Source organism: Peromyscus leucopus, chromosome 17 (genome assembly GCF_004664715.2).
Source record: "Peromyscus leucopus breed LL Stock chromosome 17, UCI_PerLeu_2.1, whole genome shotgun sequence".
Lineage (NCBI taxonomy): Eukaryota > Metazoa > Chordata > Mammalia > Rodentia > Cricetidae > Peromyscus > Peromyscus leucopus.
The window spans coordinates 47499666-47571197 of record NC_051077.1 but is presented as its reverse complement, the minus strand read 5'-3'; the positions used below and the strand labels follow the sequence as shown (position 1 = coordinate 47571197).

The 71532-nt window shown below is 45.6% G+C and overlaps 3 protein-coding genes across 3 annotated transcripts; 2 read left to right on the top strand and 1 right to left on the bottom strand.

Annotated features, from left to right (window-relative positions):
• The first annotated feature begins 3997 nt into the window (after positions 1-3997).
• LOC114682452 (tripartite motif-containing protein 60-like) lies at positions 3998-5428 on the top strand. Its single transcript, XM_028856307.1, has one exon. It carries the CDS (start codon positions 3998-4000, stop codon positions 5426-5428), a length of 1431 nt encoding a protein of 476 aa, XP_028712140.1.
• Positions 5429-18956: 13528 nt separating this feature from the next.
• LOC114682454 (tripartite motif-containing protein 75-like) lies at positions 18957-20632 on the top strand. Its single transcript, XM_028856308.2, has one exon. It carries the CDS (start codon positions 19229-19231, stop codon positions 20630-20632), a length of 1404 nt encoding a protein of 467 aa, XP_028712141.1. The 5' UTR covers positions 18957-19228.
• A 5259-nt stretch (positions 20633-25891) lies between these two features.
• Tmem192 (transmembrane protein 192) lies at positions 25892-45655 on the bottom strand. The gene is made up of 6 exons (XM_028856306.1): positions 45514-45655; positions 38557-38703; positions 35997-36261; positions 32180-32314; positions 30892-30994; positions 25892-27517 (listed from the first exon to the last, which is right to left on the bottom strand). Exons 1-6 carry the CDS (start codon positions 45538-45540, stop codon positions 27394-27396), a joined length of 801 nt encoding a protein of 266 aa, XP_028712139.1. The 5' UTR covers positions 45541-45655; the 3' UTR covers positions 25892-27393.
• Positions 45656-71532: the final 25877 nt, after the last annotated feature.

Genomic DNA, 71532 nt, shown 5'->3' with positions numbered 1-71532 from the left:
GCATACCTGAGCCACAGTTTCCCCACACCTCCTATAGTGGAAGGCCAGTTCAGTACCCTCTCCACTACTGCTAGGAGTCTTAGCTGGGGTCATCCTTGTGGATTCCTGGGAGTTTCCCTGGCATCAGGTTTCTCCCTAACCCCCAAATGGTCCCCTTTATCAAGATATCTCTCTTGTTGGTCTCCCCCTCTGTCCTGCCCCGTTTACCCAAGAGATCTCATCTATTTCTCCTTCCCAGGGCGATCCATGCATCCCTCTTAGGGTCCTCCTTGTTACCTACTTTCTCTGGGGCTGTGGATTGTAGCCTGGTTATCCTTTGCTTTACATCTAATATGCACTTATGAGTGAGTATATAATGTGTTTGTCTTTCTTAGTCTGGGTTACCTCACCCAGGATGATTTTTTTCCATCCATTTGCCTGCAAATTTCATAATGTCATTTTTTTTTTTTGTTTTGTTTTTTGTTTTTTTTACTGCTGAGTAGTACTCCATTGTGTATATGTACCACATTTTCTTTATCCATTCTTCAGTTGAGGAACATCTAGATTGTTTCCAGGTTCTGGCTATTATGAATAACACTGCTAAGAATATACTTGAACAAGTGTCCTTGTGGTATGATTGAGCATCCTTTGGCTATATGTCTAAGAGTGGTATAGCTGGGTCTTGAGGGAGATTGATTCCCAATTTTCTGAGAAACCACCATACTGATTTCCAAAGTGCTGTATAAGTTTGCACTCCACCATCAGTGGAGGAGTGTTCCCCTTGCTCCACATCCTTTCCAACTTAAGCTGTTATCAGTGTTTTTTATCTTAGCTATTCTGACATGTGTAAGATGGTATCTCAGAGTCATTTTGATTTACATTTCCCTGATAGCTAAGGATGTTGAGCAATTCCTTAAATTTCTTTTGGCCAATTGAGATTTTTCTGTGGTGAATTCTCTGTTTAGACTGTAGCCCATTTTTAATAATATATGTGGTCAGGTGTTATTCTGATGGGTCTCCCTTTATATGTTACTTGGCCTTTTTCCTTTGCAGTTCTTAATATTTTTTTCTTTATTCTGTATGTTTAGTATTTTCTTTTTATGTGGCAAGGGACTTTTTTTTTTTTTTTTGTTGTTCAGTCTATTTGGTGTTTTGTAAGCTTTTTGTACCTTCATAGGCCTGTCTTTCTTTAGGTTGGGCAAGTTTTCTTCTATGATTTTGTTGAATATATTTTTTGTGCTTTTGAGCTAGAACTCTCCTATTCCTGCTATCCTCAGGTTTGGTCTTTTCATGGTGTCCCAGATTTCCTGGGTGTTTTGTGTTAAGGATTTGTTGGATTTAACATTTTCTTTGACTGATAAAGCTATTCCCCCGATTGTATCTTCAGTGCCTGAGATTCTCTCTTCCATCTCTTGTATTCTGTTGTGTTCATTTGCCCATAGTTTCCATGTCTAGAATTCTCTTGGTTTGTGGTTTTTTTTTTTTTATTGCCACTATTTCAGTTTTCAAGTTTTGAAAGTCCTTCACCTGTTTGTTTTTTTTTCTTGGCTTTCTTTAAGGGATTTATTGGTTTCTTCCAAATTTCTCTTTGATTTTTCCTTGATTTCTTTAAGGGAAATTTTCATTTCCTCTTTAAGGGCCTCTATCATCTTTGTAAAGTTTTTTTTAAGGTCGTATTCTTCTGCTTCATCTGCATTGGGATGTTCTGGTCTTGCTTTTGTAGGACCATTGGTTCTGTTGGTGCCATATTGCCCTTTATGTTGTTGAATATATTCTTACACTGTCATTTACCCATCTGGGTTTGGGATAATTATAGGTACAGGTGTTGATGTCTTGTTGGTTGGGTCTTTTGTTTCTTTATTGTCTGTTCCCTTTACTGTCTTTTGTCCTGAATGGCCAAGGATTCTGGTGATTGGCCTGTTGTCGGGTTGAGTAGGGGTCGTCTCAGCTAGGGGTTGTGGGGGTTTGAGTGGCCAGATCCAGCGTATCATCCTGTTCTTATGGCTGGTCTGGGCTTTACTTGTGCCTATGGGGTCTGTTCTTCCAACTGGTGCAGATTTTGCCTGTGCCTGTTCTTCCAACTAGTGTGTGGGATGCTTGTGTCTGTAGGGTCTGCTGATGTTGGAAAGGGCTGCTCACAGGGAGGATGCTGGGGTAGCTGGGATTGGGCAGCGGAGTGGTCTGTTCTTCCAGACGGTGTAAGTGGTACTTGTGCCTATAGGGGCTGCTGTTCTTCCAGCTGTTGTAGGTGGGACCTGTGCCTCTAGAGGTTGCTGATGGTACCAGTGCTGGCTGGTTAGGTGGAGGATGATGGCCTCGGTGGGCCTGGGTGGTGGAGTGGGTGGTTGGTCTTGTTTTTGAGACCATATCACACTTAGTATCCTGGCTGGCCTGGAACTCAGGGGAATCTGCCTGTCTCTGTATCTAGAGTGTTGGGCATGAAAGGAAGCTGTTAGAAATGTTGGACTGTATAGACAAGAATTTACGGCATGAACTGGACATTCTGGTTGTTTTGTTTGTTGGCTTTGTTTTGTTTTTTAGGTTTCTCAAGACAGGGTTTCTCTGTGTAGCCTTGGCTGTCTGGGAAGTTGATCAGTAGACCAGACTGGCCTTGAACTCAGAGATCTGCATGCCTCTGCCTCCTGAGTGCTGGGATTAAAGGCGTGTGCCACCGCCACCCCGACTCAATATAATTTTGAAGGCTGCACAGAAATGTGAGTACCTAAAATGACAGTGAGCCCAGTATTTCAGTATCATCAATGCCAGATAGTATCGCAACCTGTCTGTCTTTCTGTCTATTTTTGAGGCAAGGTGTCATGTATCGCAAGCTGACCCCAAATTCCCTATGTAGTCTAGAATGACCATGAACTGTGGACTGTGGTTGGTTGGTTGGCGATGTAGTGAGTTGTATTTTGCTTTACTTTGAGACAAGTTCTCTCAGTTTAGCACGGCTGGCCTTTGATTTACCATCCCTTAGCTTCCACTCCAAGTGCTGCAATTACAGGTGTTTACGCAGTATATGCTGTACTTGGGATCAAATCCAGCCTGCAGAGTGAGCACTCAATCTTCTAAGCTTCAACCTAAGCCTTGAGGTTTGGCTTTTTTTTTAAATATAGATTTTTTTTTTTTATGTTAAGGGGGGGAAAGATGTGTTCAGGAAGAAAGCAAAGCCACCAAGAGCATGGGTGTGGGTTTCTCCAAAACAGTCACACACACACACACACACACACACACACACACACACACACACACACATAATGTTTACATGCTGGTCCATGCATAATGTGTGTGGTGCTCAGTGTGCATTTGGAGGTCAGAGGACAACTTTAAGGAGTTGGTTCCCTCCTATCTTTATTTAAGTAGTGTTTTTGGTGTGTGTGTGTGTGTGTGTGTGTGTGTGTGTGTGTGTGTGTGTGTGTGTGTACGTACGTGTACCCAAGTGCATACCATAGCCCACACGTGGTAGCGGGGCAACAGTTTACAGATTCGTTCCTTCTTTCCATCATGGGGATCTGGGGATAGACCTCAGGCCATCATGGTTGGCCTCAGGTACCTTGACCCATTTACCCATCTTGCTGTCTCTCCTCTTCCCATCTGGGCATGCTTTGTTGGCCTCACAACCATCTAAAACTCTAGCTCCAGGGAGATCCAATGCCACTGGCCTCCCTGGGCACCTGCACTAATGTTTACATGCACATAATTGAAAATTATAAAAAACAAAACCATGTTTTTCCTCATCCACAGGAGTATGAGGTTCATCACCCCTGTGAGTGCTTTCGAACGCTCACGCCTTAGCCTGTGAGACAGCGACAGGCTTTGAATTCCTCTCAACTTCTGAACTGCCTTAAGGCACTTTGGTTAAATGTCCCTGACGACCATCACCCTACCAGGCCAGTGAAAACCTGCAGCTGGTCATTCTGCAAAGATTTGGGAGGACACCCACAGCTCACAGTGTCTTGAGTTCCTGGGAGGCAAGCCCTGCTAAGAGACCTTCTCCACTGACTTCGCTTACAGGCCAATGGCTTTCTCCACAGCCCTTGTAGACTTGCAGGACAAGTGTGCCTGTTTCCTTTGCTTCGATCTCTTTAAAAACGCAGTGACCATTCCCTGTGGGCACAACTTCTGCCTGTCCTGCATCTGTTTGTTCTGGAAAGGTCCAAATGACACCTTCCCCTGCCCTGTCTGCCAGATTAGCCTTCCACAGAGAAGATTCTACAAGAACCCCCAGATCCAGAACTTGGTCGATATCATTAAAGATCTGCAGAGGACCCAGAGGAAACATAGGAAGCAGGAAAAATGCACCGTGTGTCAGAAGCACAATCAGCCTCTGGCCCTGTTCTGTGCGCAGGATCTGGAAGTCTTATGTATCCAGTGTAGCTTCTCCGAAGAACACGAGACACATCACACCTGCCCTGTGAAGAGAGCTGCCTCTCAACACAGGAGAATTCTAGAAGGCCACATTGAGCCTTTGCAATGCAAAGTGAAAGAGGCCGAAAAAGTACTGGCTCATCAGCACAGAAGAGCTCTTGAACTAAGGAAGAAGTTTAGGAATAAAAACAAAGAGATAAGTGTCGAATTTGAGCAAGTCAAACTGTTCCTGCAGAATGAGCACGAGGCGCTTGTAAACAAGATACATATTGAGGAGCTGGTGGCTTTGTCAGAACTGAAGAAATATGTTGGGGCTCTGTCAGACCACATTTCCACATTAGAAGATCTGTTGAGGAAAGCAGAGGCCGAGGATGTTCAGTCAGATGTCACACTCCTGACTTGTGTTCCGAGAACCTACCACAGCTTAAAACACCTGAGGCGCCCCGAACCCTGGTCATTCAGGGCAAAGCAATATGGTCTCAGTCTCCCTCCGCAGTATTCTGGCCTGGACAGAATCATCAAGCAATTTCAAATAGATGTGACTTTTGATCTTGACACAGCACACCCTCAGCTTGTTATTTCTAAGGATGGGAAATCTGTGTCTTATGGAGAAGCAAGACAAGGAGAACATGTTCGTGTTAGCCCTCGGAGATTTCGCCTCTGGCCCGCTCTCCTGGGGTGTCAAGGATTTCATTCGGGTCGTTGTTACTGGGAGGTAAAAGTGGGAAACAAGCCCATGTGGACACTGGGGGTGTGTCAAGACTGCCTTCCTGGGGACTGGAGCAATCAGCCCTCGGTCGCTGAGGGCTTCTGGGCAATTGGAAGACACAGTGAGAGCGACTATGTCACGTATGGGCCTGAAAGAACAGAGCTTCTGCCTGTGGTGCCGCCCAGCGTGATCGGCATCTTTTTGGATTATGAATTGGGTGAGCTCTCCTTCTATAATATGAACGACAGGTCTCTTCTCTACACTTTCAGTAATTCTTTTACCAGCACCGTTTGGCCTTATTTCTGTACAGAAACCGATTCTGAACCTCTTAAAATCTCGGGCATAGTACAGACGAAGGGTCTTAGTTCTTAAGTTAACTTAGCCAGTGTATTTAAGCTCGTAAGTAAACAAAATGAACAAAAACACATCTTCTAAATTTAGCCACTGAAAACCAGACTGCATTGTTCTCTGTTGTTTTCAGTAACTCTAAGAGACATGGTGGTTGCCACAAGTATGACACACACCTGCCCATCAAAGCGTGTGGGAGATTGAAGTAGCCACAGGAAGACAGACAACAGGAAGCCAGGACCAGCCTAGGACCTGTCAGCTTCCTGGAAGTTGTAGAATGAGTTAGTTGTCGTCCTTTTTAATTTTTTTTTTCTAAGATCAGGCTGTCTGAAGTAGATGGCTACACCTCCCTTTTTACTTTTTGGTATGTGCATATGATGTGTGTGTGTGTGTGTGTGTGTTCTTGTGTGGGAGGATGGGCAAGGATGTGCTGCCGTGCATATGCAGAGTGGAAAGGACCACCTTCTTCCTTGTTTGAGGTGTGTGTGTGTGTGGGGGGGGTCTCTTGTTTGGTGAGTTTCTGGGAATCCTGTCTGCCTCCTGTCTCCCGGGATTACAGATTCACATTACTGGTTGACTCTATGTCAGCTCTGGGGATCAGAGTGAGCACTGTTCTCACTGGGTCATCTCCCTAGCCTTCTGTTTCATTTTGTCTGTTTTGGAGACAGTTTCATATAGCATCTAACTCACTAATGGTTGACGATGACCTTGACCTCCTGATTTTCCTGCCTTTGACTCTTAATCTCTGGGAGAAGAGGCATGTGCACACGAGAGCTGTTTTTATTTTACATTTATTTGTGCATTGGGGCTTGCAGAACGTCACAGCACACTCGGGGCGGTCAGAGAATTCACTTCCAGGGGGGTTGGGTCTCTCCTCCCCAAAACAGTTCTAGATAGCAAACTCAGGTCTTCAGACTTGATGGCAGGTGCCTTTGCCCTCTGAACCACCTTACCAGCCTTTTATTTTTGAGACAGGCTCTCCCTCTGTAACTAGTTTGGCCAACTTGAAGCATTTTCCTCAGCGTCCTAAGTGCTGGAATGCCATCTAACCTAACAAAACTTTGACCTCGTGTTTTCTACCCCCGTACTGAGGATTGGACCCAGGGCACCAGGTAGCCAAGCACTCTACCCCTGAGCTACATCCTAGCTCCTGTTGGTTGTTTTAACCCATCTTCTCTGTCACTCATGCTCACACAGGGCGTGCACTCTGCTCGCATCTTAACTTACAGTGATTATTTCAGTGAGTAAAACCTCCGTCCCCGTAGGCCGGTCCATTTCATCCTCCGTTTGTCTCCCAGATGAGGCAGCAGCATCTCTCACTTGCGTCACTGTTTTCTTGCCCTAACTGGTTCCCCTATATTCTGTTCTCTGACGTATGTTTTTACTATGGGTGGTGGGGGGAGAGGAGGGGGATGTGTGCTTATATGTGTGTGCGTGCATGTAGAAGCCAGAGGACAACCTCGGCTGTCATCCCCAGTGATTCTGTTCACCTCTGAGGCACTTACTGGTCTGCAGCTGCTTGCATAGTTAGACTAGAGTGGCTAGCCAACGAGTCCCAGGTACCCTGTCTCTCCCTTCCCAGCTTTGGGATGACAGATGTGGACTACAATACCTGTCATTTTTATGTGTCTTCTGGAGATTGAACTCTGCTCCTTGTGCTTTCGAAGCCAGCTCTTTAACAACTGAGCCGTCTCTTAAGCTTCGGTTAGCCTGTGGTGGTACAGGCCCATAATCCCAGTGCTTCAGACGCGGAGGCAAGAGGATTGTGGGTTACAGACCAATCTGGGCTATAGAGCAACACCCTATAAAATACAATACGTACAAAAAAATAAAAAGCCTATATTCCCAGCACTCAGAGAGTTGGAGGCAGGAGGATCCAAAGTTGGAGACCGTCCTCAGACACATAGCCAGTTCCAAGTCATCCTGGGCTACGTGAGACCCAGTCTCCAAAAAAAAGAGATAGAAAACCCACTTGTAATTGTTTGGATAAATATTTCGATCCTGCAGTTGGAGAGTGAAGTATGTCAGAAAGTGCTGGTAATTCTGGTACCGGATGAACTTCGGTGGTGACCTCAGACTCAGGTCTTCCGTGATAAATTAGCTGTGGTCAAATGAATTCTTCATGTCTCAATACATATGTAAGACTTTGATGGGGGGAAATGTTTATTAAAGAGACAAACATGCCAGCATCTGGGAAGCAGAGGCAAGTAGATTTCTGAGTTAGAGGCCAGCTTGGTCTACATAGGAAGCTAAATAAAAGTACAATTTTAAAAAAGGGCAAATATGTCAGGCTCTTGTTTTCTGTCCATATTTACCTGATAGGTAAATATTAAGAAATGTATTTGTGCTGGGCAATGGTGGTACACACCTTAAATCCCAGCACTCAGGAGGCAGAGGCAGGTGGATCTCTGTGAGTTCGAGGCCAGCCTGCTGGTCTACAAAGCAAATTCCAGAACAGCCAAGGCTACACAGAGAAACGTGGTCTCAAAAAAACAAAACAAAACAAAACAAAAATTGTGGCAAGCGTATGGGTTGGACATGCTGCCACCACATCTAAATCCAGCACTTAGACAGAAGCAGGGGGATTGCTGCAAGTTCCAGCACAGCCTGGGATACACAGAAGATGCTGTCTGAAAACAAGAAGTTTATATGGACACCTCTCATTTCAGGGGCTCGAAACCAAACTTGGCATGTCTTATGTTATCTGACTTCCTTGAGAAGTCTGTGTCCCTTCTGAGTGCCTTTTAACACTATGTGTGTGTGTCCATGTGTATGAATGTGTGTTTGGGTGTGTGTGCCTCTGTGTGTGCGCCTCTGTGTGTGCGCCTGTGTGTGTATCGAGCCTAGTAGACGTGTGTGGCAGATCCTCTGGAGCTGTAATTACAGGCGAGTATGAGCCACCAGAGGAAGGTGCTGGGAACCAAACTGGAGTCCTCCTGGAAGAGCAGTGAGCATTCTTAACCACCAAACCGTCTTTCGGGTCCCTTAAAATATCTTAATTAAACCTTAACTCCTCTTCTTAAAAAAAAAAAAAAAAAAAAAAAAAAAAAAAAAAAAAAAAAAAACTACACAGGTGAAAGCTTACAAGACTATAGGGTTGTAAGTCTGTCCAATTTTCTGAATTATTCAGAAAAGTGTAACTTCATTTCTTCTATATTGTAAGCAAGCTTTCCCTAATAGTTTGGATCCTCCCCCAGCCCTTCCAATGTTTTGGGCTTCCTTATGCTGATTTTAAAATGTCCCTCCCCACTATTTGGCTGCTTACCATCCATGAATCTGATCTCCACGATAGCTTCAGTGGTGTGGCTTCTCCTTTCTTGCCTCTATTTGTCTCCTCCAGGTAGCCATCCATGATTTACACCTCACCTGTTCCCCAAGCTTTTCTTTTAAGCTCTAATGTTCTTGTGACTCAAAAAGATAAAGCAAATGCACGCACGCACATGAACACTTTTTTTTTTTTCTTAGATCAGGTCTTACTAGAGTTACAAGTGTAGCAAGTTTGAATTTGCTCTGTAGGCCAGGCTGGCCTTGAGCATGTGATGACCCTCCTGCCTCTGACTCCCATTTGCTGAGATTACATGAATCATCATGCATGGCTTGTTCCAGTCCAACCTCCACCCAGACTTGTGTCTGGAGCATTGTTTCATGCAGGGTCTCATATAAATGCGTGTGGTATGAGTGCACACACATTCCATGTTGTGCATGTACAGATCATAGAAGACAACCTTTGGCCTCCGAAGGTATCCGCACCACTCCTGTACCTACTCACGCACATACACATAAATAAAATGTAAAAAAAACGTTAAAGCACATAATGTATTTTGTGTTCACAAATTGAGCTATACAAAACACCCCAGCATGCAATACTGTGAAAGTGGCCTTTAAGCATGATGTGGCCATTGCTGTGTGAAAATCAAAGCAATCAGGGTTACCTCCAGGAGACCATAAGACACAGCCCACGAATGTTCTCTCTTGGTGGGGGCGGGGACTCACGTGGTCACGTGAAAACCTCAGGGCGACTCTGTAAACCCAAGAGGCCCTGCTGCTCTCCGGTGTCTACCAGTGATTAACTGTTGCTGGAATGATGACTTATTCTTTTGTTTTGTTTTGGTTTTTTTCAAGACAGGGTTTCTCTGTGTAGCTTTGCGCCTTTCCTGGAACTCACTCTGTAGACCAGGCTGGCCTCGAACACACAGAGATCCGCCTAGCTCTGCCTCCCAAGTGCTGGGATTAAAGGTGTGCGCCGCCGCCGCCGCCGCCGCCGCGCCGCCGCCGCCGCCGCCCACCACCACCACCGCCCAGCTTTTTTTTTTTTTTTTTGGTTGACTTATTCTTTTTGGTGGTGTATTTGCTCATGGGTTGCATGTGCTCTGCCTATAACTCCCATCCGACTAATTGGTTTTCTAAGCAAGACTTGGGTAAGATGAATTCTTTGTCTGGGTTGAAGATGTATCAGTTCACTTCCCATCGGGAAAAGTTAACACACCCACCATCTGGGACAGAAGACAAAACATTAACGTTCCCTCTCACCACCTCCTAGTCATTCACCACAGACAGGTCTGCCTGTTGTTGATATTTTTAAGGGAACTAGGACCCATGGACGTAGATCAGAAGCAGAACGAAAGGCCAGGTAGGGCAGTGCACGCATCCTGCCCTGGCACTCGGGAGGAAGATCGCTCAGAGTTCCAGGTCAGCCTGGGTGACTGTTTCAAACAGACAAAAAAAAAGTGACATGGATCAGTAAATAAAGTTCTGTACTAACTCCAGTGACCTGTATCATGACCCAGGAAGTGTAAGTAAAGTGATTCCCTAGCTAAGGCAGGCCTCACCGCTGCTAACGTAACCCCCACGAGTGTCTGTCCTAGAAGTTACACAGTAGATCACCAAAACCCACAGTTGACATATAGCTGGTTGGTCAGCATAAGAGGTGTGGCTTTATAATGAACATCCCTAGTGGGGCTCTTCTGGGTCTGCGTTCTTGGTGGGATCTAACTTTTTCCTGTTAGTATCCAAGTGAATTAAATTATAGGTATCCAGCTGATGTGTGAAGGAATTCTAAGGTATCAGGTGTTTGAAATACATGTAGATAAACTGTGGTTCGGTGCTGGGGATGTGGATCTTTTGGTAGCGTGCTCGTCTAGCATTCAGGAGACACTGGGTTCAGTCTCTAGCGATCCATCAGACAGATGTGATGGTGCATGCCCATAATCTCAGCAATAGACAGATGGAGCAGGAGGACTGGAAGGAAGGTCAAGGTCATCCTGAAGTACATAAACTCTAGGTCTGCCCGGAAGACATGAGACCCATCTGTCCCCTTCCCCCTACAACCCCAAAAAGAGGAGAGAGAGAGAGGGGCCACTTTTTCTCTAAAGTCAGTCCCATCATCCGTCATCCCAACACGGGCTCAGCTCTCACCGTTGAGTCTGGGCTACCAGCTGTGCAGACATTTCTACCGGTACATCCACAGCCAGGCCAGCCACAGTGACTCATCGCTGTGACCTTTAGTACTCCAAAGGCTGAGGCAGCAGGATTTTGATTACTAGGCTAGCACAGGCTACACAGCAAGAAAGTTAAAAAATAAGTAAAAGACGAGAGAGAAATTTGTGCATTTTCAGCCTTGTGTCTCCGAATTGATCTGTTAGCTAAAGACAGTGAGACCACATTGTGCTTCTTTCTATAAAATTATTTGTTTAAAAATTAAGCAAAATGAATTTAAATTTACAGAACATTTCAAGATAGGCAGAGCTCCTGTTTATCGTTCAGATAGATTCCATGGTCTAGCTAATGTTTGCCCATGAACATTTGCGGCATACTCTTAAACACATGCTGATCTAAGTTATCATGAGTTCAAAGCCAGCCTCATGGAGGCAGTTCTTTCCTTCACCTTGATGTGGGTTCCGGGATCAGACGCCTCCATCAGGCTTTGCTGGTGAGCGTCTTTATTCACTGAATCATCGACCCCACCCTTGTTTCATTTCAGAAACAAGCTGCCTCTCTCTCACCTTGAACTAAGGATCTTCCTGTCTCCCGAGCAGCTGGAATTACAAGTGCGCTTCACGGCAGTGATTTCTGTGATAAGATGTTTTAAAAGGAAATGAGGAAGTTTAGAGAGGAATGAGCTGGAACTAACCAGAGTCGGTGACATAGGGGTGGGGGTGGGGAGAATCACTCAACATTGACTGATGTAAGAGGCAGGCGACCAGTCATTTCTGTTAGCTACGCGTTATGGAGGTTAGTATTCTGGGCTTCCACGAAGAACCGAGAAGCCACTTCCAGACTGTGAGATCTAGAAAGAGTGATCTAGAGGAGTTCCCAAGGAATTGAGTGCAGGACCTCCCCCCAGTACTCAGATCTGTGGATACCCGAGGCCCTTGGGTAAAATGACATGGTGAAAGAGGCGTGAAGCCAGCGTTTCTATCCCAGCAAGTGGGAGGAGCCGGAGCTCGAAGTCAGGTCGGCTACACAAAGGAAGGATTTGCGTAGATTGTCTAACAACCTTCTAAGACATTTCAACATGACTTCTAATAACAAACGCAATGTAAATGACAGGAAAGCCAGAGCCGGCCTGCCAGTAAAGCACATGCGAGGAGCCTGTGACTTTACACGCCTCCACATGCTTTCCTTGCTTCTGTTTTTGTAGTTCTGAGGTTGGTCGCCACACTGGCCTGGGCCTCTCAGCCTGCTGAGCACTGGGATTCTACAGCATAAATGTCAAGCCTAGCTTCCTCCGAATGTTTTACATCTGGGGTGGGTTAGATCTGTGAACTCAGAACCCATGGGTCCAGGGGGTTGGGGAGAAACATCCACAGAGGTATCAAAGGAATAAAGGAGGGATTCTTGGTGGTAAGTTTTCTTAAGAGGTACCGGGGGCTTGTGGTCAGATGTTAAGTATTTAGAATAAACTGAATTCTTCCCAATGTGTTGAGGTTTATTTATTTCTTGATTGTTTATTGATTTTTTTTTTTTTAAAACACAGTAACTGAAGGAAGCTCGGGTGCTGAGTGATCCTGGGAACAAAGTGTTCCTGGCTTCTTCCTACAAATCATGCTAAAGGGGGGCCACACCTGGCTTGGTGGCTCAGGCTTGGGATTCCAGACAGGCAGGAGGCTGAGACTTTGATGGGGCAGGAGGGACACGTAGGGGCACTTCATATTCTACAGTAAAAAGACGTGGGAGCTGGGGCCATGGCTCAGCGGTGGAAACACTTGGGATGACCTGGGTTCGGTTCCCCACAAGGCAGCTCAAAATAACCTTTAGCTATAGTGAGCAACCTCCGAGTGTGGTGGCTCACACCTGCAATCCCACCCCTCAGAGGCTGAGGCAGGAAGACTAAATTCAAGGTCAATCTGAGCTAAAAGGGGTAAAATAGTTCCTGGCTGGCTTGGGCTCAGAGATACTTCCAAGTCTATCTCTGAAACATAAGGGCTCTTCGAAAAAGGTAATAATGGACCAGCAAGATGGCTGAGCAGGAAAGGGGGCTTGCCATGCCAGTCCAAGCCAGAGGACCCGAGTTTGATCTCAGGTGTCCATGTGAAGCTCGAAGGAGGAACCAACTTCAGAAAAATTGCCCTCTGACACCTCCCAGCTCGCCCCATATATGTGCCATGATGCCTGTGCCTGCGACAGAGCCCGAGGACTGTGTGGAACGGGAGAGTTAGAAAGCTCAGTGCCAGAGGCTCTAGCAGCCCTCCCCGCCCAGCCTCCCTAACGACTTACCAGGACCAGATGCATTCGGGAGACTCCCGTCTCAAAATAACTCACTATACTTCGGTGACTTTAAAACAGTCACAGCACAGAGAACTCTCTAGGACACTCTGGAAATTGCTCAAATCTAAAAGTGCCTTGTAGAATTTCCAGGATCTCTGCCGAAGGCCGACGCTCCCTGCTCCTGCCAGCTGCCCCTCACTCGGCCTCTCTGGAAGAGACACCTCTTCCAGTCCCTACCTCTTATGTTCTCCTTCCTTCATAAGGTCTGCCCCGGGCTAGTGAGCTGTGATCTGCCGGTGCCTCAGTAGAACCTAAATGAAGCCAAATACACTCCCCACAGTGACACATGCCATGGGGGGGGGCGGGGGGGGGGGGGGGGGGGGGTGTCAGTCAGTCAACCCACGTGTCCTTGGAGAAGGGTGTGACTTTTAAGGACAGTGTGGAGGGGCCCACCGGGCTCTTGAGTAAAGGAATGAGGCCAAGGACAGATGCCTAACAGCTAAAGAGTTTGCTAGAGCTCAGAAGCCAAGGCTGCTCTGGGAAGCTGGGGGGCAGGGGGCGGGGGAGGAGTGGTGGTGGTGAATGAGCCGGTGAAGGGGGAGCAAGTGCGGTCTTGAGCTCCATGATGAACCTTGATTTTGTTTCTGGAACTGTGAATGTGGAGATGTCATCTACAGGTGTAAACAAGACCCCCTTCAGCACACAGGTGCAAACAGTCTGACTGCTTGAACAATCCCAGCTAGAGAGAAATGTTCAGCTATTGCCACCTAGGTTTTCAGAAGAAAAACCTGACCTAGGAAGGCCCAGCAGGCTGGTCCCACTAAGTGTCCATCATATACAAATGAAAGAGACCAGTAAAGCTGAAGAATAGGGATGGAGATTGAAGCCAGGGGTGGTCGAGTTTAACTCCAGTTCCTAGAAAGGTGGAGGCAGAAGAATCCAGATTTCAAGGCCATCCTTCTGCTACAAGGCTCAATAAATTAACTCCACTACGTGGGTCTGAGCATATAACTGAGTTGGCAAAGTGCGGGCTCATCACCCGGGGGTGTGAGCTCCAGGTTTAAGTACCGGCAAAATTAGGGTGGGGCACAGGCATTCTAATTTATTGGTTCTGGCTGACGTGCGTCTGGATGGTTCATCTCAGCCTTGGCTGCGTGGTATGGTCACAGGCCCTCCTCACTGTTGCTCTTGAAGGGATCGAATCTGGCTCTTGGAAGATGATCACTCAAGCTCCAGGGTGCAGCCTCACCTTCATGGAAGGTATGGTCCTCATGTGGTATGTGTGTGAGTTGGGGGACTTCTGTCTTGGGTTTGTTCTTCCTGGGATCCAAGGTGATCTTTGCACGTTTAGGGCAAAGATTTATATTTATGCCCTGAGCCAAAAAAAAAAAAAAAAAAAAGGACAGACAGATAGAAAAGGAAGCTAGAGAAGGCAGTCTCCTTTTCTTCATTTACATACCTATGCCCTCAAGGGAGGACTCAGGGCCCTCCACAAAAGCAGCTCCCAATTGCTGGTTTTACTATTAACACTTAACACTTGCTTGTTTTGAGAGAGGGTCTCACTACGTAGCTCTAGATGGCCTAGAGCCTTGAACTCACAGAGATCCTCCTGTCTCTGCCTCCCGAGGGCTGGGATTAAAGTTGTGGGCCACCATGCCTGGCTTTAGCATTTACATCCTACCCCTCCCCAAGACAGGGTTTCTCTGTGTAGCTCTGGACATTCTGGAACTCGGAGATCTGCCTTCTGCTGGGATTAAAGGCATGCAGCACGTTTATTTCTTAGAGGGGAGTAGGGATGCACCTCAATTGGTAAAATGCTTGCCTAGCAGCGTGTACCTATAGAAGAAGCCATGGTTTGATTCCCAGCATTGCATAAACCTGCCTGTAATCCTAGTGGGGTTGGAAGAACACAACTTCTAGGTTAGACAAGAACTCCTAGAAGAAAACTCACCAACTTCTTTATTCCCTGCCTCCCACACCCAGGAAACACTGCTTTTGTCTGGGTGCAGTTTTCCCTGCTGGCCTCTTGGGCACAATGTGTGTGGAAAGGCCCTGGGCATAGCTTCTGCTGCCGAGAGGGACTGCCCAGAGCCGATTGCTCAAAGCAAGCAGGGAGCTGAGGTGAAGTGGGAGGTGGAGGCTGGGTTGAAATAAGACCTGGGGTTTTCTGAGGTTCCTCTGTGTCAAGGGGGAGCTCTGCCTCTCCAGGGAACCTGAACAGATCGGGCTATTTCAATCTTACGCTCTCTGTTGGGCTTTCGGCATCACGTTACTGAAAAGACATCCTCGTGGGGTCAGAAAGGACTAATGACTGCATCTGGCAGACTTGGGAGTGCTGTGAAGTGAGTCTAGAACCCTCTTCCCAGATGTTACAGAGAGGCATGATTTCTGTTCGAAGCTGGGAGGAGAGACGGGTTGGGGCTTTGATCAGAGTCCTAATAATGGCGCTTATTGATACGGTGCTAACGTCCGCAGAGCCTGAACATTCTCGATTCTTCGTTTCTCTGAGTGTAATTGTTCTGGTCACCGACAAAGGGCAGAATAAAGCCTGTAAGAAGCTAGTGACTTGTCCTAGGTCACACAACCCATAGAACGCGAAAACCTAATTCACCAAGTCAAATTCAACAAATTTGTATTCAGCCATTTAGTTTTGAGACAGCCTAGTTGTGTTCAAGCTTATGATCCCCCCTGCTTCAGCCTCCCAAGTACTGGCTTTCCAGGCCTGTGTGATCATGGTGACCATGCTAGGTTAAGACATGTTGAACTGGTGCCTACCAGAAGTCAGGCCTTGAAGTGATTGCTTATGAATTTGACTATGAGACAGGATCTATTGCTGTTTGGATAGTTAGTGAAGAAACAGATCTGAACACAAAGAGGGTTATTTTTGACAAAATGGGTGTCTAATTATCTTAGGGTTTCTGTCGCTATAATAAACCATGGCCAAAAGCAACTTGGGGAGGAAAGGGTTTATTTGACTTATGCTTCCATATCACAATTCATCATCGAAGAAAGTCAGGACAGGAACTCACATGGGGCAGGAACCTGGAGGCAGGAGCCGATGCAGGGACCATGGAGGAGTGCTGCTTACTTGACCTCATGGCTTGCTCGACCTGCTTCTGATAGAATCCAGGACCCACCTGCCCAGGGATGGCACCACCCATCATGGTCTGGGCCCTCCCCCACCCATCACTAATTAAGAAAATGCCTTACAGCTGGATCTTATGGAGGCATTTTCTCAATTGAGGCCCCCCCTCCTTTCTGAAGACTCTAGCTTGTGTTACATTGACATAAAACTAGCCAGCACACTGATGATTCCACCTCAGGGATAAAAGGGAACCTGGATGAATGAATCTGAACTGGGGGAGGACAGAAAGGAGCTGGGGAGCCAGGTCCAGCTTGGGGCAGAAGCAGCATGCCCACATTCTGCTGTTACTACTTCTGTTTGGTTAGGAAGGCCTCCCCTGACTCTTCGGGAGATGTGAGGTAATATATCAAGCGGACTGGGGACCATCTGCCTGTAATCCCAGCATCCAGACAAGCCTGGGCTATGCAAAGAGTTGCAGGAGATTGGGACAACATAGAGGGATTGTGTCTCAAACAATGAATTTCTTAGGTGCTGGAATGGGGGCCCAGAGCTTTGTACATGCTAGGCCAAGGCTCCACCACGGACCTGCATCCCCAGCATCCTGTTCCCATGCTTGGTGACTTAAGGACTGCACACACATGGAAATCAGAGAACAACTTGTAAGAGTCCTTTTTTTTTTTCTCCATCATGTGGGTCCTAGGGGTTGAACTCAAATCATTAGGCTCCGAAGCAAGCACCTTATCCACTTGAAGGTATTCTCTTCTCATGGGCTTCATAAACATCTTTTGTGGTTTGGTGTTGGGGACAAGGTCTCCTCTGTTGGCCTGACTGGTCAGGGACACTATGTGAACACAAGGTTGAATTTGCTTCCATCCTTCGGCCTTTGCCTCGTGTAAGTCCTGATATTACATTTGGACCCACCATTTTTTGCTTGGGTTGGGGGAGTGGCAGGGTTTCAAGCTGTCCAGGTTAGCCTCAAGTTCTATAAATAGCCAAGGTTACCCTTGCAATTTTTTCCCCTCTATGAAGCTACATGCTCCAAGTAGTGATATTTTAATAGTAAACACTGAGGCTGGGCATGGTGACACAATACCTTTTGTTTTTTCATTTTATTTATTTATTTTTTTGATGATTTTTTGTGTGTATGTGCATTGGTATTTTGCTTGCTTGTATGTCTGTGTGAAGGGTGTTGGATCCCCTGGAACTGGAGTTACAGATAATTGTGAGCTGCCGTGTGGGTGCTGGGAAACGAAGCTAGGTCCTCAGGAAGAGCAGCCAATGCTCTTAAACTCTAAGCCGTCTCTCCAGCCCAGGTGACATGCATTTTAATATCAGCACTGTGGAGGGAGAGGCCAACTTGGTTTACACTGTAAGCTTCAGGCAAGGAAGCAGGGGTGAGTGAGAACCTGTCTAAAAGGAAACCACAGAGTGAACACGGAAAAAGCAAGTGTAGGCTTGCTTGTTCTGTTTAATTACTTTTATTTGATCATGCGGGTGTATGTGTGCCCTGGTACACATGTGGTGTGTTGGTCCCAGTACAAAATGTGGGTCCCTAGGATCAAACTCGGGTCATCAGGCTTGCTAGCAAGCTCCTTTCCCCCTGGCAGTTAGTGTTTTGAGGTAGGCTGGCTTCAAATTCAGCTATGTATCAGAAGAGGACCTTGAAGCAGGATGCCTTTGTCTCCATCTCTACCTAATATTAAAGGTACACCTCATCACACCCTGCAGGGCTTTATTTTTATTGAATTTGTGTGTGTTCTAAGGTTATCTGTTTTCTGGGGTTTTATTTCATAAGGTCTTCTGTGGTACATTCAATTATAAAGAAACAAATGTAAAAAATGAAAATCAAACTTGGTATGATTTTTTTTTTCTTTTAGAAAGAGTAGGGAAAGGTGAGAGGTTATAGCAAGACTGTCCTTATTTGCCTGATTCCAGAAGTTTGGTTGGTGGTTGGGATGTAACTGCATTCTGGATGTAACTCCTGCTTCCCCCAAGCTGGATTTCATCTCTGGCAACATTAAAACAAAAGCCCCCACCCGATACTACTTGGCTGTAGCCCCAGCATTTAGGAGCCGGAAACAAAGAGCATTCTGTCCAGTTCAAGGCCAGCCTAGGCTGTATGTGTACACGGGGGAGTCCCAGGCCATCCTTGCTACAGGAGAAGACTGTGTCAAAGGATCCACACTGAATACACACCTTTCAGCCCAGCACTCAGAGGCAGACGTGGGGGCTCTCTGTGAATTCGAGGGCCAGTCCGATCTACAGAGTGAGTTCCAGGACAGCCTGAGCTGCACAGTGTGAGACCTTGCTCAAGAAAACAAAACACATCAAAACAATAACAACAAAACCAAACAACAAAAATATATGGGCTAGGGATATAGCTCAGTTTGTAAAGTGTTTGCCCAGCCTCCATGAGGCCCCGAGTTCGATCCCCATCAGGACTCCTGTGACCCCAGTTCTCTAGTTTCAGCACTTGGGAGGTGGAAGCCAGAGGATCTTGGGTTACAGGGAGGGACATTTAATCGAGGCTGCCCCGGCCTCTGTCAGCCCTGGCTGGAGGGACTGGTAAACAGATAAGCTGTGGTGCCAAGTGGTCAGAGGGGCTATCGCTCAGTGTTCCAGGCTTGGGAATGGCAGACTGGGATGTGTGATGCCACTCTAAGTTTAACGGGAGTCAGGTACTGAGTGGGACCTGGGACCATCTGAAGTAACTTATTTTTTTTTTTTAAAGAAATTTCTTTTTGCTCAACCCATCTGTGAGTTGCCAGAGTCCAGAAGAGTAGCTGTCCACTTGAGCTGTGGGCCCATGCAAAGGACCTCATTGGCAGCTGCAACTCAGAGTCTGAAAAACACGAAGGACTCAAGGCTTCTACCACTGTAGGCAGCCCGGGAGGCATCAGTGGGGCCACAGCTCATTCCAGGAGGGACTGTGAAAACGGCAGGACAAGTGAGTCCACTTGTCCCTGCAGAGTACCCCAGAGCCAACTTTCAGAAGACAGCCCATCCAGGTCGAGACCTTTCTCTCCAGCCTGATGTCACGGGCATTTAACGTGGCCAGACTCCAGGGAGAGACCAAGTGCCACATCTGTCTGGATGTTCTGACCGAACCAGACACCACAGAATGTGGACACAACTTCTGTCACTCTTGTATCTATAACTTCTGTAGGGGCCGGGAAGTCGTGCCCTGTCCCGTCTGTAGACATTATTGCCAAAAGCAGAACATCACAAGCAATGCCCAGCTTGGGGAGATGGTGAACATGGTCCAGCAGTTCCAAAACAGGGCAAGCCAGAGTGAGGAGACCAAAACCAGCTGTGAGAGGCACAACCAGGTCTTGACTCTCTTCTGTGAAGATGACCTGCAGCTGCTGTGTGACCGGTGCATCGGGCCGGAGAGCCACAACAGCCATCGGGTAACATCCATTGCACGGGCCGCCTCTCACCACAGAGAAAGGCTTTGGGGCTTAAGCAAGCTTCTGAAGAAGGAAATGAAAGAGGCTGAAGAGTTAAGACGCATTCAAGACGGTGGGACCCAGGCCTTGAGGGAGCAGGCAGAAGCCCAGAGGTGTGAACTGAACTCTGAATTTGAGCGGCTCCACCGGTGTTTAGATCGGGAACAGCAGGCGGCTTTCTCCAGGCTAAAAGAGGAGGAGAAGGATGTCAGGCAGAAACTGAGCCAAAACATAGAGGCATTTGAAAAACGGACTTCTACACTCAAAAGTCTCCTGAAACTCGCGTTGGCGGGCAAAACGTCCTCAGAGGTAGATCTGCTGTCGACAGTCAAGAATTTCTACAAGGATTACGAGAGTCTGAGTAACCCAGACATCTTTTCACCTCAGTTAAGAAGAGAAGCATACAACTTTCCTCTCCAGTATTCAGCGCTACAGAAAATTATACAGCAATTTACAGTTCAAGTAACTCTAGACCCAGACACAGCCCATCAAAACCTGCTTGTCTCTGAGGATAAAAAATGTGTTACATTTTCAAAGAAAAAACAACGTGTTCCTGATTTTTTAAAAAGGTTTACCAAGAGCCATGTTGTATTGGGGTTTCCGAATTTTAGTTCTGGGAGACATTTCTGGGCGGTAAAGGTAGGAGAGAAGTCCGAGTGGGCTGTTGGGATCTGCAGAGCCAATCTGTCCACTGGGGCAAGGCAGTCCTTGATCCCTCCCGGGTGCTGGAGGATTGTCTGGAAGGGTGACTGCTTCGAGGTCTCAGGAGAAGCAGACCCAAAGGGTTCTCAGCTGAAAGCCACAAGGCCCAGAGTCATTGGCATTTTCCTGGACTATGAGCTGGGAGAAGTCTCCTTTTATAGGATGCCTGAGAAATCTCACATCTGTACTATCGGGGACACTTTTGCGGAGCCTGTTTGCCCTTATTTCTACATAGGAAATAATTCAGAACCTCTTAGACTCTGCTCTGCCACAGATGCTGAGTGAAAACTCACAGGGTAGCCTTAACTAGAACGAGTTTGCTCATGGGCAATACTCCCTTGCCCCCAACCCAGGTTGGCCCAAGGTTGTTACACAGCTGAGAAGAACTTTGAATTTGTGCTCCTCTAAACTACTTCTTGCTAGGATTATAGGTGTGATCTTCTCAGCCCTACATTCTTCTTCTTCTTCTTCTTCTTCTTCTTCTTCTTCTTCTTCTTCTTCTTCTATTTTTATTTTTATTTTATTTTATTTTTGAGGCAAGTTCTTGCTAGCCCTGACTGGCCTGGAACTGGATATGCTGACCAGTCTGGCTACTGTACACAACCCTATCTCAGCTTCCTGTACTCTGGGTTTACAGGCATCGATCAACATGTCAGGCAACAGATGCCTTTTTAAACTTCTAAGTCTTAATCTGATGAAAGTTTTGCTATTAAACCCCATGCCTAGCAAAGGATCCACCATCGAGCTATATACTTCAACCTTTCCATCTGTGAGAGAGTCTTGGTGAGTCAACCGGGCTGGACGCAACGAACTCTGCAGCCCATCCTGGCTCAGCACTCCCAAGGGGCTGGCCTTACAGCCTTGCATCACCAGCCCAGCCCACCTCAGAAAAGATAGGAGTTTTAAGAATGTATTTATTTATTTTATATCTGAGAGGGTCTTATGTAGTCTAGGCTAGTTTCAAACTTGATACATAGTAGAGGCTCACCTTGGCTGACGTTGGATTCCTGACCATCCAACCTCTGTCCCACAGATACCCAGCCTTTGAAATTTGTATTTGAAGATAGCCTAGTTTCCTTATAATCTCAGAAACATTTTAAATATTAATAAGGAATTGGATTAACAATAGCAGAGTTCTAAAGTTGAAAAATGTTCCCGGGTTTTCATTTTAGTCATCAAATCATCAGTGTTGTTACCCTCTGTCTTCCCCCATTTCCTTCTCCCCTCCCTCCCTCCCTTCCTCCTCCCTCCCTCCCTCCCTTCCTCCCTCCTTCCAGGTCCAGTACTAGGGATTGGGTTCAGGGCCTTGAGCATGCTATGAAAGTGCTCCACACTGAACTAACATCATCAACCATGTCTGATTCTGATGTGGTCTTGTTAAGTTGTCCAGGCTAATCCTGAATTTGTTATTCTCACACTTCACCCCCGCCCTGCCCCACTTCTCCAGTAGCTGGGATTGCAGGCAAATGCCTTTATGTCTTGATAAATTCTGTGGGTTTTTAAAGCAATTTTTAAAAATTAGTGTGTGTGTGTGTGTGTGTGTGAGAGATGTGTAGAGAGAGATAGAGAGAGAGAGAGAGAGAGAGAGAGAGAGAGAGAGAGAGAGAGAGAGAGCGTGCACGCACAACAGAGTGTGGCGGTCAGGAGACACTTCCCTTCTTCATCATATGTCCCAGGATTGCATTTGGTGTTTAGGTAACAGTTGCATGGCCAGCCCTTTTACCTGGGGAGCCATCTCAGGCCCTCACATTGAACAAGGGAGAGAGAAAGGGACTACTAAATGACACCAAGTTACAGTGAGCGCAAACACAAAGTACCTTGTCCGTTTGCAAAGTGGGGTGATTAGACAGTGATAATGTACTTTCTGTTTCAAAAAGCCGCAGGAAAGCATTTGGGAAGTTGTCACCAGGAAGGGAGACAAGTGTGTGAAAAGATCGTTGTCACCTGATAGTTAAACACTACAAATGCACACATGTTGAAATGTGACGAGGTTCCTTTTAATGTACCGTTTTTATCCATTAAATTTAATTTTAATAAAAGAAACATGATTCTATATGTAAAGGTTGTTCCTCATGGTCTGGAGTTATCACAATTATCTTCTCATAGTTTTTCACTTAACCTTTTTTTTTTTTTTTAAACTTATTTTATGTACAAGTGCTCTATCTGCATGTATGCCTTTATGCCTGAAGAGGGCATCAGAGCTCACTAGAGATGATTGTGAGCCACCATGAAGTTGCTGGGAATTGAACTCAGGACCTCTGGAAGAGCAGCTGGTGCTCTTAACTGAGAATGATCTCTTCAGCTCCCTTCACTTAATTCTTAAATGTCCAGGCTTGGTGGCTCGTGGCCATATTTCTTTCTGCACTTAGGAGACAGAAGCAGGAGAATCTGATTTTTTGCTTTTGGGGGGTAGAGGTAGTGGTGGCTTTTTTCACTTCCTCCCTCCACCTCCCAAGTGCTGGAATTATAGGCATGTGCTACCATCCCCAGTTGTATGCACCGTGGAAAACAGAAGCCAGGGCTTCACGCATAACAGGCTAGCAGTCTACCAACTGAGCTGTTTCTCAGGTCCAGAAGGGACCTTTCATCAAAATTACATTTATTGTGTATGTTTATGGATGGGCACCTGTACCACGACAGTCAAGTAGAAGACACAGCACAACGTGCTGGAGTCGGTTCTCTCCCTAAACCTTGTGGGTTCCAGGAAATCGGATGCCCTCTTCTGGCCTGGGGATTAGGCATGTACAAGTGCATATGCATACATATATACAGGCAAAACACTCAGATGCATAAAATTAATTTTTAAAATGTATACTCTTCCTCATTCATTAAAGGACCCCAGGGCCTCCCCAATGATATCATCAGTAGCAGCACTCTGTACACGGGTGTTCTAGTCTGGATCTGCCCTCTGCCCCAATGGCCCCAGCAGTAAGGGCTCTGCCTCCAGCTTGGTGCTGTCAGATGGGCAGAGGTGAATCAGTCACATTTTCAGTTAGCATACGATAGCGTCTTTTGTTGTTCCAGCCTGTCCTCTGATTCACTGTATAGCGGAGGGTGATCCACACTCTTGATTCTCCACACGCTGACATGACAGGCCTGGACCACAAGGCTGGGCTAGAAGAGTAGTTACAACTTTTTGTTTTTGAGACGGGGTCTCTCTCGCTCTAGCAAAGGCTAGCCCCAAATCTGAAGCAGTCCTGTTCCAGCTTCCTGGGTATTTGCGGTTACTGAGATGAGCCGCCATGCCCAGCTGCTCCCTGTGAATTTCTCTCGTTACAAAAGAGATTCAGCTGTGTGCGTGCATGCCTGCGTTTAGGAATCTGCATGTGCCGGGCCAACGGAGTGTGAGCTCCCCTGGAGCTGGAGGTAGGCAGTCAGTTGTGAGCCACTTGCCGTGGGTGCTGGGGACTGCTACAGCCCTGAGGGTGAGCACGCACTGCGCCAGCATTTGGAGGAGGCTGTGGTTTTGACTGACGACTGATCTGGGGTGCTGGGATAGAATCCAGCTTCGAGGTTGACTACTCTAGGCAAACACTATGCCCCTGAGCCGCACACCCAACACCGAGGCTGCAGGTGGCTGTTACTGAGATGGGGTGTCGTGCAGCCCCAGCCGCCCCAGCCGCCCTTGAACTCCATGTGTCACCGAGACAGCCCCAGACTTGATCTTCCTGCCCTGGCTGCCCAAGTGCTAGGACGACAGGCACCGACGAGCCACTGCTCCGGGGAGTGCGACTCCCTCAATCTGCGACACAAAGGGGATGAAGACTATGGGAGAGCTGATCACTCCAGGCCAAGGGAACAGCAGGCGCAAAGGCCCTGGGGTGTAACGTGCTTGGCAGTCCGAACCGAAGCAGGAGCAAAGCAGCGCCAGCAGAGAACTAGGGAGAACGGTGGAGTCGGGAGAGGAGTTGATTTCCGAAGGACCTTCACTGTCAGCCCTTCGGGTTAGAGAAGGAAGTGTGTGCCTGGTCACATGACCTAATTTGTGGTTTAGAACTCGGGCTGGACAGATGGCTCGGTGGTTAAAGGGTACTGGCTGCTCTTCTAGAGGATCCCGGTTTGATGCCTTGTCACCCCATGGTGACCCACCCCTCAGTTCCAGTGTGTTGAATGCCCTCTTCCGGCCTTCTCAGACAGCAGATATGCACATGGTCCACGGACATACATGCAGGCAAAACACCCACACACATAACATAAAAAAACAATGTGCAAGGAAGAAAGATCTCTGACTGCTGAGTGAAAATATAAATGTTTGGAGAAGAAGGAAGCTGAGGTGATCAGAATCAGATGCCCTGGGGCCAGAGTTATGGCTCAGTGGTTACCATGCTGGATGCTCCTCCATAGGACCTGGGTTTCATTCCCAGCGCTCACATGATGGCCCCTAACCACCTGTAACCCCAGTTCTAGGTGATCTGATGCTCTCTTCTAGTATCCACGGGCACCAGGCACACTACACAGGCACATAAGCAGGCAAAACATTTATACACAGTAAAATTAAAAACCTATTTAAAAGAAAAAGAATAAGATTTAATAAAAAATGTATATTTTAAGGAATTCTATTCTGTGTAGGTACACTAAACAATAATTTTATTAAAGTCATTAAATTAAAAATAAGCATGTTAAAGATTTACAAAAAAAGGGAAAAGAATAAAGGAGCTGGAGATACAGCTTGGCTGGTGGCATGCACGAAGGACGAAGCTCAATACCTATTCCACAAAGGGGACAGAGACAGGGACGCCCGCAATCGCAGCACTTGAGATGCAGGGAGAAGGACCACAAGTTCAAGGTCATTCTTGAGTACAGATGGAGTTCGAGGCCAGCCTGGGCTACCTGAGACCTTGCCTTAAGAACAACAACAACAAAAAAAAAAAAATCACAAGAGTATCCCAGGAGAAGGATGAGCAAAGGATTTGGGTGCATGTCACAAGAGAGTTATGAAAGGTCACAGATCTGGGATAGGCACCAATTTCATTCATAGTCAAAAGGAACGGCAAGCTGGGTCTGGGAACTGAACTCCATCTTCTGCAGGCTCTGTCTGCGCACCTGCCCACTGAGCCATCTTTCCAGCCCCTGCCAACTGTTAAGTACGATGTGGTTTCAATATGTCAATGTTATTACTGTTTGGGGACTCCACCATATTACTGGCAGAAGGCATGTATATGTTTATCTTGGGGCAGGAAAATTTCTAGAATGCCCCTGCAGTGGCTGTATCTAAAGGAAACAGGAATTTACTGTCCACAAGCAAGAGTTTGTAGGATCGAATGCAGTCCTTACCTGTCAGGTTGCATCCATCATATCCCGATATAATTATGTTAGAATTCTGCAGGGCTACAGACTGCAACCTGCAGAACAGAGATCGCACTCATAAGCCCTCAGGGAAAAGTCTTTCTAATTTTAGGCAGAGAGACCTGACACTCATGATCTCACCAACTGGGAGATGGAAGCAAGAGATTCCAAGGCCAGCCCTAGTGACATGAGGTCCTATCTCAAAAACCAAAAACAAAGGTACCAATTGATCAAAAGGAGCTCTAGGAGAAGTATTGCCACATGAAAACACTTCATTTTCATTGCAGGAATTAATCTGTTTAATAATACCTAGAGAGAAATCAACTTGACATTTGAATCCCATCACAATTCTGAACTATAATCCAAGACCAACAAGAATCTTTTTCCTATTTGGACAATGAAAAACTGTAGTATTGTGTGTATTTGTGTGGTGTGCATGTGACGTGTGTCGGTGCACACACAAGAGCATCTTGTCGAGAGTTTAAAGGCTAGAGGACAACTTTCAGGAGTTGGCTTCTCCTCCACCAACAGTTCCTGGGACCAAAACTCAGGTCACCAGGCTTGTATAACTAGTACTTTTCCTACGGAGCCATTTAAACAGCACCATTTGGTCAAATTTTAACCCACAGACAGTCTTATTCCTCTACTGTAACACATCTTTATTTTATTTATTTATTTATTTATTTATTTATTTATTTATTTATTTATTTATTTATTTACGGGGACGGGATCTCTTTGCAGCCCCGGCTGGCCTGAAACTCATTCTGTGGACCTGGTCAGTCTTGACCTTCCTATGTCTGCTCTCGAGGAGTAGGATGACAGGTCTGAGCCACCAAGCTCAGCTAATTAAACGACTGGTTAAATCACAGTGTAAGAGAGAGATACACGGCAACTCCTTGAGGAAGGGCAAACTCAAGTGAAAGCAGATTATTTCCCGAGTCTCTCAACTCTGACCCATGGAAGGTCTCACCATGTTACAGGCGTCACCACATAACCACTTGGGCTCCCATTGCCCCAGGAGTTCTTGGCATTCTATTTCTCGACAGCACACTGCAGAACTGGCACAGCGTATGTCCTGTGAGATGGGTCCTATAAGGAGGAAACTGTTTTGTGCTTTTGGAGCAAAGTCTCATTCTATGGACTGGGCAATGGACCGACCTCAAGCTAGTGGTGATGCCCCTGCCTCAGCTCTTCAGGTGCTGGGATTACAGGTGTGAGTCACCACGACTGGCTGAAGGAAATTCTTTGTAAAAGCTGACTTAGTGGCAGAGCGTTTGCTTATTATGTGTGAGGCATCTGGGTTTGATCCCCAGCACCTGAAAATGAGCAAGCAAACAAAAACCCAGTTATTTGACTTTTCTCTTGTCCAAGATGCCCACACACATATAAAATCCATGGGGGCCTCTTCAGAAGCAAACATCAACCACAGGAAATAATGCCTTCTCTCAGCAGCTTAATTGTGGCAAGATCTCGCTGGTTTTGAAACCACGTTTACAGCAGATTGTCGTGTCACACTTGCTTTACAAACAGCCATATTATTCCAGGGTTCTTCAACTATAGCTTGGATTCCAGAAAAGTCAAGAAGTTAAATTACTTCAAACTATGCAAAACATTCTCAAGTTTTCCAGACTGCTTTAACCACCCAGGGGCTCACGTTCCCAGCACACACTGAGACTTCGGCAAAGACTGCAGGTCCCGTCCGTGGCAGCCGGGTGGTCTGAAGTGACGTGGACTCCTCAGCTGTCATGCCCAGGAGCCCCTCATGTTCTAGCTGGCTGAGAGGCCAGTTCCAGCAACCGCTTACTCAGGAGGGCATTGTGTCGTTTCAGATATGCTATTATGTCTCCTTGCTTTTCAACAATTTCTTCTAGGTGTGACCTAGTCCTGCAGAAGTCAAGACATAAACAGGTTACACAAATTCACCAACATTCTTTGGTATCATTTCAAATGAGTCCTCAGTGGTATTCAGTAAGGCACATTGTGCCCAGTATTTTCCCTTGGGTTTTATGCACCAGGGATATTCCAAAATCAGTCTTTCATGAACGGACTTAGTGTCTTCCACTCTGGAAATCAATCTGTTTTGTTCATATTGCCTTTACTTTTACTTATTTTTTAGGCTTTTTTTTTTTTTCCCAGAAAAGTTGCTAAAATTTTTATAATTTAAATTTAAACTGGGTGGTAGTTTCACATCCTTTTAATCACAGCACTTGGGAGGCAGAGGCAGATGGATATCTGTGAGTTTGAAGCCACAATGGTCTACAGATTGAGTTCCAGGACAGCGAGGGATACACAGAGAAACACTGTCCTGAAAAAAAAGAAAAAAGAAAAAAAAAAGGTTTTACAATTTAAAGTCAACAAGTGAGCCAGGTGATGGTGGCCCAGCCTTTAATCCCAGTATTCTGAAGCAGTTGGATCTCTGAGATCCAGGACAGCCAGTGTTACACAGAGAAACACTGTCTTGAAAAACCAAAAATAAATAAGGAAAGAAAAATAAAAATAATTTTAAAAATATGTAAAGTCAACATGTGGTGCATGCCTTTCATCCCAGCACTCAGGAAACAGAGGCAGGCAGATCCCTATGAGTTCGAGGCCAGCCTGGTCTACCTAGCAACTTCCAGGACAGCCAGGGATAGACAGTGAGAGCCTGTCTCAACACCCCACAGCCCCGAAAAGCAGTATCCTCCTAATTTGATAGGGATGCCTATGATGGCTAATGTTGGTTGCTAACTTGACTTCATCTGGGATTAAGTAAAACTCAAGGCCCTAGGCACTCCTGGGAGGGATTCTTCTTGGTGAGATCATTTGAGGTGAAGACCCTGCAAATCTGGGCCACCCCTCCTGATGGCTGTGCTCAGAAAGGTCATGGACGAGGAAGTTCTGCTTTCTGCTTGTGTCCTCACTCTCACTGGCAAGTCCACCTGTCCTGCTCTGGAGCCCCTCCTTCTTGGTGCTGGAACTGACTTCCTCAGGGTCCCAGTGTGGACTGAAAACTGGCAGCTCTCCAGCACTCCCCTGGGACTCCAGAGCCAAATTAGGACTGCTGAGACAGCCAGTCCCGTAGGCTGAACAACTACCAGACCCTTGACCTTTGTGTCCAGAGACAGCCATTGCTGGCCTACGTAGACCACAGCCTGTAAGCCACTCTATAAAAGAATACATCAGGCATACATACATACATACATACATACATAATACATACATACACACACACATACATACATGCACAGATACATATATACAGATACATACACATATACATACACATGCATACACATGTATATATACACAGTATACAAATAATCCCTTTTACACTGTGAAGATTTGTTTCTCGGATTGATTTAATAAAAAGCTGATTGACCTGTAACCAGGACGGAATTACAGGTGGGACAACCAAACTAGGAGAATGATGGGAAGAAGAAGGGCGGAGTCAGAGAGACGCCAGCCAGCCAGCCACCCGCTGAGGAAGCAGGCCATGTAGAAAATAAGGTAACAAGCCATGAGCCATGTGACAGAGCATAGATAAAAAATATAGGTTAATTTAAGTGTAAGAGTTAGCTAGTAACAAGCCTGAGCTATCAGCCAAGCATTTACAACTAATATTAAGTCTCCAAGTCAGTTATTTGGGAAGTGGCTGCTGGTTATTTGGGAGTAGGCAGTCAGGACAGGAAAGCTCTGCCTACACACACACACACACACACACACACACACATACACACACACACACTCAAATACAGGGTCTCTCTCTTAAGTAACTCTGGCTATTGTGGAACTCACACCCTGAACTACATAAAACAAAGCAAGAGGCAGGTGGATTCTGTGAGTTGGAGGCTAGCCTGGTCTACATAGTGAGTTCCAGCACTAAGGAAGCCAAGGGAAGAGTCAAGAGTCTGAGTCTACCCTGGGCTACAGAGCAACACAGCAAGCAAGAGTCTAGTGTCTACTCTGGGCTACACAGCAACATCACAAGCAAGAGTCTAGCCTCAAACTCATAGCAAGACCCGGCCCCAAACCCCAGACAAACAAACAAACATCAGGGTTTAGCTCCTACTTTCCCCAACTCCATATTCACATCACACGTGTCTATCCTCTCAATCCAGTGAATGACATGACAATTTTATGTTAAATTCATATTCAGAATCTACATTATCATGATACAAATTAGTTTTCACAGCTAAGCTATTTATTATATTTCATATACAAACTTCTATTTTCCTAGGAGTAATACTTGCTCATTTTAAAATTTATAAGAATTTTGTTCTTGAATGAATATTATTTATAACAGAAACAATTATAAACAATCTGATTATTCAGTAATGAAGGCTCTTTAAAAACATGATAGATCTAGAGTTGTGGTGCATGCCTCTGATCCTAATGGGTACAGGAAGGTGGCTGTCTGTGAATTCAAGGCCAGCCAGGACTACATAGTGAGATCTGTTTCCAAAAAAACCAAAAAGCGGTATGACTGCATCCATTACAGTACAGAGGAAAGTTATATGGGAAGAAAATGCTTACTTTTCTGAGATAAAAGTCTTTTTTTTTGTTTGTTTGTTTTTTTGTTTGTTTGTTTGTTTGTTTTGTTTTTTGTTTTTTGAGACAGAGTTTCTCTGTGTAGCTTTGGTGCCTTTCCTGGAACTCACTCTGTAGACAAGGCTGGCCTCAAACTCACAGAGTGCTGGGATTAAAGGCATGCACCACCACCTGGCCTGAGATAAAATTCTGTCTGCTGGCCTCCAACTTAGGGTCCTCCCACCTCAGTCTCCTAGGCGTGTGTGTGTGTGTGTGTGTGTGTGTGTGTGTGTGTGTGTGTGTGTATGAGACAGAGAGAGACAGAGACAGACTAGGGATGAACCCTGAGACTCATGCACAGGGCCTCTGACTACATTCTTAGCCTTTATTAAAAACTGACTAAAGAATTATTTTGGGGGCTGGAGAGATGGCTCAGAGGTTAAGAGCACTGACTGCTCTTCCAGAGGTCCTGAGTTCAATTCCCAGCAACCACATGGTGGCTCACAACCATCTGTAATGGGATCTAGCGCCCTCTCTGGCCTGTAGTCATACATGCTGTATACATAATAAATAAATAAATCTTTAAAAAAAAAATTATTTTGGGTCAAGACTTTGCTAAATTGCCTGGCTAGGGATCCACCCTGCCTCCTAGGAGGCAGCCCCAGCAGACAGAATCGGAGGTTCGCACCATCAGGTAACTGAAGGGAAAAAGTTAATTCGTTCTGACTTCTCACTGCCTGTTCACGCCTTACCTGAAGCCGGTCTCGGGGGCGGCACTGCTGGGGTAAGCAGAGATTTTTTCTTCTTCAAGTACGTCAGGCTGTGGCTTGGCTCTATTGAATCTCCTAACTTTCACTGAAACAATAAAACCGTTTCTAATCAGATTACCTATTTCTGAAGAAATTCCTATGTTCATTTATTCAAGAGATACTAATTGGTTACTCTTTTTGCATAGATAATAAGAGATTTCATAATGAGTAAACAGTCTGAATACAATTGTTTATCAACCATACTTACAACATTTCAGTCAACTAAGCAAGGACTAGTTACAGGGAATGTCGAGATTATCATTAGTAACAATAATAGCAATAACATTTACAACACATGAACACAGCTTGAGTGTCCTAGAGGATGACCTCATTCCATTTTCAAGACCACATCATGAAGTGAGTACTCATTTTTTTTCTTGAGACAGAGTCTCACTATGTAGACAAGGATGGCCTGAAACTCAGAAGAGACTCATGTGGGTCTGCCCTGCAAATATTGGGATTAAATGTGTGCTTGGCCTGGCCTTTGTTTTTAATTTAGATGCCAAATTTACATGCAGGGCCTAGCTTGCTGACTTGGTTATAATCCCAGAGCTTGGAAGGCAAAGGCAGGGGGCTGGCTATAAATCCAGGGTCATTCTGGTTGTGTTACAGCAGTTCTCAAACTGTGGGTCATGACTCCCCTGGAGGTTGAATGACCCTTCCACAGAGGTCACATATTAGATATTCATAATTCATAACAGTATCAAAATTATAGCTATGAAGTAGCAAGGAAAGTAAGTTTATGATTGTGGTCACCACAATGTGAGGAATTGTATTAGGGTCACAGCACTGGGAAAGCTGAGAACCACTACCTTATAGGAAACACATTTGTTGATTTGTTTCCCAAAAAGCTTCACTTTAGTTAGCTGAACATTCTTTCTTATTTAAAAATCGTAAACTGTGTGTCTAAGGGTATGCACCAGTGCTTTCACGAAGCCAGAGGCACTGGATCCCCTGGAGTGGAGTCACTGGCAGTTGTGAGACACGTGACATGACTCAAAGGTTCCCCCATCTATGGAAGACACAAACGTAGAAAACTGACTCACGGGTAGTGGTTGTCTCTTCTGTTAGTGTGAAAGGAGAGAAGACCGGAAGTGGTCAGAAGTGAGAGACAGGGGTGCTAAGGGAGTCCCCGGCTGACGGGGAGGCTTCTCACTAAAGGGACAGGTTATGCTCCCAGTGCGCAGGACAGAGGCAGGCAGGGTCCCAGGACAACGGCTCCCGCTCTCACCTGCATACAGCAGCAGACAGCTCAGGGAGCAGATCAGCTCCAGGGCCAGGACGGCCAGCATCAGCTCCAGGTACAGCCTGCCGGGCTCAGGGAAGGAATGCTGTACGCAGAGGAGGAGGAGCAGTGCCGTGTTGCCTGAGGAAGGAAGGAGACAGGCAGAGATGGGACGCTGGTCTCCAAGTTCCTTTTGGTTTGCTGTCCATAACCTGTTTGTTTGTTTACTTATGTATCCCACTTCCTTAAGTGATTTCCTAAATGAAAGAATGAACTGTGCTGTTATCTATAACAAACCCTTAAGGTCAAGACAGCATTTATGCTAATAAGGGTGGGCTCTACGTAGCCTAAGCATGGGTCCAGTCACCAAAAGGACCAGCAATTAGAGGGTTGGAACTTCTGTCCCACTGGCCCCAGTTGGGGAAGCTCAAGAGGTTAGAAATTTAAATTCTTAAAATAAATAAATAAATAAATAATCTGGAGGGCAATAGTTTGACCTGTAAAATGCTTGCCCAGCATGGATGACAACCTGGGTTCAGTCCTCAGAACCACATAAAATCAAGGACCAGCTTGTAACCCTGGAATTCAAAAGGTAGACGCAGGAGGACGAAGCCTACATAGCGAGTTTGAGACCATCCTGGACTACATGAGACCTCATCTCCAAAACTCAAGGACTTGAAGATTTAGCTCCGTGGTAAGATGTTTGCTGGGGAAGTTTGAAGCCTTGGGTTTGGCTCCTAACACCAAAAACAAAAACAAAGGGGGGCGGGAAACAACACCCAAAGAATGTGATGTTTAATCCTTTTGTACACTGATTGCTTTAATAAAAAGCTGAACTCTAAATAGCTAGGCAGGATCTCCAGGCACAGAGGACACTGGGAAGAAAGGGGGGTCGGGAGGGATGCAGACCAAGCAGCATGGGCATTACACCGAGCCACAAAAAAGAACACAGATTCAAAGATATGGGTTAATTTAAGTTTTAAGAGCTAGTCAGAAACAAGCCTAAGCTATTGGCCAAGCTTTCATAATTAATAATAAGTCTCTGTGTCATGATTTGGGAGCTGGCTGGTGGGACAGAGAAAGACTCACTACAATCTGACCTTGTTTTAAAACTAAGGAATTATTTCTTGGCTTTATACAAATATTAAACTGACTTCTTTTGGTTCCTCTGCACATGTAAAAAAAATATTTATTGAGATAGGATCTCAATATTGTGTAGGCTGTCCTTGATTCATTGATCCTTCTCCTGCCTCAGCCTCCTGAGGGCTTAGGTTGCATCATACCTAGCTGAAAGTCAGATTTTAAGAAGGTAAAGACCAAATAATTTCTTCATGAATTCCAAAACTATTATTTTCGAATTTTGAAACAAACAGTTATTTCTAGATCATTACTTGAGAGTATTCTTTACTCTTGTCCCATATAAGGTAGGTAACGTGGTTAAAAAAGTCCTGATTTATTTTTGTGTTATGGTGACACCTTGTGGTCACATGGTAGGTATACATCCATTGGAACCCCAGGAGAGTCCGGAAGCAATGACCTCTACCCACTCACTGAGGCTCAGTCAAGGTGACCCACTTTACGGTGTTCTTTCTCTGCTGAAGTGTATTCCTTGAACCTCCACTAAGACCCCTGGTGAGTGGATGAGCTCGTAGGTTACCCTTCACAACAGTTCTCGACCTGTGGGTCAAGACCCCTTCGGCAAACCTTTATCTCCAAAAACATTTGCACTGTGATTCAGAACAGTAACAAAATTACAGTTAAGAAGCAGCAACAAAAATAATTCTATAATTGGGGGTCATCACATGAGGAACCACTAAAGGGTCACAGCATTAGGAAGGTTGAGAACCACTGCTTAGGGTAATACACTGATAGAATACAGAAGAAAACTTCAATTCTGTAGAACTGAGCAGGTTTTTCTAAGAAGGTCAAAATTTGACAGAGTCAAAACTCCCTAGTTCAGTTCAACTTAATTCTATTAAACCTCTGAAAACCCCACAACAATAGAGAGAAGCAGGCCAGACCATGTGTGCTGCTACTGATCACGCCTTGAGTCAGGACCCATGAGACTTCCCTTGTCTGTCTCCTGCATGTGTGGGTGCCAGGGATTCAACCTAGAGCCTTGTGCAAGATAAGCAAGTACATCATCACAAGTGTATTCTGAATCCGATTTTTATGTTTTGTTTTATGGTAGGGTCTTACTAATTGTGATGGTTTGAATGAAAATAGCCCCCATAGGCTCACAGGGAGCGGCACTATTAGGAGGTGTGAGCTTGTTGGAGTAGGTGTGGTCTTGTTGGAGGAATGTGTCACTGGGGATGGGCTTTGAGGTTTCAGATGCTCAAGCCAGACCCAATGTATCTCTCTCTTCCTGCTACCTGCCAATCCGGATGTAGAACTCTAGGCTCCTTCTCCAGCACCATGTCTGCCTGTGAGCTGCCACGCTTCCCTCCATGATGACAATGGGCTAAACCTCTGACCTGTAAGCCAGCCCCAATAAAATGTTTTCCTTTATAGGAGTTGCCATGGTCATGGTGTCTCTTCACAGCAACAGAACCCTAAGACACTAATGAAGTAGAATAAGGTAGAAAAGACCGGTCATTAGATATTGACTCACTGGTTTATTCAGGACTTATTTAGAGCACTGCTTGTCCTGCCTATAAGCCAAGCACAACTTCCCGTGCTACCTGGGACATGACGACCGGGAGAAACAGCTGAAACCATGGCTTGCTGTCTTTAACAACCTGCTGACTGCCACGTACGCCTCTGGAAAATCGCCTTGTCGTTTTAGAGTATAAAACAGGAATGCAAACTGGACCCAGGACGGAGGCCTTTCGGGAGCTGTGCCCGCTCTGGTCCCCTGGTGACACCTCTCTTCCACTCTCTTCTTCCAGAAGCACTGGAATTGCTGCTCCTCGACACTAAGTTCCCCGGGGTAACCTTCACACACCCCGTAGCCAAGCAAGCCTTATACCATGATTCTCCTGCTCGGTCTCCCAGGTGGCAGGCCTAGGCCTGGTGAGGCCGGGCTTAAGACATAGCTGTTTTTGAGTTTTCTGTTTTGAATAATATAGCTTGTTTGTCTATTTCCTAGCAAATTGTTATCATTATTTCCTATAGCACAAAAATCACTGAACTTCATTTTAAAAATCCTTTTATGAGGTGAGGTGTTTGTTTGTTTAAGATAAGGTCTCTCATGTAGCCCAGGCTGGCCTTGAACTCCGGGGCTTCCTGCCTCCACCTTGTAAATGCAGAGACCTTTTCTAATCCTCGGAAATATCAACAGCAGCAGGCAGCATCCTTCCTCCTGGATCAAGTCAGCAGGCTGGTACCAAAAAGGTGGAAAATTCTACATTTGGAAAAGGGATGCACTCATATCACATCCACAGCAAACAGAAATTTCAAATGAAAATTAAGGCCATCTGCCCAGCATGGCGACACAAAATTTGTAATTCTAGCACTGACTCGGGAGGCAGAGACAGGAGGATTGCCACTAGTTGGAGGCTAGCCTGATCGAAAAGAGAGTTCCAGGAGTGCCAGCCTACAAGACACGGTGAGATCCTAAATCAAAACAGCACAGACTGGAAGAAAAGCTTCAAGAGGCGGGTGGGACACAGCTCAGTCGGAGAGTGCTTGTACAGCATGCCCAAAGTTTTGGGTTCAATCCTTCTTCCCACCAAAAGAGAAATTCAGGATAGTGGCTACAATATGTATCACTCTCAAAAAGAGACTATATTTGAATATAAAATCAATAAAGTCTAATTCCACATGTCCTTTTATCACCTTTGGGACTCAAGTTCCAGAGCAGCTGAGACGCAAGGCTTACCAGAAGAGTGGACCATGAGGGGGAGTGTTTTGAGACGCCTCGTAGACCGGTAGATCTGGGAATAGCCGCGGCTTCTGACTTTGCTGTGGTGATAGTGGATGTAGCGGTCAAGAAGCACATGCAGAATCCATAGGCTAACTTTCCCAAGGATGACGACTGTCTGAACTTTCAGTGGGCTGGTGTAGTTTTCTGGGCACTTGTCTTCATTCGGATTAGGGTACGAACACAGCACGCCTGTTAAAAACGCCAAAGTAACAAACACAACCTGGGGAAAGAAAAGCAGTAGGATTCACAGTCAATATGTAGGTTGCGGTCAGGACCAGTGAGATGACTCAGTGGGCCAAGGGACCTGTCACCAAGACTGGCAACCTGAGTATGACTCCAGGATCTACAAGGTGGAAGGAGAGAACTGATTCCTGTAAGCTGTCCTGACTTCAGCGTGTGCTGTGGCACATGTACCTGCATGCACATACGAGTGAACATGCACTCTCACACATCAGTGTAATAAAAAATCAGCATAAATATATGGGTTTAGGAAACAGGAACCACCATTTCCTAAAAGACTGTATGACTTAGGCTACCCTACTCTGACAAGTGACTGTAAAAGCTTTTTACCAAAGGCATTCTGAAGAACTGTGGGAGCTGTGGACAGATGATATGTCTGTCATCTGAATACTCAGGAGGCTGGAGAATTCGAGGTCAGCCTGGGCTATACAGGGAGATCCCATACCCATTTTGAAAGAGAAAAATGCAAGAAATCTAGAACACGGACAAAATCACAAATAAGAAAATAAAAATCGCCCTAAATCCCATTTAAGGAGATGATCACTGAATGTTGAACTTTTATGCCTTTCTCTTTTATTGAAAAAAAAAAAAAAGAGGTATAAAAGGAGTTGGTTATCTCAGAAGCAATTAATAAGCACTGGAGAGATGGCTCAGCAGCTAAGAGTTCAAACAGCTCCGGCAGAGGACCTCAAGGGTTCGGTCCCCAGCACCCACGTCAAGCCCCGGAGGATCAGACACTCTCTTCTAGCCTCCAAGGACATCTGCACTCCCCCTCCCCACATAATTAAAATTAAAACAATTTTAAGAACTAATAAAATTATATGCAGAAGATCTCTGAATTCTACAAGTTGAAACCTTGACTTTAAAAAAAGGGGAAAAAAAGCATTCCATGTGCATGTCAAATACTTGAAGGCATTATCACCCACTGGCCCATAAGCTAGCCTCTACTGATTTGGACAGAGGCCCATAACATAGTCAAACGAGAAAGCTGTGCAGCAGTGAGTCTCGGCTGTGACATGAGAGATGGGTCAGCAGTCAGCAGAACTCAGAGTTTTCTAGAATGTACCGTCCTGTCCTCCAGAGCAGGTCTCTTGGGGCACAGTCCACCTTCTAGTGAAGTCTGATGAATGGGGAACTTAGAAAAGGAATGACAGACTATTAAAATTAAATAGATAATAAATTAAAAATTAACATGGATCTGCATATATGCTAATGAACGAATTCACATATGAATTTATCAAAAGGCTAAGGTCTTAGTATGCAGTCCAGACTGACTTCTAACTTTGATCTTCCTGCCTCTGCCTGCTAATCATCAACATTACAGGCATGTTTTGAGTTTTTTTGAGACAGGGTCTCACTATACAGCCCTGACTGGCCTGAACTTGATTTGTAGCTCAGGCTGGCCTTAAACTCACAGAGACTGCTTGCCTCTGCCTTCCAAGTGCTGGAATTATAGGCATGTATCACTAAGCCTGGCTTTGTGAATTTATTGTGCATGTGTGCGTGCACTTTGCTACGGCATGAATATGGACATCAGAGGTCAATTTTTCCAGAGTGGATTCTCTCCTTCTACCCTGTTTGGAGGCAGTGTTTCTATTCATGGACCAGCTAGTCCGGAATGCAGGAGGAAAAACAGTCGTCCTCAGAATACCGGGTACTTTGTGATTTCTTAGTATGACAATCACATTGCCACTAGCAATGTCCTTACAAACATCTCTACAATACATTCTTTGAAGTATGGGCACAAAAATTTGTACAATACATATATCCCAGCCAGGTAGATCTCTGTGAGTCTGAGGCCAGCCTGATCTAGAGAGTGAGATCCAGGACAGGCACCAAAGCTGCACAGAGAAACCCTATCTCAAAAAAACAAAACAACAACTATATATATATGCAGTTTAAAAGTTGATAGATATATCCCAAATAACCCCCCAAAGAGCTTACACCCTCTGTGTGTGCACACGCGTGTATGCACCTGGGGGGGTCAGAGGACAATGCAGGTGTTGTTCTTTGGGAGACATCTGCCTTGTTGTTGGGTTTTGGAAATGGAGTCTCTCAGGAGGATCTGGGGCTCACCTCCTATTAGATGAGGCTTGCCAGAGTCCCAGGGTTCCTCCTGTGTCCACCTCCCCATTGTTGGGAGTGTAGTCCTCCCGTTGGAGGGGGGACCCAGCTCCTCAAGCATCTTATGACTGGGCCATCTCGCCACCTCCACGCTGGTGCGCTTTTAGAAAGAGCAGCGCTGCACTGAACTCACATGTAGCACTGAACTCACATGTATAAACAACAGCAGATTCGCTATGATGACGGTAGGAAGAGGGTGGAATCTGGGTCTAAAGTGAGCATGTAAGGAGTGGTGTGGGAGAGGCTGGGTGTCCAGAAGCGGGTCATCATCCATACTTTGAAGGATCTCCAAGGAACCCTGTGAGGCAAAAACACACAAGTTACAGCAAGACTTCTGGGTCATGTTTCTCTTTCTGTTCTTTCTTTAGGTTTTTCAAGACAAGGTTTCTCTATGTAGCCCTGGCTATCCTGGAACTTGCTCTGTAGACCAGGCTGGCCTTGAACTCACAGGGATCCACCTGCCTCTGCCTCCTGAGTGCCGGGATTCCAGGCATGAGCCGACACACCTGGAACTTTTAAAACTACTTTGTATGATTTTTGTGTTGTTTGTGGCACACAACTATGACCTCAGTACTTGGGAGGCTAAGACAGAGTAACCCAGGACCAAGTACCAGCCTGGGATACTAAGCACAATGCTTTTTCTACAAAGACAAAATGAGCTGGGGAGACAGCTCAGAAGTAGAGTGCTCGTCCAGCATATGTGACACCCTGGCTTTGGTTCCCTGCAAAAACAAACAGAAAACAAACAAACAAACAACCCCAAGGGCCTGGGGTGTAGATTAGTGGTAGAGAGCTTCCTCCACACGAATGAGCTCCTGTCTCCAATGCCTAACACCACACACACACACACACACACACACACACACACACACACACACAACACTGCACACATCAGAGGCAGAACAACCCCACCTAAAGTGGACTTTGAAAAATCACCACCCTTTAGGTGATGCCACATGAGCTGTTGAAAATTTTAACTTATTTATTTGGTTTCTCTGTGTATCCCTGGCTGTCCATATCATTCTGTAGACCAAGATGGCCTCGAACTCACAGAGCTCTGCCTCCAGAGTGTTGGGATTAAAGGTGTGCAACCACCATGGTCCAGCTGGCAAAACTTTTATTAAAAGTCTTTCACAGAGGTTCATCTGCCTCCCGAGCATAGGGATTAAAGTTGTGAGGCTTGAGACAAGGTCTTACACTCACTATACACCCCGTGCTGACTTTGAACTCACTGTGTGGGCCAGACTGGCTTTGGAAGCCATGAAAGAACTTTTTTTTTTTTTTTTTTTTTTTTGAGACAGGGTCTCTTTCTACATAGCCCTCAATGTCCTAGAACTCACTATATAGACCAGGCTAGCCTGAAACACAGAGATCCATGTGTCTCTGCCTCCAGAGTACCAGAATTAAAAATGTACACCACCATGCCCAACTATTTCATTAACTTCTATAACTTCAGAACAAAGTAATACATGGTATAATTTAAGCAACCTTTTTTTTTTTTTTTAACTGCAACAAGGTCTCCCTATTTTGCTCAGGCTGGTCTCAAATTCCTGTGCTAAAGCAATCCTCTAGTCCCCACACTTCATGTACTGAGATTATAAGTATATGCCATGGTGTCTGGCTTCAACCTATTTCATTAAGCCTTCAAAATACACAATTGGGAAGCCTCACCCGAGCCAAAGAGCTCGGCTCGGGGAGAGAGGGAAAGTCATTTTTGTTCAGGAGGATGGCTGCTGGTAGACTGACCATGCTCAAGCAGATGTTCTCACACCCATGCACAGGCAGACAGCACTAACTAATTAAGGCTCTGTGGGTTATATAAAAGAAGAGGAGGAGGAGGAGACGAGGAGGAGGGGAACACAAAGGTGGTTAGGGGACCACTGAGGGGAAAGAGTGAACTCAGAGGGAGGGTGAGAGGCAGATGTGATCAGTTCATACATTGCATACATGCACAGTCTAGGCTGGCCTCAAATTCACTATGTGGCTGAAGCTAGCCTCGAACTCCTGATCCTCCTGCCTGTACCCACTGGAACTGTAGGCATGCACCACCACACTAGGTCACAGATGCAATTATCAAACTGCCTGGTGTTCTACAATACTCTGAAAATTGGCCTCACTAAGAATGCTTTAAAGAGAGCCTGGGGGAAGGGTAGCTCAGTGGTCAGTGTTCACCTAGCATGTCTGAGAAGCTAGGGTCTGTCCCCAGCATCCACCACCTCATTTCTTCCAAAAGTGACTAAAACAAGCTTTTGATTTTAACAGAAAATATTCTAAGTGCCAGTAGGAACATCACTCCGTGGAACCATTAGGGAGACATGAGTTTGTAGGAATTAGTCCCCACAAAAATGTCTAGCTGTCAGTTGAGTCCTGGGTGCTAACCTAAAAATTCCAGCCACGTTTAAAGGTGCTGTGTCTGCAGTCACATTACTTCCCATTCTCTGCTGCATACAAATGAGGCGCGTCTCAATCTCAGACCCTTAGTGCACACTGGTATGCACGGGGACAGTGCCTCCTGCCCAGAATCTCAGCACTTGGGAAGCAGAGGCCATAAGATTAAGGGCCATTGAAGGCTAGCCTGGACTACATAGTGAGTTCTAGGCTGGCCAGTTAGTGAGATCCTATCTCAAAAAGAATAATGAAGGCCGGAGTGAGCCATGGCTCAACAGTTAAGAGCATTTGTTGCTTTTCTAGAGGATCTGAGTTTGGTTCCCAGCACCAACATGGTGGCTCACAACCATCTGTAACCCTAGATCCTGACTTCCAGGGGACCTGGTCTTTCTCCTGACTTTCTCTGGCATGGACATGGCACACATAGAAGCATGCAGTCTAACACTCATATAGATACAATAAATTCACACACACACACACACACACACACACACACACACACACTTATTTTTAAAGAGTGAAGGAATATGAGGGGTGATTATACATCAAGGGTAGAGCTCTTGGCTCACATGTGTGAGGCCCTGGGGTCAAAACTCAATACTAGATTTACATGTGGAAATCTAAAGTGTGACCCAGGTCTGGGGTGCTGCTCAGTTTTTAGACTCGGGCATCTAAAGCTGCTATGGTGCCTGTGTATTCAATCGCTTAGAAGCGTCCACTTTATTTGCCGCAATCTATGGTACAAATCTGATGATTTTGTTTGTGTTTTGAGAGGGGCTCTCTCTAAGTAGGTCTGGCTGACCAGGAACTTCCTAACTTAAACTCAACTTGTGGTGAATCTCTCGCCTTTGCCTCTGAGTATTGTGATAGCAAGCATGCATCACAGGCTAGCTTACAATTCTGGTTGTTTCTGTTCCCAACACTGTCTTCCTTGAGCATTTTCTCTATCTGAAGAACATGGGACCTTGCCAGTTTGCTCCTCAGCTAATGTCTAAGCATGCTTATATGTTCGGATAGGGCAATTCCCACCAGGGAGCCTTCCTAGACACCTGAGATCTGGAGCATGCCACATCGCTATCTCTGTTCCCAAAGCACTATGTGTAACTCCCCTGTCATACTGTCCATGAATGACTTTCCCCTTCTTTATTTTTTCCAAGGCCTTCCTATGTATCCACTTTTCCTGGTAGACCATATTGGATTTACCAATTCCTCGCCTCTTACTTGTCTGTCTTACGGACACACTCAGCAAACACTGGTCGCAGGAATCAATGTACGCTCCACATCTATCTTTGCAGGTTTCCACAACTCACTCATGGCCATCAGTTGCTCATCAGGAGAAGCAGTAAGGACATAAGGAGGCGGGACCAACTCTGACCAGAGGTAGTAAGAGCTGTGGCTCTGGGAGGGTCCCCAAGTTAGACTGAGAGAAAATTCCAGTCCTATTGCTTACTGGCTGTGGGTAAGTTACTCCACGTCTCTGTTTCTCAGTTTCTGCATTTTGGTTTTTTTTTTTTAAGATTTATTTTTTATTTTCTATGTATATGTATGCATACCACATGCATGGGGGTGCCTAATGAGGCCAGAAGAGGGCATCAGAACTCTTGGAGCTAGAGTTAGAGAAAGTTGTGAGGCAGGGGATGTGGGTGTTGGGAATTGAACCGGGCCCTTTGCAAAACTATATGCACTTTTAACCGTTCCAGCCTTAATTTCCTCCTCTTAAAAATAGACATTAGGGCTGGGCGGTGGTGGCGGCTGGCGGCGCACACCTTTAATCCCAGCACTCGGGAAGCAGAGCCAGGCGGATCTCTGTGAGTTCAAGGCCAGCCTGGGCTACCAAGTGAGTTCCAGGAAAGGCGGAAAGCTACACAGAGAAACCCTGTCTCGAAAAACCAAAATAATAATAATAATAATAATAATAATAATAAAGACACTAATAAGAGCATCTGTGCCCAGTCTTGGGTAGGAAGATTCAATGAGTTACCTCATAAACAATGCTTAGTACAGCCCTCGGCTGGCTGAGCAATCAATGTGAGCCTTGCTTTCCAGCCTTCCCCATGCCCATCCCTCTTCCTGAGGCCCTGAGCTCTCAGGAACCCCCTTCGATGGCTACCCCACTCCTCTCTGTTCTCCCCACCTCCCCGCCTCTCACAACACACCCTCACCTTCTCCTGGTCATTCCCAGCTCGTCACCTGACAAGCGGTCAACTTCAAGCTTTTGAACATTAGAGCAGTTCTATTTTCTCTTTGCTCTTTCTACCTATTTCTGTGTTGTTTCTGAATCAGTTTTAATCTACTCACCATTAGTCCCATTTTGTCTGTCTTCTTACAAGTCTGGTTTTTTTTTTTTTTTTTTTTTTTTTTTTTCCAAAATAGGACCTCACACATATGAAGCACGTGCTCTAACACTGAGCTACATCCTCAGAACTCTAAATTATTCCTTCATTTCTTCTATGAATTCCCTATAGCTCCCTAAGGCCGAGGGTGACCTTGAACTTACGATGCGCTTGCCCTTACCTCCTCAGTGCTGGGCTTACAGATGTGTGCTGCCATGCCTGGTTTATGTGGTGCAGACTTCTGGCTATGTGCAAGCTAGGGAAGTAAGAACTCTACCAAGTAGGCCCAACCCAGTCCACTACTTACAACTGAGTGAATTACTACTACCAAAGAACTGACCAATTGTTTTGGCCCAAACACTCTCTCTTCATTTTCCCCCTAGTAACTGCTTCCTTTGGGGACCCAATGACAATGTTGCATTAAGCCTTTCTGGGACCCAGGTATGGTGGCGCATGCTTGTTTATAACCCCAACATATGTGAGGCTTCAGCAGACGGATTACTGTGAGCCTGAGTTATGTAGTGTGAGCCTGTAAAACACAAAACAAAAACCCTGAGGGAATATCTTTAACTCTTTTCCCTCTCCCTCTCCTGGTCTGGGGTTAGTCAAAGATGGTTTGTCCAACCTACTCTCCACGAGAAGTGCGAAGGAAAGACAGACAGACACTGGGTAAGTTGACGGCTGCACGCTGACCCCAGGGTCGACTCCAAAGTGACTCCTGTCACTGCAGACACCCTGAGCTGCCCTCGTTTGGGTCCTCACAGAGCCCTGGGTGTTAACTCACCCGAATCTGTATAAATGAGCCATTAGTTCACGGACTCACTTGAGTGTCTGGGCTTGCAACACAGTCCATGCATTTAGCTCATTAAATGTGCGCTTTGTTATCTACAAAATACCCAAAGCAGGCAACCTACTCAGGTCCATAGTCATTCAGCTATCTAACTGTTGGCAAAATAATCATCACCAGTTGTCTGTTGAAGGAAACATCAGGACTGTACCCCTGAAACGGACGTCTCCAAGAACTCCATGACAGCTCAGCACCAAGAAATACTCGCTGCTTATGTTTTTCTAAACCATTCACTTTTCCTCTTAGATATTTATTTCCTCCATAATTGCCAGTCCATGAAATCTCACTCTTAAAATTTCGAAAATGGGTTTGCCTTAATACACGAGTCTTAAGTTTCCATGTATTAGTTTTCCATTTTCTCAACTGAAAAGTAAAACTAGTTTTTTTTTTTTCTAGCGTTACTGTTAGAAACATATTTATTTCATCAAGAAAATTTAACTAGCTAGGTGTGGTGGGGCACTCCCGCTATCCCAGCACTAAAGAGGTGAGTCGAGTCGGGAAACAGTTTGGCAAATTTGAGGCCAGGTTAGGCTACATAATGAGTACCAGGCCAGCTAGGGCTACACAGTAAGTCTAAAATAAATAAAATAAAGACTGTAGGAACAACGGACACAAGAATCTAAGCTCTGATATGTCTGGAATCTTGCTTTTCTGGACGGACTTTAGAACTAAGACCATGGTGGTGTTTTTAGTTATTAGCTCGGGTCAGTGTGCTCACGAAATGTCAGCCTTGTATTTCTCAAGGGCAGGAATTTTCAAACGCATGTTTCCTCCCAAAGTGCCCCTGCCATCCAATTTCAAATAAACATTTAATCATAGTGTCTTAATAAACTTTCAAACACAAGATTTTGGCAATTGTATTATCGCTCTACACTGGCTACAAGGTGAACTGGGCCACCGCGTACTTTAGAAAAACAAAACAAAACAAAAAAAAATTAAGTTTGCATCTATCTAAGATTAAAACATCTTTCTGTTCCGACCATGCCTACATTCAAAACAGCACATGATACTGGTTTTTGTTTTTTTCCTCCAATCTGGGTTTCCGGGAGATGAGAGCTACAGGTCGTCCCCGAGGGATGCTGGAGTTCAGCCCCGCACCAAAGCCACTCCAGGTCCCGGGTCTCTCTCTCTCCATCCACCACCGCAGGAAGACCCACAGGACCCACAGACAGGAGTCGGGCTCGCCGGGGGCTTGCAAGCCGCCACCGGCCTGCCGGCCTCTCTCAGGAAGGACGGTCAGGCCAGCGCGCGTCACGTGAGGCTCCCAGTTCCGGAACCAAAGACGCGCGGTGCACGTGAGCCGCGGGCCGAAGGGACCCTCGCGCCCACCGGGCCGCGTCCCTCCGGCGACTTTGATCCGGAAAGGCTCCCCGGGCCCGCGGTCGTCGTGTCCCACCCTCCACCACCCGCCCGCGCACCCAGCGTCCCCTCCGGTCCAGGCCGCTGCGGCTCTGGGTCGCTCGCAGCCCGCAGTCTCCGCCCCCCTGAGCCCAGCACAGGAAGCGGGGATGGCGGGGACAGGGCTCGGCGCCTCACTCACGTCCTCCAGCCTGCCGCCCGCCGCCATGACCCGCCGTCGCGGGCCGATGCCCCGCCAGCCTGACCTCTCCACCGGCGCCCGGGCACCCAGGGCCCGGGACGGTCGCACCTTCGGGGACCTGCGCGCCCCCGCCCCGGACACACCCACTTCTGCGCTCGCCCCGCCCCGACTGCCCAAGGCCACGCCCCTCCATCTAAACCAGCCTATCAGCAGTCAGGGGGCGTGGCCTTTCCCCCGCCAGTCTCCAGCTCGGGCGGGCGTCGTTCTGGCCCAGGCGTTTCTTGGGGGGATGGTTGGTTGGTGGTGGATCTCCCCTAAACCGTTGATCTGAATCTGTGGATCAGAGATTTAGCAATTGAAGGACGAATTTCTAGTGCAGCCGTTTGAACATTATCGGCAAATGCTTCCCTTTAAAACGTTATTTCTGTGGCGCAGTGTTTGTAGCAATGACTTGGAAAAAGACGCAGTAAAATCATAACTCCACCTGTAGAGGGACCGCACTAGAATAAAGGTTCCGGTTTCTATAGCACGATTCACAGGTGTCTCCACAAAGAAGCAAAGCAATTAGATGTTTTAGGGGCTTAGGGGTTTTGTTTCTGTCCATACCGTCCCCCCCCGCCACAACACACCTTTCTCTCTGAAAAGTCCTGACTGTCCTGGAACTCAACCATGCAGACCAGGCTGGCCTTGAACTCTCAGAGATTCTCCTGTCTCTGTCTCCCGACTGCTCTGATTAAAGGCGTGCGCCACCACACTTGGCCCAAGATTGAGTCTTCCACCATATGAGTCCCAGGCTTGGTAGCAATGGCCATTTGCCAGCCCTCAATTTTTTATTAAAACAAGGTCTTGTGTTACTCATGCTGACCTAGAACTTGATGTACACCGAAACTGACCTTGAATCCTCAGTCCTCCGGCCTTCACCCACTGACACCTGGCATTACGAGTGTGTGCCGTCACACCTGATGAGTTGTTTTGTTTTATATACGAAGTATTTACTTTTAATTGTTTTTATTTTATGTGTATGAGTGTTTTACTTTAGAATACATGTGTATCTGTGCACCATGTGCATGCCTGTTGCCCAGGGAGGCCAGAAGAGGTCATTGGATTCTCTGGCACCTAAATTAGAGACAGTTGTGAGCTGCCATGTGGGTGCTGGTAATGAAACCCAGGTCCTCTGGGTTAGTGCATTTTAGGTGCTGGGCCACCTCTGCCACCTGAGTTTTAATTATATTTATGGAATCAAACTGAGTGTGGTGGCACACATCTCTAGCCCTAGGACTTGGTAGAGGCAGGAGGATCATGAGTTCAAGGCCAGGCTTTTAATGAGTTAGAGGCAAGCCTGGGTTCTGTGAGACTATCTCATGAAGAAATAAAGAGGAAGAGTTCTCAAGGACTGTGGGTGAAGAAGAATTGGAGGGCAAAGGTGTCATTGACGCCGACTGGACTTGTCCATCGGAAAGAATGCCTCCACATGTCCTGGAAAAACTAGCTGAAGCATGTTGCTTCCTTCTCTCCCTCTGAGGCCTCTCTGCAGGCACTGGAAAGAAATAACCCCCAAGACCTCAAAGCATTCTTCCTTATGTACTTAGTTTTAATTGGCCTTTATTCTTTAAAAAAAAAAAAAAAAAAAAAAAACGCTTTTACTGGCGTCTGTTAATTGTATGTAATAATAGGTTTCATTATGACATTTTCATACATGTGTATAATATATTCTGATCATAGTATCACCCATGCCTTCTCTTGTCCTCTCCTATTGGGGAAAATTATAAAGCCATCACGTATTAAAAGAAGATATTTAGTGATACTTACAAATGAAGAATGGATAGTCGCGGGGTCTGGGAAAGTGTATCGCAATCAGCGTGTTCTCTGGACTCTGCACAATCAATCTCCACTATCCAGGTCCAGGCGCAGAGAGCGCCCAGAGCGAGCGCTTGCCCATCAGCTCTCAGGTTTCCAGCACCTCTCGCCCCGCTCGTAGGCGTGACAGTTGCAGAGTCTCAATGGGGTTGAGCTTCAGATCAACTGGATGGCTACCCACTACACTCTCCCACTGAGGAGGGTCCTGTAGTGTGCCATTTCGCTTTCACGTCTGTGATGTGGTGCGTCTGTGTGTGTGCGCGTGTGGGTGTGGGGGTGTGGTGTGTGTGTGTGTGTGTGTGTGTGTGGTGTGTGTGGTGTGTGTGTCTGTGTGTGTGGTGTGTGTGTCTATGTGTGTGTGTGTACGCGCGCGCGCGCGCGCGTGTGTGGGTGTGGGTGTGGTGTGGTGTGTGTGTGAGTGTGGTGTGGGTGTGTGGGGTGTGTGTGAGTGTGGTGTGTGGTATGGGTGGTGAGTGTGTGTGTGTGTGTGTGTGTGTGTGTGTGTGTGTGTGTGTGTATGTATGTGTGTGCAATGAGTTTAGGATCACATACTTACCAGAGCATGTGTCACTTACCAATTCCTCCACTCCTGAAGAATCAATCTCTCTCTTCTTTATTTTTTATTCTTTTGTTTTGTCTTGTTTTCAAGACATTTTTTCTCTGTGTAGCTCTGGCTGTCCTAGATTCACTCTGTAGACCAGGCTGGCCTGGAACTCACAGAGATCTGCCTGCCTCTGCCTCCCTAGTGCAGGGACTAAGGCATGCACCACCAACGCCCGGCTGACTTTTATTCTTTATTCATAAAGATGAGGAAAGTTAGGCCATAGTGGCTCAGCAGAAGAAGGTGCATGCTTTGCTAGCCTCACCTGAGGCCTTGTGTTCAATCCCCAAAACCCCTGTAAAGGGAGCAGGAGAGAACCTGCTACTCCACAATGTTATCCTCTGACCTTCTAGAAGCATGCCATGGGTATCCCCACCCCACAAGTAAGACAAACATTTGAATACATTTTAAAAATAAGAAAACTTAAATCCAGAGTTCTAGTTTAGCTGTTGTGTAGCAGGAATCTTAAAAGTTCTTATTAATAAAATCAAACCTGAGGCCAGTTATTGGGGTGAATGCTGGAAGATCAGAGAAGCAGAGCAACCCACAGCTTCCTCAGCTGATCCTGTTTCCTCAGACTGGAAACTTCTGAGTCCTCATCCAGAATGGGTCTCAGCTGAACTGCTGCTCAAAACCTAAAAGCTTAACCAGCCAAACTTTTAGTTTCTGGTCTTGACACCTTATATATCTTTCTGCTTTCTGCCATCACTCTCTGGGATTAAAGGCTCACTTTCTGGGATTTAAAGGCATGTTTCACCATGCTTGGCTATATCCTTGTGGCCTTGAACTCACTGAGATCAGACAAATTTCTGCCTCTGGAATGCTAGGATTAAAGGCATGTGCTACCACTGCCTAACCTCTATGTTTAATATTGTGGCTGTTCTGTCTCTGACCCCAGATAAGTTTATTAGAGTGCACAATATTTTGGGAAACACAATACCACCACACTGTTGGACTTTTTTCTTTTGTTTTTGGAGGCCGAGTCTTGTGTAGCCAAGGCTGCCCTCCAATTCATTCTGTAGCCAGAGATGACCTTGACCTCCTGATCCTCCCACTTCCATCTCCCCAGTGCTAAGATTACAGACCTGGGCCGCTACCTCCTCCCTCCCTCCCTCTTTCTTTCCCTTTCTCTCTCTCTCTCTCTCTCTCTCTCTCTCTCTCTCTCTTTCTCTCTCTCTCTCTCACTGCCATCTTTTCCTTTTTTCTCTTTCTTTCTTCCGTTTCTTTCTTTCTTCTTTTCGTTTTTCAAGACAGCGTTTCTCTATGTAGCAGCCTTGGCTGTCTGGGAACTCGCTCTGTAGACCAGGCTGGCCTCAAACTCAGAGATCTGCCTGCCTCTACCCCTGAGTGCTGAGGTTAAAGACAGATGCCGCCACAACATGGCATCTTTCTCTTTATTTTGTTCTCTCTTTCGATTTTTCTTTTCTTTTTCAAATGGAGTCTCATGAAGTTCAGGTTGGCCTTGAATGTGCTATGCAGTTGAGAGGATGACCTTGGACTCCAGATGTTTCTGTTTCTATCACACAGGCACTGGGACTATGGGCATGAGCCGCTGTGCCAGCTTATTGCATAGTTCATTATCATCTGTATTTGTTATTATTATTGTGTGTGCACGCACTCATGAATGTGTGAGCGCATGGGTATATGCACGATGCACAGTGTGTGGAGGTCAGAGAACAACTCACAGCAGTTTTTCTTCTTCCACCGTGGGTTCCAGCGACCAAACTCAGGCCATCAGCTTGTACGGCAAGTACTTTTCCTGGCCTAGCCACCTCCTCAGCCATGTCTTGCAGTTTGAAAGAAGCCTTTTATTCTGAGCACCTGTTTTCTGGTCAATCTGCCCTTTTTCCAGGGCAAACCAATGTTGAGTGAAGAGCCTTGGAATCGCCAAACTCAGCTAGAATTTTCGATCCAGCACTTTTCCTTATCTGTAAAACGGACAAAATGATATTTATAAAGGGAGGGTGAGGGCTGACAGATTAGTGGTAGATGCTTGCCTCACGGGCTTGAGGTAGAGTGGCTTCAATCTCCAACGCTGAAAAAGAAATCTCTTCCTTTGCGTAAGATTGCTACACTTGAGGAACTCATGAAATTCTGGCTTCCTTCCTGCCCCCTCCACCCAGTCTCTCGACTTCTCCATATTATGTATTGCTAGGGAGGAGGGGCCAGGTGCACGCAATGCTCTTTCTGGGCATCAGGAACTGCACTGAGTGCAATTAAGTACTTAATAAATGCCTTTTGATTAAGTTCAGCATCATCCCAAGCAGGCGAAAACCACTCTGCTCAATCTCTCTGATTAGATGATTCTCCCTGGCAGAAGTTCAGATGGTGCGGTGTTAAATTCAGTGCATTGCTTTAGCAAATGGCATAATGAAGTTTTGGCTCATCAGTCCTTGAGATGGGGTGATCACCCTCACACCTGTCTCACAGCCCCACCTCCATGCAGGCTTTTGGACAGTCACAGGCCTGCAATCTGAGATCCAGTCTTTGGTCAATGTATCCATTATTTTCTTGTTTGGGGGACAGACTATCAGGCAAAAGCAACTTGAAGAAGAAGGGTTTAGGTTCACAGTTCATGTGCACAGTCCATTGTGGAGGATACTCGGACAGCAGGAGTTCCGGGCAGTCTGTTACATTGTCTCCAATCAGAAAGCACAGGAGGATGGAGCTGGTGCTCAGGTCACAGGGATGGAGCTGATGCTCAGGTCACAGGGATGGAGCTGGTGCTCAGGTCACAGGGGGTGAGTGCTGTGCTCAGGTCACTGGGATGGAGCTGGTACTCAGGTCACAGGGATGGAGCTGGTACTCAGGTCACAGGGATGGAGCTGGTGCTCAGGTCACAGGGATGGAGCTGGTGCTCAGGTCACAGGGATGGAGCTGGTGCTCAGGTCACAGGGATGCAGCTGGTGCTCAGGTCACAGGGGTGAGTGCTGTGCTCAGGTCACAGGGATGGAGCTGGTGCTCAGGTCACAGGGATGCAGCTGGTGCTCAGGTCACAGGGGTGAGTGCTGTGCTCAGGTCACAGGGATGGAGGTGATGCTCAGGTCACAGGGATGGAGGTGATGCTCAGGTCACAGGGGTGAGTGCTGTGCTCAGGTCACAGGGATGGAGCTGAGCTCAGGTCACAGGGGGTGAGTGCTGTGCTCAGGTCACAGGGATGCAGCTGGTGCTCAGGTCACAGGAGGATGGAGCTGGTACTCAGGTCACTAGGATGCAGCTGGTGCCCAGGTCACAGGTGGTGAGTGCTGTGCTCAGGTCCTTTGCTCTTTCTATTCAGTTCAAGATCCCGGGCCATGGAGTGGTGCTGCCCATGTTTACAGTAGGTCTTTCTATCTCCATCTAGTCTGAAAGCTTCCTCTACACATCCCCAGAGGTTGTTTCCATGGTGATTCTAAGTCCCATCAAGTTGACACTCAAGATTAATCACCACAATCATCCAGTTACGCAACCTAGAGCCTAGGAGGCTGAGAAATGGAGGCTCACGGGCGAGCCTGGCGAGTGTCCTGTGGCTCATCATGGTCCCCCACCACCTCACAGCAGAGGTGAGCAGAGAGCGCTGAGGAAGAAACCTTCAGAAGGAGCCCACATTTCCCTCCTGCTGTTACTCTCCTGCAAGAGGCCAGTCTACACCAGATGGTTATTGATTCTGTAGAATTTCCGGAGGGGCGAGGGACGGAGTGCGGGGCCTTCTCTCGCTTCTGTCTCGCGGGCTCTGTCCTTTTCTCTCCTCCATGTTTCTCTCATTTGCTCAAAACCCAAAGGAACATTTCTCCTTATTTTCAGCATAGGTGTGTAGCTCACAGTTTGTTGTCTGAGCAATTCCTCGATGCCCTACCTCGTCCCCAAATAGCTTACACACACACACACACACACACACACACACACACACACACATACACACAGTCTCTCTCTCTCTCTCTCTCTCTCTCTATATATATATATATATATATATATATATATATATATATATATATTACATTTGTTGAGACAGGGTCTCGTGTAGCCCAGGTTGGACTCCGCCTGATTCTGTGGCCAAGGATAACACTGAACTTCTGATCCTCCTGCCTCCACCTCCCCAGAAAGTTCTGGGATTGCAGTTGTGTGTCTCCAAACCCCTCGCACTCCTCCAAAATACTTCTTCTCCACAAAGAACTCTTCCTTTTTCTTTGATTATATGTTAATTGTGCATAATGATGTGTCATTATGACATTTTCGCGCACGAACGTAATGTATTAGGTCACAGCTTCCCACTAGCTCGCTCCCCTCCCGCCTCTTCTGGTCCCTTACTTTTCCCAACTGGTCACCTTTTACTTTCGTGTGTGTGTGTGTGTGTGTGTGTGTGTGTGTGTGTGTGTGTGTGTGTGCTCACACTGTGAGTGTTCTGTTCTTTTCCTTCCTCTTTGGTTTTGTTTGTTTGCTTGTTTTTTGGTTTTTTGAGACAGGGTTTCTCTGTCTAGCTCTGCGCCTTTCCTGGAACTCTTTGTATTTTTAAAAACATTTGTCTTGCCTGGCCTGGTGCCACACGCCTTTAATCCCCCAGCACTCAGGAGGCAGAGGCAGGCAGATCTCTGTGAGTTCAAGGCCAACCTGGTCCACAAGCCAGGGATGCTACACAGAGAAACAAAAACTGTTTTTTTTTTCTTTTTTTTTTTTTTTTTTAATTATGGTGCACGTGTGGGGTGAGGTGGAGGAGTCATAAGAGTGTTGTGGGGCACATGTCGAGATTAGAGGACAACCTCTGGGACCAGGTCTCTCCCGCCCACGTGGGTCGGCAGATCCAACTCAGGTCCTCTGACCCTTCCAGCTGAACTATCATCTCCCAGGCCCTGCGATGATACAGTTTCTCCACCTCTTCACATCGCCTCCTATAGAGCTCTGCGCCCCTCCACCACCCAGTAGCTGCTCCCTGGATTCCAGCCATGGAGCTAGGGAAGGCTGTGATTTACATGGTGTCATTTGGGACTGAGAACTACGTGTAAGCTTTCAGGACGTGACTTGCCTGAAGCAAAGACAGTATTAAATTTGCCCTGAGCCTGCTGATGTTTAGTGGTGCAGTTTCCACTCTTCCCACTGAGTGGCGCTGTTCCCCTGTTAGTCGGACGCAGATAACACCGCTGTAAACTATCAAAATTTCAATTTCTGGCTAAGCCTTTGAGATGGATGTTCAGGCTTCCTTTTGGTGGTATATTTGAAGAGGCTTTTGAGTGACTCCTAAGAAAGCGAAGCGAGCTATGCTTCGAGAAGAATTTAGTGTCTCGCTTAGCTATAGGAGGTAAATACACCCAAACGTCTATCGACAGAATTTAATCAATTTCAATCTTTCTGCTATGTAGCCCTGTCTGGCGCGGAACTCACTATGCAGACAAAGCTGGCCTCAAACTTGGGCGATCCTCCTGCCTCTGCCTGCCAAGTGCTGGAATTGCAGCCTCACGACTACACCGGAAAACGGAATTAAAAAATGTAAGCGTTCCAAGGGACAGAGTAACACAGACTCAGAAGCCCAGGCAATGGGGAAGCTGAGGCAGGAGGATCATTTAAGTCTAAAAGAAACCACTCTGTGCAATATAGTGAGCTGTACATCACACCCCTTAAGACTTCAACTATTGGTCCCCATCTCACCATCACCAGGTCGCCAAGGCCAGACTTTTGAGTACCCTATTAGCAGTCACTATGTCTGCCAGTTCTTACTGTGAGGGTGCAGAACCATGAAGCCAGGGAAAGCGACCAAAATTCTTTAACTGTGGTTTTGAGAAAAGAAAGTCTAGGTCTTTGACTTTCCCTTTAACAAGAAGAACTGGAAAAGAGAGTTGATGTTCATTGTACACACGCTGATATCAAGTGCTGATATGAAAGTAAGGGACATTACACACATTTTGCAGAAAAGAAAGCCAGACTCGGATAAAGTAGACGCTTTGAACACTCAAAGCTCTAGCAAAGTGTGAGCTCATGTGAAAGCCACGTCCTGGGCTTTCTCCACCTCTGAGAAGGTGTGGTGATATACTGAGAATGGCCCCCACAAGCTCATGTTTGATTACTAGGTCAGCAGTTGGTGGAATTGTTCGGGAAGGATTAGGAGGCGTGGCCTTGTTGAAGGAGGTGTGTCACTGGGGGCTGACTTTGAGGTTTCAGAAGACTAGCGCCATTCCCAGGGTGTTCTCTCTCTCTCTCTCTCTCTCTCTCTCTCTCTCTCTCTCTCTCTCTCTCTCTCTTCTCTCTCTCTGTTTCCTGTTTGTGGATCTGCATGTGAGCTCTCTGCAGCTGTTCCAATGCCTTGTCTGCCTGTCTGCTGCCACCCTTCTGGAACTGTAAGCCCTGTAGAAACCCTTCCTTCTATAAATTGTCTTGGTCATACTATTTTATCACACCAATAGAAAAAGTGATTTTTCTTCATATTTTTAAAATGTGTGTTTGTGTCTGTGTGTGTATATGTGGGTCAGAGGACAACTTGGACTGAAACTTACCAATTAGTCTAGACTGGCTGGCACATGAGACCCAGGATTCTCCTGTCTCTGTGTCCCCAAGTATTGAGTTTATAGTGCATGCCACCATGTCCAGCATTTTTACGTGGGTTCTGGGGATCCAGTTCAGGCCCTTTACTGATAGAGCTGTCTTCCTAGACTTTGTGTTTTTATTAGCACATAGTAAATTGTATGAAGCAATTTTTATTGCTATTTGATATGTTATTTTTTTATTTGTTATTTTTTGAGACAGGTAGTGCTGGCTGTCCTGGAAAGCATTCTATAGACCAGGCTGACCTCAAATTCACAGAGATCCATCTGCCTCTCCCCCCCCCACCCCCCCTAGTGCTGTGACTTAAGGTGTGTACCACCATGTCCATCTTAGGTGTTTTTTTTTGTTTTGTTTTTTTAAGATTTATTTAACTATATGTATGTGAGTAGTTTTTTTTTGTTTTGTTTTGTTTTGTTTGTTTGTTTGTTTTTTCTAGACAGGGTTTCTCTGCATAGCTTTGCACCTTTCTTGGAGCTCACTTGGTAGACCAGGCTGGCCTCGAACTCACAGAGATCCACCTGGTTCTGCCTCCCGAGTGCTGGATTAAAGGCGTGCGCCACCACTGCCAGGCCTGTATGTGAGTTGTTTTTGTCTGTATGTATACACTCTGTGTGGCCTGGTACTCATGGAGACCAGAAGAGGTGGTTGGATCCCCTTAAACTGGAGTCCTGGTCTGTTTGTGTACAACCCTAGGGATGCTGGGAACCAGACCCTAGTCCTCTGGGAGAGCAGCCAGTGCTCTTAACCACTGAGCATCTCTCCAGCCCTCTGCTTTGCTTTTTTGAGATAGAGTCTTGCTGTGGATGTTCTGTATGGCAATGTGTTGCTCTGATTGGTCAATAAATAAAATACTGATTGGCCAGTGGTTAGGCAGGAAGTATAGGCAGGACTAACAGAGAGGAGAAAAGAAAGAACAGGAAGCAGAAGGAGTCACTGCAGCTGCTGCCAGACAAGCAGCATGTGAAGATGCCGGTAAGCCACAAGCCACGTGGCAGGGTATAGATTTATGGAAATGGATTAATTTAAGCTATAAGAACAGTTAGCAAGAAGCCTGCCATTTGGTTGGGTCTGAGTGGCTGTGGGACTGGCGGGTGACAAAGATTTGTCCTGACTGTGGGCAAGGCAGGAAAACTCAAGCTACAGAGTCTCACTATATAACTCAAACTGAAACACACACACACACACACACACACACACACACACAACCTTACTGTATGATGCAGGCTGGCATCAAACTTGCGTCAAGCCTCCCGCTTCACCCTCCTGAGTGTTGGGATTATAGGTGTACATCACCACACCAGGCAAAATAATAGGTTTAATTATGACACACACTCTTTGTGTGTGTGTGTGTGTGTGTGTGTGTGTGTGTGTGTGTGTTTTGTTTGCTTGTTTTTGAAACATAGTCTCCCTACATAGCCCTGGCTGTCCTGGAACTCCTTTTGTAGACCAGGCTGGCCTCGAATTCAGAGATCCACCTGCTTCTGCCTCCTGAGTAATGGGATTAAAGGCCTTTGAGCTGGGGTTCTTCTCCTTCTTCTATCCCCATTATTGTTAGGTTTGGTCTTTTCACGGTGTCCCAGATTTCCTGGATGTTTTGTGTTAAGAATTTTTTGGATTTAACATTTTCTTTGACCAATACTGCCTTTATAGAGAAATCTTAGATGACTTTTTTTTTTAAAACTTTTATTGATTCTTTGTGGGTTTCGCATCATGCATTCTGATCCCACTTATTTCCCTGTCGAATCTGCCCTTTGCCCTTGAAAACTCCTCTCCAAGTTAAAATCAAATGTAAAAGAAAACCCAAAAAGAAAACCAAACAAACAAAGTGAAGAACTAAAAGAAGAAAAGGAGGAGGAAGAGGAGGAGAAAGAAGGAGGAGGAGGAGAAGGAGGAGAAGAAGAAGAAGAAGAAGAAGAAGAAGAAGAAGAAGAAGAAGAAGAAGAAGAAGAAGAAGAAGAAGAATTTTGTCTTGGAAGCTGCAGTATGGCCCGTTGAATCACACATTTTATCCTTTAGTCTATTCATCTTTACTGCAAGTGTTCATGACCATGAGTCACTGATCTGGCTTGAAGCCTTTGGTTTCTGCTACATCACTGATAATGGGCTCTCACTGGGGATATCCTGTTGTCCTGTATCATGGAGACCCTGCTGTTTTAGGTCAGCAGGACCAGCCCCTTCACATGCTCTAGCAGATAACAAATCCACCAAGATGATGTCTCAATTCTCAACATCTATGCCCCAAACACAAAAACACTCACATTTGCAAAAGAAACATTACTAAAGCTTAAATCACACATCAAACCCCACACATTAATAGTTGGAGACTTCAACATCCCACTCACACCAATGGACAGGTGTTATCCAGACAAAAACTAAACAAAAATAATGGAACTAACAGACATGATGAATCAAATAGACCTAACAGATAACTACAGAACATTTCACCCAAGCTCAAAAGAATACACCTTCTTCTCAGCACCTCACTGAACTTCCTTCAAAACTGACCACATACTCAGTCACAAAGCAAGTCTCAACAGATACAAGAAAGTTGAAATAATCCCCTGTATCCTATCAGACCACCATGGATTAAAGCTGGATTTCAACAAAAGAAACAACAGAAAACCTACAAACCCAGGGAAACTGAACAACTCTCTGTGAATGAGTACTGGGTCAAAGCAGAAATAAAGAAAGAAATTAAAGACTTCCTAGAATTCAATGAAAATGAATGCACAATATATTCAAACTTATGGGACACCATGAGAGCTATTCTAACAGGAAAGTTCTTAGCACTAAGTGCCTTCATAAAGAATTTGGAGAGATCTCATACTAGCAACTTAACAGCACTACCTGAAAGCTCTAGAACAAAAAGAAGCAAAGTCACCCAAGAGGAGTAGATGACAGGAAATAATCAAATTGAGGGCTGAAATCAATAAAATAGAAAAAAGAGAACAATACAAAGAATCAATGAAACAAAGAGTTGGTTCTTTGAGAAAATCAACAAGATAGACAAACCCTTATCCAAACTAACTAGAAGACAGAGAGAGAATATCCAAATTAACAAATTCAGACATAAAAAAGGGAACGTTAACAACAGATACAGAAAAAAATCCAAAGAATCATTAGGTCATGTGTCAAAAACTTGTACTTCACAAAATAGGAAAATCTAAAAGAAATGGACAATTTTCTTGATAGATACCACTTACCAAAGTTAAATTAAGATCAGAAAAACAATTTAAATAGACCTATAACCCTTAATGAAATAGAAGCAGTCATTAAAAGCTTCCAAACAAAAAGCCCAGGGCAAGATGATTTTAGAGCAGAATTCTACCAGACTTTCAAAGGAGAATTAATACCAATACTCCTCAAATTATTCCACAAAATAGAAACAGAAAGAACATCGCCAAATTCATTTTATGAATCCACAGTCTCCCTGATATCCAAAACCACAAAGACTCAACAAAGAAAGAGAATAAACAGACCAATTTCCCCCATGAACACAGATGCAAAAAATTCAATGAAATACAGGCAACCTGAATCCAAGAACACATCAAAAAGATCATCTGTCATGATCAAGTAGGATTGATCTCAGAGATACTAGGATAGTTCAACGAAAATCTGTCGATGTAATTCACCACATAAACAAACTGAAAGAAAAAACATGCAATCATTCCATTTGACAAAATCCAACACCCCTTCATGATAAAAGTCTTGGAGAGATCAGGCAATTTACAGCAAGCCTATAGTCAACATCAAATTAAATGGAGAGAAACTCAAAGAGAATCTGCTAAAATTAAGAACAAGAAAAGGCTGTCCACTTTCTTCATATCTATTCAATATAGTAGTTGAAGTTCTAGCTAGAACAATAAGGCAACAAAAGGAGATCAAGGGGATACAAATTGGAAAGGAAGAAGTCAAAGTATCACTACTTGTAGATGATATGGTAGTATATATAAGTGACCCCAAAAATTTTACCAGAGAACTTCTACAGCTGATAAACACCTTCATGAAAGTGGCTGGATACAAGATTCATTCAAGAAAATCAATAACCTTTCTATACACAAATGACAAACAGGCTGAGAAAAGAAATCAGGAAAACAAACAACCTTCACAATAGCCACAAGTAATATAAAACATCTTAGTGTAACTCTGATCAAGAAAGTGAAAGACCTATATGACAAGGATTTCAAGTCTTTGAAGAAATAAATTGAAGAAGATATCAGAAGATAGAAAGATCTCCCATGCTCATTGATCAGCAGGATTAACATAGTAAAAAAAATGGCCATCTTACCAAAAGCAATCTACAGATTCAATGCAATCCTCATCAAAATTCCAAAACAATTCTTTACAGACCTAGAAGGAACAATACTCAACTTCATATGGGCAAACAAAAATCCAGAGTAGCTAAAACAACCCTGTACAATAAAAGAACTTCTGGAGGAATCACCATCCCTGACTCCACGCAGTACTACAGAACTATAGTAATAAAAATGACATGGTGTTGACATAAAAACAGATAGGTTGATCAATGGAATAACATCTAAGACCCAGACATAAGTCCACCCACCCATGGACATCTGAGTTTTGGTAAAGAAGCCAGAAATATACGATGGAAAGAAGAAGGCTTCTTCGACAAATGGTGCTGGTGTAACTGGATGTTGGCATGTAGAATAATGCAAGCAGGTCCATGTTGGGAGGGCCTGCTGGTCAAAGGTCAAAGTCTACCATGCCTGACAACCTCTCTCCAAGCAACATGGATGACTTCTTCCCCAGTGAGACTTCCTGCTCTCTACCTGCCCTTATTTGGAGAATGTCTCTAGGTCTGGAGGCCTGACCTTATCTGAAAGCTGTCCCTAAGCCTGGAGGCCGGTTTATCTCTAGTGTGACCCTTGGTATTGTTCCCTGTTAGAGCTCTCCACCCCACCTCACCCCCCGCCCCCACTGCCCATGTAGTAACTAAGACTTGTACTAGGAGCTTGATGATAGGTACGCGCTGTTTAAGGTGAATTAGGTGACACCCTGGCCACTGTTCCCCATCCTTTGTGTCCCTCTGTCTTTCTAGAATAAAGTGGAGCGGTAATACTTAAACTGTCTCACCAGAGAGCTGTCTCCATTGACTCACATGCCTCCTGACCCGACCCTGTTCATTCACTTCTGCTCTCTCCCCTTCATGGACCAGTGGCCAATGATCCCCAAGAAAGAAGGAGAACCACAATCCATATCTATCACCCTGCACAAAACTCAAGGCCAAGTGGACCAAAGACCTCAACATAAAAGCAGATGCACTGAACCTGATAGAAGAGAAAGTGGGGAATAGCCTTGAATGTTTAGGCCCAGGACACAACTTCCTGAACAGAACATCGATAGTGCAGGCGCTAAAACTCACAATAAATGGGACCTCATGAAACTGAAAAGCTTCTGTAAGGCAAAGGATACTGTCAATAGAAAAAACAAGCTTATAGAATGGGAAAAGATCTTCACCAGCTCCACATCTGACAGAGGGCTGATCTCCAAAGACACATAAACAACTCAAGAAACTAGACATTAACAAATTAAATAATCCAATTTAAAAATGGGGTACAGATCTAAACAGAATTCTCAACAGAGGAATCTCAAATGGCTGAGAAACACTTATGGAGATGTTCAACTTCCTTAGCCATCAGGGAAATGCAAATCAAAATGACTCTGAGATTACATCTTACACCTGTCAGAATGGCTAAGATCAAAACCACAAGTGACAGCTCATGCTGGAGAGGATGTGGAGCAAGGGGAACACTCCTTCGTTGCTGGTGAGAGTGCAAAGTTGTACAGTCACTTTGGAAATTAATATGGCAGTTTCTCAGAAAATTGGGACTCAATCTAGCTCAAGACCAAGCTATAGCAATCTTGGGCATATACCCAAAGGATGCTCAATCATACCACAAGGATATGTGCTCAACCATGTTCATTTCAGCTTCATTCACAGTAGCCAGAAACTGGAAACAACCTAGATGTCTCTCAACCAAAGGATGGATAAAGAAAATGTGATACATTTGCACAATGGAGTATTATTCATCTGTTAAAAACAATGACACCATGAAATATGCAGGCAAATGCATGAAACTAGAAAAGATCATCCTGAGTGAGGTAACCCAGACTAGAAAGACAAACATGGTATGTACTCACTTATAAGTGGACATTAGCTGTAAAGTAAAGGATAATCATGCTATAATCCACAGACCCAGAGAGGCTAAGTAACAAGATGGCTCAAGGGGGATGCATGGATCTCTCTGGGAATGGGAACTAGAACAGATTTTGCAGGTGGACTAGGGGCAGGTGGGGATGGGAACAGATGGGATCAGGTAGGGGCTGGAGGGAGAGAGTACTGAGATTACTGGAATTGGAAGGCATTTCAGGGTCGAGGTAGAAATCTAGTGTAATGGAAACTCCCAGGAATCCATGAGGGTGACCTCAGCAAAGACTCCTAGTCATGGGGGATAGGGAGCCTGAAGTGGCCTATCTTCTGTAACCAGGCAAGGCTTTTGGTGGAGGGATTTGAACACCAGCCACAAAACCTTCAACCTACAATTTGTCCTGCCTACAAGATATCTCTAGATATCCTTACCTGTTTTAGAGACTGTGTGTGTGTGTGTGTGTGTGTGTGTGTGTGTGTGTGTGTGTGTGTGTGTACCAGTGACATCCAGAAGAGGGTGTTGGATCCCCTAGACCTGGAGATGCAGGCAGTTGTGATCTGCCCTTTGTGGGTGCTGGGAATCAAACCCAAGTCCTCTGAAAGAGCAGCAAATGCCCTTAATGAGTTAACAAGCAAGCTATCCCCAGCCCCACCCAGAGCAATCCTGAAGAGCTTTTCAAATACTTACCCTTCATAATTAGATAACAGTGACAAGAAAAATCGAGAGCAGAATTGTTTGGACTCTCGTATTATAAACACTCGCTTGCTCCATCTACTTTTGAAACAATGTTTAAGATTTCCTGTCATCTGTTTCCAAAAGAGGAAGGAAAGGGAAGTGATTTGCAAGATTTGAAACATGGTGTTTATATTTAGTGTAGGGCTGGGGCTCACATTTCTGCAGTTTCTATGGTTTAGGGGGAAGAGTTAGCTAGTTTCTGTTGCTCCAAATGACTAAAAAAAAAAAACACAAAAATCCTTCAACTTTCTACTTTTATATATCTAATATGTATGTGTGTTCTTGAGTGTGAATGCACATCACATACACACAGGAACTGAGGGAGGTCAGAAGAGGTATCACATGTCCTAGAGCTGGAGTTACAGAAGGTTGTGAGATGCTGTGTGGGTGCTGACACTGAACCCTGGTCCTCTGCAAGAGCACTAAGTGTTCTTCACTGCTGGACCATGTCTCAGCGCCTTGCTTTTTACCCTTCTTTCCTGCAGATTCCTCCATTTCATTGGATAGAAAAGTCGCCCTTTGCTCTCTCCATCCTGACTTCCCAGGGGTGGTGTGACCTGCTGACATGCCATGACAAGCTGTCTCCCCTCAAACTTCATTCTCCAAGACTTTGGTCCAGCAAGAACAAGAGCAGCAGCAGCTGCACTGCTTGGAAATTTGTCAGAGACAGGAATTCTTGGGTTCTGCTTCAGAATTCCTCAGTTTAGAAACTTGGTATTCTTTCTTTCTTGGGGGAGAGGGCAGGCAGAAGGGGGTGGAGGGAGGAGGGGGGAGGAGGCGGAGATGGGGGAGGAGGCGGAGATGGGGGAGGAGGCGGTAGTGGGGTTTTCTTTTGTGACAGTGTCTCACACAGCCCGGGCTGACCTGGATCTTACTCCCTTGCTGAGACTGACTTTGAAGTCCTGAGCTTCCTGCAGATCCTGCCTCCCAAGTGCAAGGATTACAACTGTGTACCACACCAGATGGAGACTTGATTTGAGGCCCAGCAACGTGTGTTTCCCTATGCATCCCAGCACCTAGGTAATTCTCTGCATGTTCAAGTTTTAGGACCTAATGACCACTTACAATGCGTTGGTGAGTTTGTTAAAAGAACAAAAAACCTTTGTCACCCCAAAGCTGACCCACATCTAACACATAATTTCAAAATATTTGGAAAAATCTGTCAACTATGTGACTATAAATGTTTTTTGTTTGTTTGTTTGTTTGGTGAAAACCAGAAAAGCAAAAACTTTTCTAACAGCTCTGAAGGTCAACAAACTTGGAGCTAGCCTATATCCAAGCCACATAGTCCGATTGGCTCTAGTCATGAGATACATCAAAAATTGATTCCCTTCCCCATCCCCCTCTACTATCACCCTAGCCCAGGCCATTACCACTTCTTACCTGGGCTAGTTCTGTTTAGTTGTTTGCTTGCGGTTTATTTTGCCAAGTTCTCACACAGCCCAGGCTGGCCTGAATCTCTGCCTGCAGCGCCAAGGGCTGGGATTACAGCCCGTGCCGCAGTGCCCAGCGCTCCTGGGTATTTCAGTGGCTTTGTTAGCGATTTCTTTGTTTCAGTCCCAATTCTCATCCCAGCCTGTTTTCTATACATTAGTCACAGTGATCTGCGAGAAGCGAAAATCAAATTATGATGTTCCTTTGTTCAAAATGCTCAAGCGGCTTTGCCCTCACACTGAATAAAATCAGGCTCTGTTCCGGGCCTTTCAGGTCATGAGACGTTTCATCACTTACTTTAGTCTGAGAGGTTCCAGCTATCCACCCACGGGATTCTTACAGAGGCATGATGGTCCTGGGGCATTCAGATAAGGCATTTAAGGTAACATACCTTAGAACTGACTAGCGAGAAAAAAAAAAAAAAAAGTCCCCACACTTCAGCTTCAAAGGAGACAATGGAGAGACAGAGGTAACTAACCAAGCCTATCTGCTTTAAAATTTGAGGTATTCTCACACCTGCCCCAACTCCCACACCCACACCCCACACCCACTCCCACTACCATGGTACTAGGGCACATACTTGGCAAATACTTTGCTATTGAAGGACATAACATGGGTCTATCTTAAGGAGTAACAATAATATCTTTTTTTAAAAAAGGAAAAAGGGTCTTTTATTAGATTTTAAGGTTAACATCCAGTGTTTCAGCGTGGCCTCTTCATACATATATGTCACTCTCCTTTGTTCTTATTCTTTCCTTCTTCAATAGCCCTTTCTGTCTGTCCCCTCCCACTGAATCCCTTACCCCAGTTATTCTTTGTGAGACAGTGTCTTGTCAGACAGCCCAAGCTAGCCTTGAACTTGCACAGAACTCAGTCTGGTCTTGAATTCACAGTACTCTTGGCACAGCCTTCTGAGTGCTGGAATTACAGGCTCATGCCACCATGGCTATGTGTGCCTATGTCTTTTTTGTTTGTATTTCTGCTACCACATTGACTTTTTTTCATTTAGTAAATGGAAACACTAATCATATTTACCTTAGAGAGTTGTAGGAAATGCTAAAGGAGTCAGTAGCATACAATTGATGCTTACAACTTTTCCTCATGCATAGTACCCATCTCAGGAAATGTACCTCGTATTAACAAACCAGCAGCCATGCAGGGCAGTGGTGGCGCACGCCTTTAATTCCAGCACTCGGGAGGCAGAAGCAAGCGGATCTCTGTGAGTTCGAGGCCAGCTTGGTCTACAGAGCAAGATCCAGGACAGGCTCCAAAACAACACAGAGAAACCCTGTCTCGAAAAATCAAACAGAGAGGGAGAGAGACCAGCACCCTCTTGCTATAGCCATTGGTAATTGACGGGCCTTGTTTCAAGCAGGTGCTATTTTTATGGACCTGCCGTTGATCACAGGCAGCTGTGACAAGGAAGGACACGTTTATCTTGGAAAATTTCGATGAAAAGTAATGGGTGATCGAAACCGTCTCTGGAGTTTACAAAGCCATGGTTCATGTAGGTCAGTCTGTAATCCCCTAACTGCCAGCCAGCACGGTGAGATGGCTCAGTGGGTAAGGGTAAAGGCGCTTGCCAGGCAAGCCTGACAACCTGTGTTCAACCCGGATAACCTAAATAAAGGTGGAAGGAGAGAACCGACCCCACAGAGTTCTCCTCTGATCTCCGTATTTGTGCTTAAGCGTGAAAGAAAGAGGTGGTGGGGAAGAAATTATCTGTGCACAAAATGTGCGCACAAACAAACTTGGAACAAAAAGGCAGACTTCCCCATGCAATACATCACTTGAGTGTATTCTACGTCTCAGAAGTGAGAATGGGACTCTAATGATCTTCTTCAAAAGGGTCTTCATTTTTTCCTTAAATGTTTTTTTCATACAATCATAATTGTAATCCACAATTCCTCCCAGATCATCTCTACATCCCTATCGACCCAATTCCATGTTCTCAAGCTCTCTTTTGCAAATACTAAACAGAGTGCACAAGAACGTGGAGTCCATTTTGTGTTGGCCAACTACTTCTGGGCATGGGCCTGCCTGGAGTGTGGTTGATATACCCAGTGACACTCCATTGGAGAAAAATGATTTTCCCTTTCCCAGCAGGCATCAATTTGCAAACAGCATCTTGGTTGGAGCAGGACCCCATATCCACTTTCCTGAGTGCTTGAATCTGTAGATGTGAGCATGCTCTTGCTGTCTCTGTGGGTCCATATGTATTTTGATCCTGTGAGTCTAGAAGACTCTACTTCCATGGAGGCACCCACTACCTCTGGCTCTTACAATATATATATATATATATATATATATATAATATATAAACACAACACACACACACAAACACACAACACACACACACACAATATATACTTATTTTTTAGGGGGAGATTAGAGACAGGTTTCTCCATGTAGTTTTTGTTTCTGGATCTTGCTTTGTAGACCAGCTGCTTGAACTCATAGAGTTCTGCCTGACTCTGCCTCCCAAGTGCTGGGATTTAAGGCTGCACCTGCACAGCTCTTACACTCTTTCCATCTCTTCTTCTTCTTCTTCTCCTCCTCCTCCTTCTCCTTCTTCTTCACAGATCCCTGAGCTCTGAGGGGATGAGTTCAATAAAGACGTCACTTTTAGGGCTGGGTGTTCTAAGGTCTCTCATGCTCTGCACATTGTCCAGCTGTGGGTCTCTGTGTGAATTGCCAACTACTGCAAGAAGAACTCTCTGAGGAGAGTTGAGCAACACTCTGATGTATGGAACAGCGGTGATACAAAAAGATTATGAGAGGTTGTTTGAAGTTCAAGAACAGCACTGAAAAATGACTCAGTGGGTAAGGTCACATGATATGCAAGCATGAGGAGCTGAGTTCAGATACTCAGCACCCAGGTAATAAGATGAGTATGTTTTGTAGCCCTATAATTCCAGTGCTGAGAAGACAGGGACAGAAGGATCACCAGGGTTTGCTACCTGCCTGCCTACCTCCAGGTTCAGTGAGATACCCTGTCTCCAGGAAATAAAGTGAAGGCTGGTAGAGCAGGATTCCATATGGTCCCCTCTAGCTTCCACATTTGCATGCATGGTATATACATATCTGGACACACACTTGCACATACATGTTATGGAATATTGGTTTAAGATGTGTGACATTTCTTTATGCTGTGGGATAATTGTTTAATGATGCAAAGATGTGTTGCATTTGTTTAACTCTGTGACACTGTGTTACTGTGCCTGTCTAAAACACCTGATTGGTCTAATAAAGACCTGAATGGCCAATAGCAAGGCAGGAGAGAGAGAGATAGGTGGGGCTGGCAGGCAGAGAGGATAAATAGGAGGAAAAGAGAGGAGGAGGAGGAGGAGGAGGAGGAGATGATGAGGACACAAGGGGCCAGCTACCCAGCCACACAGCCAGCCACAGAGCAAGAAGTAAAGAAAGGTATATAGAACAGAGAAATGTAAAAGCCCCGAGGCAAAAGGTAGATGGGATCACTGAAGGAAAGCTGGCTAGAAACAAGACAAGCTAAGGCCGAGAATTCATAAGAGAGAATAAGACTCCATGTGATTTATTTGGGAGCTGGGTGGTGGATACCCCCCAAAGACCAAAGAGTAAAAGCCAACCAACTACACATACACCACACGCACACACACACATACCAAAACACGACAAAGGGCCATCCTCTTTCACAGATCACGGAGCCTCAAAGGCACACACAATGTGTGTGCAATGTGTGAGCAGTGAAGGAGGAGAGAGGACATCAGCCTGGTCAGCCAGATCAACTCCGTCAATTCAGGCTCTCAACTGGGTGACAGAGGTCTCATGGGATTGCCTTCACATCATATTTTGAGACAAAAGTCTTACTAGATAGTCTAGGCTGGCCTTGAACTCATGTTCTTCCTGCCCTCACATACCAGGTGCTGGGAATATATGTGCATACTGCCATACTCAGCTCATATTCAACTAGAATTTTGGGTGAGAATGTGGACACTGGGAGGATAAAAAGCAGCAAAAGGGGTACTTTCAGGGGGCCCTGCCAAGGCATGCCACTAAGAGAACACATCCTGTCAACAGAGTTAGTGCAAGAGGTTTATTGGGGGGAAGGAGGAGGGCAAAAGAGTGATGGGACATCTCAGAGTGGGGACATGAGAGAGGCAGGCGAGCAGACAGACAGACAGACAGAACAGGCAAGAGAGGACTGTGATGGCTAGGCACTTTTAAGGGATGTCGAATGGCTGACGTTGGAAATGTCATCAGCAGGCAGGCAATGATGTAACTGCCGCTGCCATGGGCAAGGCAAGCTGCTGGGAACTAACATTCCTCCCCTTTGTTGATTATAAAAAGGTGAGGAAATAGGAAAGGGTAGCAGATGAGGTGGGAAGGAGGGCGCCATGTTCTCGAGACTGCTTCCTGTTGTCTGGGAGGGGTGTTAGTATCTTTCGGGGGCCCAAGAAAGCTGGGATGCTGCCCAAGTGCTGGGAACCTGGCTGTTTCACTTGTTGTCCAGGCTCTGTGGGGCAGCACAGTGCTAGGAAAGTGCAGGCCTAGCTGAAGCAATCTGTGAGTTTGAACCGTGGTAGCTACTTTGAAACTGTCGGGGATACAGATTTGGAGAGAACACCTGGACCTGGCTGGATGCTGGCAGAAGATAAAGTTATCCGGGGTATACATTTGAAACTTTCAGGACCACACTTCTGGTATTTGGGCACGGGGAGTTCCAAAATCAGGGGGAAAGCATGGAGATCTCACCCTCAGGAACAGGCAGTAGGTGGGGAAACTTAAGCTGTTGATTGACAGTACTTATCTGGAGTTCATTTGAGAGGTAGATTCAAGTTGATTGCCTGGACCTTACAAGAATGTTTTGAGTTTACAAAAAGAGGTAAGTTTTGGACACATTAGCATTCCCACTGTAATCAGTACTGAAATCCACACTATAGAAAAGGCAGTAGACTCACACCTTTGAGTCATAGTAGAAGCTTGGGACCCCCAAAATGATTCTAGGTTAAAGGCATGAACTCTTTCCTCTGTCCAGAAGACTGGTGTATATAGATTAGAAAGACTTTTTTTTTTCACAATGAGAAGAACTTTTAAGTCTATACTTAGAGGACCACCAAAAGAAATTTAAAGTCTTGAGCTTGTAACTATGATAATAGTAGTGGTATTCTGCCAGAGCTGGATAAATAGCTTATCAGAACTCCACGGATTAATGTTAAAATTCTGAACTTCTGAAGTCTTAACGCAACATTAGCATAATGAGGAAAGGAAATCTAAAGCCTTTTTCATTCTTTTTCTACACCTTAAATCACTTTTTTTTTTATCACCACTTAAGCTTCCACGTCCCCCAACCTTTATGACTTCCATTTACACACCTTAAGAACACTTTAGAACACTAAAACATTTTCTTAGCTCCTCACAACTTAGGCTTCCATATCCTCACATAAACCTGACACCTTAAAACACTTTCTTGGACCACCTCCTTAGACCCCAAAACATTTTCTGAAATCCTCACAGCTTAAGTTTGTTTTGTTTTTGTTTTTGTTTTTTTCCCCTACCTTATTCTTCACCAGGAGACACAGGCGTTTGCTTCCTGAGGGCAGTCGTTGTAGAGCGAATTCCTTTAAATAAAGGAAGAGTACAAAGTTACATTGAAATCTGTTCTGTGAGCTTATCTCTTTTCTGAGTCCGGTCACAAGGCAAACTGTGTCCAGACCTAGAAGTAGCTCTAGGAAAGTGAGGCCTGGGGCCTGAATTTTACAAGGCCGCTGAAGCCTTGGCTGCTGCTCTTAAACTGACAAAGCCATCACTAGCCCAGTCGTCAAAAGAGAGGACTGTCAGCCTTCAGGCATGTACAGCAGCCTGCCCTCAGACACCCAGTGACCGCAACAGGACACAGGAGGAGCAGTAGCAGCCAAGATGTGACGCTGTGGTTACAGCTGTCACCGTCGATTCCTCTCTCTATGCACATGCGCTACATTCTTATAAAAAGCAAGTGCCTCCTCTCTCCGCTCTCTCTTCCTTCCACTCTTCCTCAGAGGCTTCATCTGCATGGCCCCCACTCCAGCAAACCTCTCACGTGAGCTCTGTTGCCTGGTGTGACTTTGTGGCACCCTATGGTGGTATTTTATTTGTAATGAAATGTGATTTTATTTGTATGTTAATAAATAAAGTTGCTTGAGGGTCAGAGCTAATAGCAAGCCATAGCAGAGCTGGGCATTCGTGGTGCACGCCTTTAATCCCAGCACTTGGTAGAAGAGCTAGGTAGATCTCTGTGTGGTCAGGGATACAGCCAGCATTGGAGACACACGCCTTTAAGACCTGGAGGGCTGTACTTACAGGCATGACAAGGCAGTCACGTGTTTGGGTTTACAACCAATGAGAAGGCAGAACTGAAAGACTATATAAAGACAAACACACAGGAAGTAGGTCTCTTTCGGAGAGGTCTCTTGGCTTAAGAGGCTAGCTGAAGGGTAAGGCTCTTAGCTCTGATCTCTTGGCTTTCTTCTTTGCATTGGTTCTGTGTTTCTTATTTAATAAGAGGGTTGGTTACATCTACAGCGCCCCTTGGCTCCAACTCGCTAAGGCACCTTCTGCTGTTAAATCATTACAGATACTATTTTAATTAGTATTATAATTTTTCGTATTAGTAACTATTAGGGCTGAAAATATGACTCACTGATTAAGAGCATGTCCTGCTTTGCCAGGGAACAAGAGTTTGGTTCCCACATCCACACTGGACACTCACAATTGTATGTAACTCATGGATATCAGATGCCTTCTAGCTTCTGTGAGCACCTGTACACACACACACACACACACACACACACACACACACACACAGGATTGATAAATGCACTTTCTAAAGAGTTCATTTTATAAGACACTTTGTATGGAATAGGGACTGACTTGGGGACAGCTCTCTTGCCTGGCTACCTGTGCAATATAAATGAGACCCCTCCTAGCACACTCAGGAAACCCCATCCTGTCGTTCTGTAATACGTCAAGGATTCAAAAGATTCTCCATGCACTGCTTGAGGAACAAAGAGAAAGGTAAGCTGCACGATCAGCCCCTAACAAGAGAAGAAGAGGGCATGTGTTGTCCCAGCTGGAAGGCCATTCGTAAGTTAGCTTTGTTCCAAGATTTGTCGTCTCTAGTATTAGTTTATATGGAAAACACTGGGTTCTAGGATGGAGAACAGGCTTGATCCCCTATGAGGACAGTGACAAGAGTGAAGTCCATTTCCAGTACTGTCCCATTTCCTGAACACTGCCCTACCCAGACACCTTTCTTCTCCTTTTCTTTCTTTCTTTTCGTCCCGTCCTTTTTTCTTGTCAAAATTAGCTTACAAAATAAGAAGGGTTCTTACGGTGCAAGTGTGGAGGTCAGGAGTCAGTCCTTTCTCCACCGTGGGAAGGGGTAGGACTCTGGTCAGGCTTGCCCACCAGGTGTTGAATCAGCTGAGTCATCTCACTATCAAACCAGCTCATTACTTGAAGAGAGTGTGGGGGAAAAAAAAGAAGGGATTTGAGTAAATATAGTAATTAGAAATATTTTGTCTGCAAGCCTTGACACTAAACCCTAGCCATGGCACACACACACACACAGACACAGACACAGCACAGACACACACACACACACACACAGAGACAGAGACAGAGACAAAGACAGAAATAGAGACAGAGAGAGGGATAAGCACATGAATCGTGGATATATGATGGACTAGAATGACAACTTACTTACCATGAACCAAGAAAGTATGTCACCTGATTTTTCATCTTCCATCTTCTTTGTAGCCACTGAACACCTTTGTTTCTCTGGCCACATGGCTGCCAGGGTTCCCTTTTCTTTTCAGTGCTGAGATGGAACCCAGGACACTGTGCAGGTTAGACCTTAGTCTACAGATCAGCAAACCACCAACAGAACTCTTCACTAACGACTGGGGTCTGCCCCTTTGGGCACAGATGTCCATGGCATTAGTGGTCACTTAAATAGGTTTTTAACGAGGAAGAATTTTCAGAAGACAAATCTGAGGAATCAAGAGGCTTTCAATAACTGGATGTGGTGGTACAAGCCAGCAATCCTGGCACTTGGGAGGTGGAGGCAGGAGGATTTGGAGTCATTCTCAGCAAGTTCAAGCCCAGCCTGGACTACATTAGACTCTGTGTCCAAAACAAAGGATTCAAACAAAACAACAAAAAAACATGGCAGGGCTGGGGAAGATGATGGCTCAGGGGTTAAGAGCGTTTATTGCTCTTGCAGGGGATCAGGGTCCGGTTCCCACCCACATGGTGGCTCATAACCACTGTAACTGCATTTCTAGGGAATACAATGCCCTCCTCAGGCCTCCACAGGCACCAGGCACACACATGGTATGCACACATGCATGCAGGCAAAATACTTGTACACATAAAATATAATAACTCCCATAAAATATAATAACTCCAATTTTTTTTTTAAAAAAATGGGGGTAGCATTATAGTAATCTTCAAGGTCTAATCTGTATAAACCAGATAATTAATGTTCAAGAGTTCCACATTTCTCTACCTTTACAACCCTTAGCCAAGGAAAAAAAGAAATGCACTGACTGCCTTGTTTGAAAATTAATGCCAATCAAAATTCAAGAAAGCAAGGAGCCTACTCAAGACATAACTGGTAAAAAGAAAATAAGATATGGTCTGGGTGTGATGGTACACATCTTTTAATCCCAGCACTCCAGATAAATGAGTTCA

Coding starts and splice junctions, on each gene's coding strand:
- LOC114682452 (XM_028856307.1), top strand. CDS start 3,998: ATGGCTTTCTCCACAGCCCTTGTAGACTTGCAGGACAAGTGTGCCTGT.
- LOC114682454 (XM_028856308.2), top strand. CDS start 19,229: ATGTCACGGGCATTTAACGTGGCCAGACTCCAGGGAGAGACCAAGTGC.
- Tmem192 (XM_028856306.1), bottom strand. CDS start 45,540: ATGGCGGCGGGCGGCAGGCTGGAGGAC. Junction 32,315..35,996: donor CCTCATGGTCCACTCTTCTG/GTAAGCCTTGCG, acceptor TTCCTTCCTCAG/GCAACACGGCACTGCTCCTC. Junction 27,518..30,891: donor GCCCCCGAGACCGGCTTCAG/GTAAGGCGTGAA, acceptor TGACTTCTGCAG/GACTAGGTCACACCTAGAAG.